The sequence below is a fragment of the Dromaius novaehollandiae genome, chromosome 3, assembly GCF_036370855.1.
Source record: "Dromaius novaehollandiae isolate bDroNov1 chromosome 3, bDroNov1.hap1, whole genome shotgun sequence".
Lineage (NCBI taxonomy): Eukaryota > Metazoa > Chordata > Aves > Casuariiformes > Dromaiidae > Dromaius > Dromaius novaehollandiae.
The window spans coordinates 26,610,566-26,682,654 of record NC_088100.1 but is presented as its reverse complement, the minus strand read 5'-3'; the positions used below and the strand labels follow the sequence as shown (position 1 = coordinate 26,682,654).

The 72,089-nt window shown below is 41.3% G+C and overlaps 1 protein-coding gene across 6 annotated transcripts; it reads left to right on the top strand.

Moving 5' to 3' along the window:
• Positions 1-20,272: 20,272 nt before the first annotated feature.
• ELOVL5 (ELOVL fatty acid elongase 5) lies at positions 20,273-61,272 on the top strand. 6 transcript variants are annotated; one of them, XM_064508572.1, is made up of 8 exons: positions 20,273-20,437; positions 42,887-42,952; positions 44,945-45,132; positions 53,502-53,579; positions 54,247-54,418; positions 55,933-56,057; positions 57,913-58,047; positions 59,367-61,272. In XM_064508572.1, exons 2-8 carry the CDS (start codon positions 42,895-42,897, stop codon positions 59,496-59,498), a joined length of 888 nt encoding a protein of 295 aa, XP_064364642.1. In that variant the 5' UTR covers positions 20,273-20,437; positions 42,887-42,894; the 3' UTR covers positions 59,499-61,272. The 6 variants fall into 6 exon arrangements, with proteins under 6 accessions (XP_064364642.1, XP_064364641.1, XP_025958848.1 ...); XM_064508571.1 differs by lacking the exon at positions 20,273-20,437 and adding an exon at positions 32,382-32,415; XM_026103063.2 differs by lacking the exon at positions 20,273-20,437 and adding an exon at positions 42,429-42,483.
• Positions 61,273-72,089: the final 10,817 nt, after the last annotated feature.

Below are 72,089 nucleotides of genomic sequence, written 5' to 3'. Positions count from 1 at the left end.
TTATTATTATTATTATTATTTTCTTATTTGCAAGGCAATTTGCAACAGGAAAATTGCTCGAGAATTCAGAGGGTTCAGCAGGAGGAGTTCATAGCAGCAAATGGGTCTCTACCGCGAGATTAAGGGCCAGATCCTCCCCTTCCTTTGGCTCCTGAAAGCCAAGTAACTGCCCAAACAGAGCCAAGAGAAGAATTTGATCTGTTTTCTTGCAATGGTATTCTGAGGGTAAATTACCATGATTAATGAGTTACTGTTTGTCATCTGAACCGCAGAAACCGACCATGGGACAATCAGCTTGAGGTTGCTCAGCTGCACAAGCAAAACCGAAGCCTGTAGCAACCTCAGAGCGGATTCTGCTTGTGGGGTTGGGGGAAGGAGGAAGAGCAAAGCGGGACCTGGGCAGGCACGCAGGTGGCGTGGGATTTGGAAAAAAACCCACAGGCAAGCAGGCAGCCCGCTGCTGCCCGTGCCTTGCTGCTGCGGGGACCTGCTGCACTTTGCTTGTGCCAGGAACAAGTTCCACCTTGTGTTCCCAGCCTGTTGCAGTTGTGAAATAAAACATGTTATTTAAATCTCTAGCTAACAAGTTTCGCACAATAATCCCACAGGCTGACAGCAAACAGGTAGTGGAGGCCAACTGTCATGTGGGAACCTGTCAAAGCACTTATGTCTGATTGCCTGCACGCGCACTTCCTTAAATACTAGGTGGGACTTATAATCGGGGGTTTCAAAGAAGGCAATGGGACTGGAAGCACTCAGGTCCTAATACGGCTGAGACCATATTTTGCACTCTAAGAGCAATTTCCAATCATGTGGTCTGAAAGCACTGTGCAAATATTAACCAATTTGCTCTACTAACACATGAATAAGTGACAGAGGGAGAAGTACCATGGCATTTTCTGCCCCCTTTGCTGCACCCATCCCTTCAGTCCCAAGCTGCAGTTGGTAGGTGGCACGCAACACTTCTGCCTAGGCCAGGAAATGAGGAAAGGTACCAAATTCAGTTTAAGCTGTCAGAGGTAATTTCAGCAGGCAGAACGCAATCACGCAGATTGGAATAGAGCCAAGATACTGATTAGCACCCTACAAAAAGTCCCAGGGGCTCACTAATGATCAGGGCTATTTGATTAGCTGCTATTGCTCTCTGAGTGCGGAGCACTGCGTTTTCCATCGCACTCAGGGGCTCCCCGGTGCTCTACCCTCATGCACACCCCCATGCACTCACAGCACATGGGGCTGAGGGGGCACATTTAACACACCTTCCTTTGCACAGGGAAGGCAAGCGCTGCTGAAGCATAAAGGATTGCGTTTTGTGTCATGGCCCGGCCTGAAGGCTGACCAGAAGTGATTATGGCCATTGGTATCTTTTGTTTCTTCTCTTTTTGCCTTTCTTTGGAAGGAGCATTCAGGCATGTGGTGAGGTTTGAGAGGCTGTTTTCTCTCAGCTGGCTGTGTTGTTAGCACTAGTGAATGTTTCCAAAAAAAGCTAAGCTTATAGCATCTATTACTGTTTCAAAGTAAGATATTTATGGTTCTATTTTTGCCATTGGCATTTCAAAGACAGAGTGTTCAAATAAATGTGATATGAATGGCTGTATTCTCCGGAGTTTTACAGTTCTGTTAGTCTGTTCAAAACTTCCTCTTCTCTTCCATGCTGCATTTCCTTGTTACCATCTCTTTAAACCTTACTGAATTTCTTTATGCTGCTCAGCTGTTGTCCTTTAGATGTCTTTCCTCTGTTCTCTTTACTATTTCCCCTTTGCAGTGTTCTGCATCGTTTCCACCAGTTTTCAATTTTACTTTCTAAGCTACTTTTTTGATCTTTTCTCTCAGCTAACTAAAATGAACTGCCAACAACATAAATATTTGTAATTTTATATATAATGTAAAAAGAAGGGAGGCACAGGAAGGAAGTATCTATTTTTAGAAGAAAAAGAGGATGTTCTGAAAGTACCTGCAGAGAGAGACTGGTAATGCTGGTGATGACATTGAAAGAATTGTGTGAATTCAAACGGATGAACACTTTTATGATTTGGATTTATCTGAGGGATGAATCCTGGCCTGACGGATGTCCTGACCACCGGGATCAGTCTGCTCTTAATTTAAGATGACAACATGATGATGCAAATGCATTGCGCAGAAAGAGATTGTTCCTCTGGTGAACTAGTCCCAAATACCTCAGTGCTGGACTATAGGGTTACAGTCAATAACCTTGGTTAGAAGAGCATAAAGAAAGAGATCTCAGGCGGTGGGGTGATAGGTAGACTTAGAAAATCCAGAGCAGACACTTGTTAAAGCTGCCTTGCAAATGGGAGAGGCCAGCAGATCAGGTACCACAGGAGGATGGAGGCAATTTAGATTCCCAAACTTCTGGCTAGTTCTCATCCATTCAGCCTCAATTCACTGCTTTTCCCAACAAGTAAGAACAAGTCTCCATAGTTACGCCAGCTGTAACGTTTTGCCAGGGTAGGCCCTTGGCTGTGGCACTGGGATGGCCAAGTCTAGCCCTGGCTGCTAGAGCTGAACAACAGAGTTTGGGGCAAAAAGATCCGGACTTCTAAGCACAAGTAAAGAAGTGTAATTTTTGCGCTGACCAAAGTGTCTAATAACAATGCTTTACTGTATCAATACTGTGACTAGCAGAGGGGTGGGCTCTGAGTAATACCAATTAATTTCTTTTTCTAAAGCCCATGATTTGCAGCAGCAGCGTCATAAGATATCCCCTTTCTAGTCCTTATTTTCCTTTGCTGAAACATGTTCAGGATTTTGGCCCTCCTGTTTCTTCTCTGTTCTTTACTTCATTCTAAGAAACATGCACTTCCTTCCTGTGTCCTCTCTCTCTCTTTTATCTTAAAGAGCTATTTTTTGTGCTACGGTATCGCTCGCCCTGAGGCAGAGCAGTGTACCCTGCTAAGGCTGAAGCAACGTGAGGAAGGCATGGTGCAAATAATTAGTCCCTACAAATCTGTCATAATCTCTGGTCGTGCACCTCCGATGTTATCACCAGCTTCAGGCACTCCTGGACCCTTCGCTGCCTGGGAGCGCTGCAAAGCTGCACCTCCGGGAAAAGGGAGGAGGGGAATTGCTGCCTGCGGAACCGGTTGTCTGTGGATTTCCCCAAAAACTCGTGGCCTAACTGGTAAAGTATGCCGCAAAGTACCGCAGGGTGCGGCCCGTGACTATGTATCCTGAGGAAATGGGCCAAGAGACAGTGCTGACTAATGCCATGGAAAACAAAACAGGGGCTTCCTGGCGAAGGGCTTGGCCGTGTGACGCGCACCTGAGGCGCGTGGCCCCTCCAAGCGGAAACTGTGCGGGAAACGCCTTTCAGGCCGCCCGCCGCCCGCGCAGCTCTGGCCGCCATCACCTGCCTCTCCACCATTTTCGTCGTGCTCCTGGAAGCAGGTGTCACGTCAAACCCTTTCGCTTGAAGCTCTGTGCAAACGATAAGCACTTTGCACTTTCGCAGGTGTTGGCTGTACAGCTTGCACTTCAGCTGCTTCTACAGGTTTGGAAAGCAAACCAAAAAACAGAGGATTTCCTGGGGCTGGTGGGGGAATGCTGCCGTCTGGCAACATGGAGACAACAGCCCCAGAGTGTACGGAAGGACCAGAAACAGGGAATAAGCTACTGAGATTTTCCCCCAAAACCTTCAAGCCAAATCCCATGGGTTCAATGCAGCTTGTACCTGAGACAGCTGGATGTCTGCTGTGCTGCTGTGTAGCTGGGCCATAAATTACTATCGCCTAAGGGCAATTCAGCGGCCTCCCTTCATTTCACAGGACATAGCGCATGCCAGCAAGCTTGTTGCCTAAAGCTCCAAATTTACACACACAAACCATCATGCAGCTTTTGCAAGGGAAGAGCCACCAGCCTCGTCATCAGGAGGTAGAAGCTTTACACGTGTTTATTGAAGTATTAGTGGCCTATCTAAATCCTGTGGCTGAAACTGTCAATTTAGTAAGAAAACAGATCAATGCAAATAAATCTTATTTCACATGATGAAATTTATAGTCCTCTTTTGATTAATCTCAAAATAAGATGATACTGAGTATAGCGTCATGAAACTGCACTGAGTAGTTAGTGATACTGAAGCCTTAGATACAAGGAAGGACCCAAGGATGGTAGGAATTTGGCATCTGCACTTTCAGCATCTGGAGCTGGAAAACACCCGAGCCTAGTGCCTGATCCAAATCCAGGCGACCAAGTTCAATAATCTGTTGATTTAGACAACAGAGGCAGAAATGGAAAGCAAAGCAAACACTCAGGACGACCTAGATCTGAACAGCGGTGAGTCTATGATATACTCTTTCGCACTGAAATGCTTCCACCGGCTTCAGTGGAATTCCTCTGAATTTACGATTGTCTGAACAAAATCAGAGAAGGGTTTAGGGCTGGCACCTGGGGCTTTACAGGAGGGATCGCAAAGAGCTGCATGACTCAGTTTGGCAAGTGACTGTTTGTCATCTGAATTTAAAGAGCTGCCTGAAGCAATGTTCTCAGTCTGGTCAAGAAGGAGTTTTAAAATTAGATGCTTTACTGTGCACATTGGCACATTTCGTGATTCAGCTGTTAAGCACTAACTTATAAAGCTAGAGTGACTCTACTTGCCAGCGATCATCTGTGGTATCTGTAATTTCACTTCTCTACTTACGTTTTTACAGAATGCAGAAGTATTGTCCAATAGTTAAAAGTGAACTGAATACAGAATTCATTTTTTTACTTCACAAGAGAGTATTTCAGGTAAAAGAGCATTTAGAGGGGTGTTAATAGAGGGGTTTTAATAGCTTTTACCCAAAGTGACGTAATTCGTGATGATCCAAGAACTGCTTGCTACAAGAAATCCAATTTTTAGTTGTTGCCTAAATCAATGTGAGGCCCATTCCCACTGCTGTTGAACCAATGGCAATTTAAGCTTAAAAAGAAGCGGGGGCCTGGTTCTGTGAAAATGTATACCAGACAATTCCTTCTCAGGCCTGATCTTGTTTAAAAGAGGAAACCAGCAAACTTACTGAGACTGTTAGGTTTCACTCTGTTCTAAATATAAGTTTCTAAAGATAATTTCAAAAATATTTGATTCTTTTGACGCAAATGTTTCCTTTATATCATATTACCCATATAGCTGGATCTGTGGAGTTTTAGCAGCTGTATGTGAATTTTCCAAGCATCTCCAAAGAAGAGCCCATCTTCATGGGGAAAAAGGCCCTAATGGGAAGTGAAATAGGGGAGTGGAGAGAACAGAATAGGCCAAGATGTTGCAGGGAGTCACACCATGGCTATAAACCTACCATCACTTACTACAGCCCTTCCACAGTCTTTTAGTTGTCAGGATGTCTGTTTAAGTTGTTAGTTTTTGAGAGAAGGGATCTTACTTATCTATAGCCTGCATGATGTATTCTGGGATTTAAAAGGGATGAAAATTACACACACACAGTACAATAAGCAAAAATTGACTTTAAATAGCTAAACTTCATTTACCTAGAAGCCTTTACACACTGTTTAAGCCCAAATAGGATTTGGACAACAGATGAATGTCTTTACTGTGGGTTAGCTGGCAGGCTGTTGGCACAGCTCTGCATGGGCATTACTAGGTATGGGAGGTTGTGCTGCAATATTTAACTAGGGAAGCATATTTTACAAAGTTACATTATACATGTAATTCATTTCGGGAGCATATACTTCACCCACTAATTCATGATGAAATCCACACTACATCTTATAGAGTATTATGGTGCAGTAAGAAACAGTGATTAATGTACACATTAAACACAGGAACGAGCCTGCAGTGCTAATATACACACAGCAGAGTTCAAAGGCTTTCAGCATCTGTGTGGCCCATCCTGTGATCTCTAGGGACAGATATCCTTTAAAGCTCCCGTTCTGGGAATGTTAAGCCTCCTTGTCAGAGCGATCAGTGCAGATGCAATCAAACGGCTGCAGCTTTTGACTCAGGCTGGGAGAGATCAGGGCTGAGGAAAGGACAGAGGGAAGGCATACACTCTATCTTGAAATAAATGCACTATCTATGTCTAACAAAGCTGTCGGTCCGAAGCAGTAGGGGTGGCTAACGATCCTGCTCACAGGTCACGGCCCACAGGAGCTCCCCAGAGATGGAGCAGGACCTCACTGCGCCAGGCTCAGTACAAACACGACGGAGGAAGAAATGTGTAACATCAGCCCTTCCTTACTAATCAAGCGCACTTAGTGCCAACACACAATCCTGACCCTGCTTAAATGTCAGAAACTGGCCATACTATAATTCACTAAAACCCCCTTTCCTAATTTCCTTTAAAGAAGACAACCCTTCATTATCAAACGTGCAAGTTACGCTCAGTTAGTCTGTAATTCTGATCGCCTTAATGGATTTCATGCTGTTGCCATTATTAGACAAGTCTATTATGTGGGTGGAAGCATAAAACCTGCCAAGAGTTAAAAAACAAGAAAGAAACTATTTGAAGAGTGGGGATTTCTGATGAGAGCCTTTGATGAGGAATTCACAGCTACTACCCTCATGAGAACTGGGCCAGAAGTTTAAACTGTGAGCTTTTCTTTAAGGTTAGTGTTCTTGATACAGAGTTGGAGAAAAAATGTGATGTTTATAAAAAGAGACACGACCAATGATCCATACAAGCGATGTAATAGGGCAACTACCTTGTCAAAATGATATGAGGAGGAGGAGGGAGCGGTTATAGAAAAAAGCAAATAGGTCTTGGTGATGCTTTTTTTCTTATAAAAGTAGGTTGAAGAAACCAAGATACATCGAAGCTGACAGTTTATTGCATTTGGCAGCGGTTCAAAGCTAGAACCTCTAGTTCGTGCTGTGCCGAACTCGCACCTGCTATGTGTAAAAGGTAAAGGATCGGAGCCCAGGTGCCTCGCGCAGAACGAAGGGATGAGCCCATTATTCTTTCCCAGCTTCAGACAATGCTCTACACAGCCTCCAACACAGAAAATAAACATATTCAGTAACCATGTGTGGGAAACTGCAATAATGAGCTGGCTACAGGAAGCACACAAAATAGAGAATTCCATTCAAGCTAAATGGGTAAAATCCTGTCACTTAAAGCTGGCAGGTCTTAAAGAATTATTAAAGAAAAGGAATTAAAGGAATTATTTAAGAAATACACTCCACAGAAGCTCTAATGCTTTTCCTGCTATATAATAAAAAGACAACAAATACTGTTTACGAAGATCATCCATGCATGTCAAGTCTATACAAAAAGCTCCATTCAAGTGAAAGGTGAGGAGGGCGTGAGGATACTGCCTGTGCTGAAGCCAAAGCTTCAAAGGTTTTTGCTGAGCAACAACTGTATCTGGAATTTAGAACATTTCAGCAATAAGTAGGAGCTCAGGCAATTTTTACCTCGTCTAATTATAGCCTGGTGGTAGTGATACTATAATTATGAATACAGAGGCACTCTCATACACATGTTTAGAAGAGTTCCTGGTGCCAGGGAGAGCTGTTAGCAAATACAAGTGCTGCCCATATAGACAGGGTTGATTTAGTTCTCATCGAAATATATGTAAGGGCTCAGACACCTACATGAGTCACTGCAGCCAAACAAGCTGAAGTGCATGAGCAGTAACTGCAAACTCTTAGTCCACAGCAAAAGTGAAGTGTCCTAACTTACATCTCAGTAAAGGAGACTTACACTAATATACTTATTTCTCAATTCCAACAGGAAGTAAGAGCATAAACAATTTATTTCCATAGCTGAAGTGATCCCTGGTAACTCATTAAACTGCAATAACTTTCCGAGTTCCAGCTGCCTCCTTCTGCCACGGAGAAGCCCTCCTGGAGATGAAAAGATCTAGGGCACATCTGAGAGCAGCGGTTCCCACACCGAGGCTGGAGGCCACAGTGAACAAGCCACAGCGACTGCTCAGAAATTTTTGCCTTTACCATGTTTTAATGACATGTGTGATGACAAGGGTGCCTTAAGGCAGGACCTTTACAAGGACAATGAGGGCTGGCAGCTTAAAAAGTCTGGGATCACTGACCAAGAATGAAGCAAACCTAAAGATACTTAATATCTTCCTTCTTTTAATAAAGATCCTTAAACATTAGAGAAATAAATTCCTGTGAGTCTTCATTTTTGCCACATTACAGGAGTTAATTTCATTAAATACAAGTTGTTTGCCTTGTATTACTGCAAAATTTTAAAAAATGGCAATTTCAATATATTTTGGGTTCTTCAATCAACTTTTCGAAGCACAGAAAATCACTTTTGGTTTCTGTTTCAAACAGAAGAGTAATCTGAGGTGGGATATATGCTGCTATGGCTTTCAATTTTAAGAAAAATGTAACGCATACTACTACTCAAATAATAAAATAAACACAGCTACTAGCCCAATCATATTAAATCTCTTCCTCTTGAATTAGAAAAAGACAGTTACAAGAAATTCATAGAAAACAGTATTTCTTTAAAAAGAAATAGATAAAATCTCGATATCTAAAATTAGCAATTAATAACAATACAGCTATTAGGCATTGATATAGGCAAATCAGAAAAAGAGGCCAAGTTCAGTGTAAATGTTAAAATCAGAACCTGTTATCACAGAAATCAGTGAAAAGATTAACCTTAAGTGCAAGAGACAAAACTGTAACAGGACACAAAAAGTGGAACTTGAGTCACTTAAAATGGAGTTATACGAGAGAAATAAGACAGATGGAAAACAAGGACTGGGTTTTATAATTCTGATGTTCTCATAAAAATAGCTACTCAAACGTGCAGATCTACTGACCTTCCACTCTGGGAAGTAGTTGGCACAGGCTACATCACATAACTGGCACACCGTAATTAGGTAGGACAGATATTGATGTGATAAGCTAGTCAGCAGTTTCTCACAATAGTGTAATCAGGTCACTCACTAGCTCCTGCAAACTTTTAAAAAACTGTAAACACAAGAAACCTTATTGATAGTGAGACTGTTTACGTAGTAAAATTTATATTTGTGTGAAAGGAATGGAAACCAAGATTGTAGTGCCCTGTTTTAAGGGGGCTATAGCAGAAAAATGGACAGATTCTAACAGGCCAGTGCTTGGAAATTTTATAAATGTAAAAAAATACATGAGCAGGAAGTTGAAATTAAGTTTATAGGTCAAATTCTATACCAGCAGCACAGGAGAAATGTTAGTTGTCATCAAAATAAAAGTGTAAGGCTTCATGAAAAAACAAGAGAACTAAGAGACTGGATTGTAAACTCAAATGCATTTGTTTACAAAAAGACTAGAGAGTCTTCAGAGAAACATCAATTGGGCAGTATGAAATAAAGTGCTTTGAAAGCAAAAATGAGTATATTAAAATACTGCTTTCATGGTGAAGTAGTAAGTATTAAGTTGTCACTGTTATTTGTTGTTATTATTTGTATTTCTTTGGCTAAAAGACAGCCAAAAGTGGCAATGGATCCAGGAAGAAATTAGTGAGACTGACCGGGGTATTTTTTTAGTATAATTTATTTTTACAAGTGTACAATAGACCTGTTTCTTTGAACAGTAGCAAGATGGTTCCCCCAGTGAACATAACCTTTATTCTAAGAGATAGCTTTCCTTCTCTCCAAGGATCTCACCATGAACTCCTTCTGTGACTTTAACACAAGGTCTTGGTTGGTCTCAGTCTCAGCTTGCAAACTTGGGACATGGCAAATCACACTGGTGGAGACATTCACTGTGGTTGCTAACCTTGCCCAGCAGCAACAGTTTAGTATCTTCAGCTATATTCAGGAAAAATTCAGTGTGCCTAAGGGTGAGGGAAGAGATTTGGTGAACCCTCAAAGCTGTTTGCAGACCTACAGTCCTGTGATGAATCCATGAGGCCACTCTATATCCAGTCTTCCATTAGAGTTCCTTGCAGCATTATCAAAATAGCTCCAGTGGGCACAACATTTTGTATGTTTCTCTTAACATTGGTGTTATTTTTATTAAGTTCGTTTTCAATAAGTTTCACTAAAGATTAGGGGTCCACTCTACACACACAGTAGAAAATGGCCCCTGCCCAGAGGACTTTACAGTCTAAATGGTCAAAACAGGCAAAGAGTGAGGGAGAAGAGATACATATCCACAGTTATTTATTTAGATGTCTACCTATATCCATTGTTTTTCACACTTGAAAAAGACATGGTACTGATTCCTAGGTGAATAAAAAGCTAACCACCCTTCCTTCTCAAGGAAAACCAAACTACTTTTCACATAATGATTGTATACTGAATATACTGGAATCATAATACGAATGTAAGTTACGCTTTGCAAAATATAGCAGTTGCAATATACAATGACAATATCAGAGTGATCCCCATTACTAGTCTCCATAATATGCTCACCGTCACGACACTGGGTGTCCCCAGTCACAGGGAAGAAATACATGGGTTGAAACCCGCTCAAGCCCATTGCTCTCTGAAATTCTTGTTAGTTGTTCTGTTTTTATACTCAGTGTTGGGATGAGCCATGAATACGCTCCCCCCAGGCTGGTCCCTGGCTAACTCAGGGAGGCATTCACACCCTTTTGATGAACTCAGGGATAAACCTTTACACCACCAAATGTTCCACTCAACTGTGGTGCAGTCAGCTGATCCACTCAACTGACGTAGCTGTTTGTCTGAAACAAAGGCCACCCTTGGGTCTCCTTAGTGTTGAGATGAAGTCAGCTTTCTGTGCAACAGCTGGGCTCAGTCACACCCTGCAGTCATCCCTGAGCTCCATGGGCACATGGCCCTTGTCCACCTCCTCAGAGCCTTCTTCCATTGTAGGGGCTTACTGGTCAGTCACATGAACCCACACAGGGTCTCATGACAGTCCTACCGACGTCAGCGGTGGGGCTGGAAAAATCATCATCAGCCAATACTTTGGGTGGTTCAGTTTTCAGTTGCACATCTTCAGAGTCCCCTGAAGCCCAAGGTGATCAGTAAGCCAGTGAAGAACCCTAATTATTTGGAATGTAGAAGCTTGGCACTTTTTGTAATAACCTGTAAAATATATTCCCACCTTTCTTCCACCAGGAGGTCCTGACAAAGCATGCAGAGACTGCAGGGTAGAGGTAGGTTCTGTCTTCTCATGTGAAGAGTTGAAACAATGCTTAGAAGTGGGAATGGATATCTGGACAACTTATGCCAGTAAAAACGTTACTGTCACCTCAGTAAGTAGGCTGAGCAAGCAAGGGAGACAGCACATTGGATTTGGAGTGAACTGATCTCCTGAGAAGATGACATGCAGGGGAGGGCCCAGTTTTGTGGATTGAGGCTTTATTATATTGCAATCAGGAAGGCAGGCTTCGGGATGGTCTGCACAGCGATCTCAGAATAAAACAGTATAAAAATTGCATGCAATAGTTTTAATCCAGGACAAATGTTCAAGTATAATGGTTTTCTCATAGGCAGAAAAGATCTTCTGTAGACACGTAAGACTGAGGAAAGAACTGAGCTATAGCTATACCTGAGTGCTCTGCAGGCAAATAGCTCCCTCAAAAATATGACTGCGATAATGACTTAAAAACTATATTGATTATTCAGATAAGAGTTGGTACCACAAAGTTTAGCAACAAAGCAATTTGAATGGATTTAATACTTGAAAAATTCCAGTGAGGAAGGGCAAACATTCAGCTTTATGTACATGTTTTTAGATAAATCAGAGTATTTACAAAAATACTTTCCCCTGCCTCTTCTGCGTTAAGATGGCATGATTTACTGTTTGCTCTAAGCAGTGAGATAATGTTTCTCTCAACAATAGGATTATCTCAAACAGTTTATACTGGCTGCGATTAAAGAGAAATGGGCAGGGAACATGACTTATGAAGAGGGATCTCTCCCTTTCCCAGAGGTATAGCCACTAGCGTTTTTCAGTTGAGGTTAGATGGCACCCCAGCTGACTGCCAATAGTTGCTGTAAAATAAATGTCCAAATTGCCAAATATCTTGATTAAATATCCAGGAACTAAACAGTGGATGTTTGGAAAGCTTTAGCACATTGTCTTATCCAAATCAGAGAAAACAGCATTCCTCAGGGCTTGGAGTCAAACAGGTGAGTTGTACAGTAAGTGTACTAAAATCTGTACCAAACTTTATTTCAATATTTCAATCACCCTGATTCTCCTTGTTCATTTTATGTAAGAGCTCTCCCTCACTCTTGCTTTCCTTTACTTCTTATAAAGGGCTACGTTAACCTACAGCCATCTATAAGGAAAACTAACAAAAATAAATTACATACATATTTCTTTTTCCAAAATGAATGCTGCTATTAACTGCTCCTCCAAATCAGAACATCTAATACTCTTAATGGAAATACAGCTTGTACTCTTACCAACTCCATTATACTGTGTAACAAAACAGATCTGAATCCCACTCTCACTAGTTTTGAGTTGACACTGCAATAAAAAAAGATAAAGCAGAAAATTGGTGACAGGCTGCAGTGTACAATGACAGGTCTAAGATGTCATTTGGAAGAATGAACATTATTTTGAAGGATTAGATATTGTAATCCACACATTAAAGCACAAAGAGGCACCACAAAAAGTGCAATCAGTGAGCAGACATCCAATTACTAATGCAAAATAATGCAGTTTATACTTTGATCTCAATTCTAATTCACTCTGTTGTGATTATCGTTAGCTCTTATCACTCTACTGCAGCAAAAGCTGCTTCCTAGTTCAAGTGACAATACACATTCTCCCTTGAAGAGCCTCAAATCTTAATTTCACATGTACACCAGTCATGAAGGGAGTACACAGGAGGCAGGGAAGGACACAGCAGGGCCAGGCTCCCAGGACTTTCTGCAGTTGTAGCACGGGCAATGAGAGAGAGGAGTCCCAGGGAGAGATCCAGCCTGGGCCCTCTGCCTTTGGGCTGAGATGCACTTCGAATCCTGCTCCCTCCCTCGTACAGTGCAATAATTAAACAAAAAACTCATTATGGGTTAAGATGCATCGTGTCTTACAAGAAGCCGGATCTGCCCCAGAGAGAGAGGTACAGTTTGAGCACAGGCTTGTACATTGGACACTTCTGATTGCTACTTCTCATTTAGATACTGACAAAGAAGAGAGACCAAACACAGAATCACAGGATAGCTGGGATTGGAAGGGACCTCTGGAGACCATCTGGTCCAACCTCCTGCTCCAGCAGGATCACCTAGAGCAGGTTGCCCAGCACCATGTCCAGTCAGGTTTTGAATTTTTCCAAGAATGGAGACTCCACAACATCTCTGGGCAACCTGCTCCAGTGCCCAGTCACCCTCACAGTGAAGAAGTGTCTTCTTGCGTTCAAGTGGAATTTCCTATATTTCAGTCTGTGCCCATTGCCTCTCATTCTGTCACTGGGCACCACTGAGAAGAGCCTGGCCCTGTCCTCTTGACACCCCCCCACCAGGTATTTACACATGTTGATCAGATCCCCCGGAGCTTTCTCTCCTCCAAGCTGAACAGTCCCAGATCTCAGCCTCTCCTTGTATGACAGATGCTCCAGTCCCTTCATCACCTCTTTGGCCCTTTGCTGGACTCTTTCCAGTAAATCTATGTCTTGTACTGGGGAGCCAGTTGCACAGGGATACATGGAAACTACCTATTCCTCTCACAGAGGTGTCACGTGGGGTGGCTTAGCAGGTGTACCTTTTGGTTAAGTGACTACTTTCTGCTTGTCTGTTATCTTCATGCCCATTTTGAAACTGCCTGCTCCTTTGTTACTTGTCCATCAGAAATGCCTTTTAATTCGCCCCTGCGCCTCTGTTCACAGCCCCAGCAGCTGCTAGTGACAGCGCTCTAGCAGTGCCAGAGGAGCGAACTGGCTAGTGTATGGCGGCACAGTTTACAGAGCTTGTTATTTTCTTAGCTTAGGCAATCGAAGCATAGCAGCAACTGACAACACCAAATAAAAATGCACATATTCCAAGTAACTAGGATAAGCGGCATTGACAAGGGTGGATTTTAATCAAATTTTCTCTCTAGATGGCAAGCAGCATCGTGAGAAAAGCATACTAGCAACAATGGCAGCAATAACTTTCTAATTATTTGACTTGGATTGTATTTGGCTAGAAATAAAATATTTTGCTATCACAGAACACCATCTGTTCTGCCTCTGGGGTAAACCTGGCTCTTAAAATACATGCAAGGTTGGTGTGTTGATGCAGATCCAAAGCCTTAGAAAGTAATCATTTGCCTACAGCACTGTATGCTTCAGGGAAATGTAAGAAGAGGAAAAGGAAATGCGGGAAGTAACTGTGTTGTTAATGTGAAATGCATGAAATTTGGGTTGAAATGTAGTCAGGAACAAAAAATTGCTTTCACTCTAGCTGGTGAGAATTTTACATCCCAATAGCAGATAGCAAAAGCATTCTCAAAAGTTAACGACTTAGTTTGTAACATGACTACCCCTCAAAATAGAATTAGTCTGTTCACACCGGTTTTGTGTTGTAATCTTAAAATAGCCACTTCACTCAGTGACCTGTTTATGATACCGCCAAGTAAGAAATTGTCAAGAAAACCTTGGTCAGAAGCTTTTTCCACAGGGATAGAGTAAAAAGGGGGCAAACAAAGCTGTACAAACAGCATGAAGCATTTACAGTTCACACATGAGAAGAAAATGCCATATTCAGAAGAGAAAGATACTGAAATCTCAAGCCACATACGTTAGTCCAGTGTTTCATTTAAAGAGAACAGTAATCACATCCCATTTATCTTGCTGATAAAGACCATGGGGAACTGCCACAGCCTGGTGGGAGAGAAGCCAAGGCAAACCAAGACAGAACGGAAGATTTGTGTTAAGATGATGTGACTGGCAAGCGACGGTAATTTATTGTAATTGATTTATTCAATTAATTCTAGATAATTTAGATTAATTTGTTTCTAATCAAAACAAAGACCTATTTTTTAGAGTGGTCATGATGAACTGCTACTAAACAGGCAAATCTAAGATTCCTAATTGATTTAAAATAAAGAAGACAGAAAAGATGTGGTAGCTCATCTCTCCATAAGGAAGACATTTCAGGCTTGTTTCTCCGGAACACACACTTCCATTACTTTACTCAGGCTAATTTTAAATAACATGAACCTTCAACTTCTTTAATCTGTCCAATGCTAGAGCCTTCCCTGACTCTTAACTCTACTTTCAGTTGTTCCATTTGTTCCCTTGCTATCTGTATTCGCAAACACTAACAGCTATTTAGCCTGTTCCCTTTGCTTATCACACAGTATATGCTTAAGGGGCAAGTTGATTTAGTAAGGACAATCATATCGGCTGAGGTGTCCTGTCATCTCTGCTGCTGTTACCTAGGTTAGGTCACTTCTGGGTTGGCTTTGCATCGTGCTCAGCTTTCTGCCTCTCCTCTCTCTTGGAAAGCAGGATTAAAATAGCCACGACCGACATGTTGCAAAAACTCATCCATCCACTAGTCTGAGATCTCTGGATGCAAAATGTTACCTAAATACAAAGTATAACTTCATTTAAAGTTGTCTTAGCAATCTCTCTGTCTAAATCCCTAGTAATGTTTAACTGGCCCTCTTCTGAATTCCAGCCTCACTGATCCTGCCCTGACAATGAGGCCTCTGAAGCCTGTCCTGAGAAAACACTCCTGCAGCAATTTCATCAGCACTCAGCAGAGAGGCTAAGAACAATGTCTCCTCTCCTGACAAACTTGTGCATGCTCGAACACAAGAGTTAAAACACCAGTACTCAGTACATCTACAGCCCAGAACGACGTTGACCTGCCTGTACCTGTCATTAAATGCCAAATGCTTAGTGCCAAAACTATTCAGCAAGTTTTTAATTCTTTAAATATTTATGAACAAACAACCTATTTGTTTACTAAGTTCTCCTGACCAGGTAATTCTGAAATGAGGTTTCACATGCTGCGACCTTGCTCTTGTTCTCTAACTGATAAGAGCATGAGCACTTTAGAGATGTCAGGTGAGGAAGGAAGTGGTTCATACGGACTGTCATGCTAGAACCATGCTGGCAAAGCCAAAGTGCCCAGCTTCACCCTTTCCTCCAGCGGTAACTGTCCCTCCCTTCCTCAAGTGCCAGCTACTTGGCTGAAAGAAAATACCCAGCCTCTGCAAGCATACAGAGCCTCATTAAAAACCCACTGAAATCCATGGAAGAAGTCCAAGCGACGACAGCAAGCTCTGAGTCAGAGTGAACTGAAGCTGGTGCGTGCCAGCTCCTCGCCAGCTCATGGCATGTTACCCTTGTGACTGAGCACTTCACAGGCAGATGCAGGTCACGTCTCGGATATTAGGGAAGCAGCCAACAGCACATCCTTCTCCCACACAGGGTAAAACTCACTTCCCAGCTACTACTGGCCTTTCCGTCTACATTCCCTACCCTCTGCTTCTTCTCTTTTTGCAACTAAATTTGCGGAGGCTCTGATTGTCTATTTTTAAACTACCAGATTGAGTCTTAATTATTTAAGCATCTTCCAGATTTAGAAAGCTGTTTTGGCTGTGAAAATAACACTCCATGCAATCAAAACTCATCAATAAAGCATAGAAACAAATCTGTTAGCCTGTTGGGAAGAACTTTATTTAAATCACATTTTAAAGTCAAGTTCAGATTTACAGATGTGAAAAGACCTAGTGCTAGTCACGTTTCAATAAACACATGACATTTTAGCTCAAGTGAGAAAAAAAATCAGATTTGATCCTTATTCCATTGATGTTGCTAGTAGCAAGATTGTTTTATCTTCCCTAAAAGCAGAAGAAATACCTCTGAAACAACCAAAAGAGCTGAAATTTGAGCTTGGACAAAGGGCCTACATTTTCAGAAGGGAGTTGTGCTGGCTTTTATTTTTATCTGAAGTGCAAACCTGCAGGGAAGGAGACTTGTGAATGCTCATGCCTTACTGAGAGCAGTGACAAAGTCTCAGATCATACATCCAAAGATCACTGAAAGGTTTTGCTCCTTCAAAGAGAAAGAGAAATGGGAATCTTCATCTTTAAAACGAAAAACGGTACATTCCTATTAATGTGTTATTATGATAAGGCTCTTAGCATAAGAATTTGAGATGAGGTAACATACATACAAAATAAAGCGAAAGGTGCACATTCTTGCACACGCCAACCCCCTTCTCTATACTCCTGCAATCCAATCCTTACAATAAAACACTGTTTCCAAATTTCTTGTTACTTCGACCACATATCACTACGGTAATATTCCAGTTCAACCCACACAACAGCAATCAGCACATAAACTAAGAATCCTCTAAAAACACAAATTATACCAACTTGACTGGTGTGATTGAAAAAAATCTTGCTCTGAGGAGTAGTTTCTGACTATAGCATTAACTGAAATTACTAGCATGCCTCAAATGTGCAACTGGGTTAACAAATTGTTAAAATCAGTAATTACTTTTTTAAAAAGACTCACTTTAGATACTTTCAAAAATGCAAGTGTTCACATTTTTGCAAAGCTTCCTATCTAGCAATAAGAACAGCCATTTGTCATCTGTCCTGCAATCCATAAAAATACTTTTTATTTCATTAAGAATTTGTCCATGGTCACTTTTGAGATTACGGTTTGTGTTTGGAATGATACAGTATGAAAAAGCTGAGAGATTCTGTTTGCTGGCTACATGGTTGCAGAACAAAACTGTATCTGAACAAACAAGATTAAACAAAACAACATGTTGAAGCCTAGATGGTTACTTCGGATAAATATTTTTTTTCTTGTTCCTGTAAAAGTTTAAAGAAGATTGTTTCTGATCACAACCAGGCAAACAAACTGCTATAATGTTGCGTGTTTCCAACACAGCATCACCTTTAGGAACTTTGCACACTGAACTTGCATCAGATTAGGCCAGGTTGCAACACAGTTCTTCAGCTAAATGACCATGAACATAGGAGCAGTGTATGACAGTGTAAAAGCAACTGGACATTGGGTTAACATGGTTAATCTCAATAGTTTTAACTGTACAGTCTTATAAGGCTATAGAGGAAACTCCAGTAAATCCTCTTTCCTCCAACTTCCTAAAACGGCAGACTCCACAGTTCATTGCTTCCCATTGAGCACAGATATTTGATCTTGAATGAAATCATGCAAACTACTGCTCTACTCCTCTCCTTTGTAAAGCAAAGCTGCTCTTTATTTATATAACACTTTCATTCAGTTAGCAAAGGGATGGAACAAACTTTTTTTTAAAAAAAGGCCATCTTCCATCATGACAGCGTATGTGAGAGGGAGACATTATGAGGAGAGAGACGGAAACAAATTACTTCATTTTGGCCGTATTAACTCTCAGGTTCCCTTGCTATTGCCCCTTATCTTGCTGTTAAAATCTAACAGGGGTAATGAACTATCTGGAGCAGGTACAGGGGATTTTTATTTTCTCTGCTAAATGTCGTGCCTGTTGGAGAGAAGCCAAAGAGGATACTTTAAGATTCCTTTCCCTGACATTTGACACTATGGGGACAAGCTGAGTATATACACCTAGATCACACAAGAAAAAAGGGGGGGGGTTATTTTATGATCAAGCTAAAATCCAGTTCATTTATTATACATAGAGCTTACATTCAAAAACATTATTATGTTGCAAAGACCGTTACTCAAAACATAGGAAACAGAATAACCAAGTTTACCTGTGACCATTAATTTAGGCCTGTGGTTCATCTCATTACGACAGTCTTTAATTACATGATCGCGTATTTTTTCCACAGGGGCCTCCTGCTTCATTGCCTTGGATGGAAAATACTCACTTAATGAACAGCTATTCAATATTTTGTTTAATCTTCATTATTCAATGTTGGGGCTTTATTCGTTGGATGCTGCTCAAAGCCTCGTCTGCAGGCAGACTGATTAATTTCTTCACGGGGTCTCCTACGGCGCTCATCACCACAGCACACTTATCCTAACACTTCACAAACATGTTATCAAAAATCCCCTGTGAAGCGAGTGTAATTGTTCCACTTCATAAACATGAAACTGAGACAGAATAAGGTCACCCAGATCCACCGATTTCAGGCACCCAAGCGGAGATGTGTAGGAGCTGCTTTGTATTAAAGCACACATAGCATTTCATGGCAACTGGGCCACATGCAAAGCATGAAATCCTCACCATTTCTGCAAACCAAAAGCCGCAGTATCATGCTGGATATCTATGAAGAAGGCGGACGGTAACACCCAGCAAAGCTAGGCCCGAGCATCCAGTGCAGCCCTGCGTCCCCAGGGCTGCCTGGCTGGCCAGGCGCCTCCGAATGTGACAGCATGGGTCTGGCTCTCCGGTGTCACACGTGCCTCTGCAAACAGCCACGGGCACAGGCAAGAAACTGGGATTATCACACCCCGTTTTTACCTCTTTCTAAAAGCGTGCTGACGTAATTACGCACTGCGAGCTTAAACGAAGGACATGAATGTAGGCTGAGCAGGGTGCTTTGACAGTGGGCTCCACGCACACCTTTGTTTCACCAGCACCAGCCCCCACCATCCCTGGCCCAACGTGGCATTGTGTCCCCCCTCAGGGCTAGTCTCCACTATCCCCAGCCCAAAATGGCGTCATGTCCCCCTCAGGGTGGGTCACCACCACCCCCGGCCCAAAATGGTGTCACGTCCCCCTCAGGGTGGGTCCCCACCACCTCCTGGCCTGACATGGCATCACGTCCCCCCTCAGGACTGGTCCTCACCACCCCCGGTCTGACATCACGTCTCCCCTCAGCCTCTGCGCCCATCACCCTCGGAGCCCACTGCTGTCCCTCCGTCCCACCCGGTGGCCCCGCTCGTGTGAGGCCAGGGCTGGCTGGAGGGGACAGGCAGCTCGTTTCAACCCACTTGGCCATCGGGCTTGAACATGGCACCATGGGTTCCCCCCGCAGCCTTGTCCCTGAGGTCTGAACAACGCCAAGCGCGATTCTCTCCCAGTGAGAAAACGCACACTAACACAAAAACCGGCCTGCAGCGCGCAGGCGCTCCCTACAAAACCTGTCCGTGCGGACTGCTGAAACTTTGGCAGCAAGGCAAAGAGAAAAAAAGGGGGAAAAAAAGAATAAAAAAGCTTTTATAAGGCCAAGCACTAGATAAACTTATGAAGGAGCCGCGCTTCGGCGGCAGTGAAAGACACTTCCCGGGCACAGCCGGGGGCAGCGGGGCAGCCCCGCGCGCATAACGGTCCCTCCGGGGCGGAACGCCGCGCACCGACCCCGGCGCCTCAGCGCCCCCCCGCGCCCGCGCCCACCGCAGCCCCGCTCCCGAACCTTCCACGGGCGCGGGATTGGCCCTGGCGGCCATGACGTCATAGCGCCCCCCTGCCCAGCCCGCTTCTCATTTGCCCCCAGCACCATTGTTACGTCACAATCAGCCCACGGCCGGCTCGGGCCGCGCGCCCCTCCCCGCCCAGCCGGCGGCCCGCCCCTGCCGCTGCCGCTCCGCCGCAGCGTGACAGAGCCGGCCGGCTGCCCGCGCCGCCGCCCTGCCCAGCGCTGCCGCGCCGGCGCCGGCACCAGCACGAGCACCAGCACGAGCACCAGCGCCAGGTACGGGCCGCGGGGCGGCGCGGCGCGGGCAGCTTCGGCCCCCGCACCCAGGCGGCGGCGGGGCGGGGAGCGGCCGGCTGCCGCAGCGCGCGGAGCGGCGCGGGGCCGCGCGCGCGCAACAAGTGTGGCGGCGCGGGGCGCGCGGCGGCGGCGCGGAGCGAGGGCGGGAGGGAGCGCGCGGGAGGGAGGAGGGCAGCGGCGCCGCGCAGCCCAGCGCGCGGATTGTCGCTGAAGTCGCCCGCGCCCGGCGCGGTTGCTCAAGAGCATGATGCAATCCCGCATCGCCATGGCTACTGCATCGCCAACTTGGGCGGCCGCCGCTTCTCCCTTCGCCGGACGCGGAGTCGGGAGAAACAAACATGCGCGCGGGAAGGGGGGAGCCCGCCGCGCCGCCGCCGCCCCGGGGGCTCCCCGCCGAGCCGAACAGCTGCCCCGAGGGCGGCCGGGTCCTGCTGGCGTCCCCACGTGTCCCGCGCGGGGCGGGAGCTCGGGGCGCGCAGCCCGAGCTGCTCCCTCGGCAGAGGTGTCCGGATACAGGCAGTGTCGAAGACAGTGATTAGCTTCGCTGCTTTTTATCTTAACGTGCCAGCTTGTTGGGAGGGCTTCCTGGCCCCGCGGGAGCCGCTTTCCGGGTTCGGGGTTTTTTCTTCCATGAACAAGAAATCTTGTTCTTTAAGCACCCCTGATCAAGATACGGTTTTAAAAATAGGACAGCCAAGACAGCGATCTCCATTTTTGAGCAGGGGACAAGGCAGATACCACACTAAATCCTGCGCAGTGCTGTGGAGATGTGCAGTGCTTTTAGAAGACGAGGTACCTACCCTGAGGCGTTTTACAGTCTAAATGTTTAAAGAGTATAAGCGTTGACAAATAGGTAGAAAAGCAGCATCTGATAGGTAGAAACGTGCCGCTGTGCCATGTATGTATGTCAGATGTCTTTCTGGAGGGTGTAGGGACTCTGTTAAAAACTTTATGAGTTTCTCTCTTCCATTTCCTGGAAATCTTTGGGCATTGGCAGCGTTACGAGTCGGCAGCTGTTGGGGTTACGTGGAGTACGGCCTCGAGGGGCTTAAATGTTTTCTAGCTCCCGGCCTCTGCAGGCTGCTTTCCCGCCCCGCTGCCTCCCCCACCGCCCCGGGTGCTGATCCGACTCCAGGGATCTTTCCAGCATCGGGAACCCAGAGAGCACAGGCCTGTTTTGGAGACTCGCTCTTTCTCCGCGGGGCAGGAGTCGTAACACCGTTGCTTACTCAGCAGGGAGGGCTCCTGCCAGATGACACGGGACCTCTCTCCTTTTCTCCCTCTCCCTCCTGGGGACAGAGCATGTTGCCTGCTCGGGGAGCAGGAGGCCGTGCCCCAGCCGTGTTCGGATGGCTGATGGGTGTTCGCCGCGCTTTAGGCCATCTCTGGCTCCGTGGGAAGGTTTCAGTGGTGTGGCAGGGTCTTGGGGACCGCTGTGAAGGGTGCGAGGAAGGAGCTCAGCCGGGGACTGGTGGTGGGGAAGGGGGGAAGGCATGGGCACTGCTGTCGTTAGGATGCTTCAGAACAGGAAGTCTGAAACCGCTGGGTGCAAGTGGAAACACCCTGCAGCTGAAAACAGACGGGGGTAGATGTGCAGGCTGCCCTGGTGACGGCATGGCCTCTTGCCACGGTTTTGGGCTAGGTTGCTCCCAGTGTCAGATTATCACTGTAAGAACAGCTCTTAGTCAGGGCTTTGGCAGCTGTCCGGGAGCAGCCGTAGTTGTGCAAGCCTGCTTTAAGCAGGCTGTTCAAGCTGTCACTGGTAGCCCTAGCTGGAAGGAGGGTTTTGCCTCTGTGAAGTTTTTGTAGATGCAGGCTGTTGGAGTTGCTGCATCCGTGTTCACCTGCTAGGGTGGAGAGGGGAAACCTACCTATTTTTAATATGCACCATGACTAACGCTTCAGTTCTTTACAGTATAACTTAGATGTTTCACTGTAGCCCTCCTCATTCCTTTGGCTCAATTCCAACCCAAGATTTCTGTCTGTCATTAGAAAACTGCATAGCTATGGGTTAATACTGGCACATCCTCACTGGCAATAACAAGTGGACACTGCATCAGGGAGAGCAAGCCTGTGGTGTGCACGGTCATCTAATGCTCCTTAGCAATGAGAGATGGAGTATCCTTTATAAATACTCATACATTTGGGGTGGGTTGGATGGAGTCTGTTTTCAGAACAGCAAGTAACCAAGGCAAGTGTTGAAACCAGAAGAGGTTTGGTAGGAGAGAACTGATCCTCTAGGGGTATCTGCAGCTGTGCGTGCGCAATCAGGATTTCCCTTGAAACCTGTGCCACCCGTAGGTGGCTGGGGTCAGCTTGCTGGAAAATCCAGCTTTATGCGAACCGAGGAACATGTGAGAGACCACTGTGCTGAGTTTGCTGAGGTTAAGAGTGGTTCTGCCCTTGCAAGCGCTGTTGCCAAGTAATAAGACTCGTGGGTCAAGGACAATAAAAGCATGCCAGGATTTTGTGTATTGGACTGAATTGCTTAAGGTACATATTACATAACTCATGTGTGCTGGAAGCACTCAGGGATGTCTTTGTAAGTGTCTTTTATCCCTAATATTTGTAGTGAACTAACTTAACGGAAATCTCCTGTGTTTTAGCATTCAAATGCAATCAGAGAGAACAGTCGTGAAATTATATGGAGTATAGCTTTTTCTTGCAAGCTTGGGAAGAGTTTGGCAAGCAGACTACTTTATTATGATGTGTATGCTTTTTTAAAAAGCAACTGCACTTTGTGTAGTTTAGTGTATTTTAGGTACCAGCAGTTAATTACATGAAATATCTTTGGCCAAAACTTCTGTGCATTTGGAACATAAATGTAGCATTGCTAATGGTATTTGGTTTATGTGCTGTCTGACTGAACTATAGGTATACTTATTGCAGTATTTTTAGTTAGTTGGTGTCTTTACGTCTCTCAACAATAGTCTTTCTTGTTGAATGCCTGGCTTTTACTGCTGTGAGATTTGAAATAAAATATTCTCTGGTCTAATCTCTTCTTTCCCTTTTGATCTTCATTTTATATTGTTTACAAGTGGAATTAAATTAGAGATATGTTTAACTGAACCAAAAAATGTAAGTCTGTCAATTGGAAATATTATGATACATTTGACAGGCATCCTGGACAGCATCTTATATTGGTCATTCTTTTTCAACTCTCTAGGTGTAGATTTTTGGAAATGTAGAACTGCCCCTTTTAGGCTTCCAAACTGAGCTGGTGTTCGAGTTCAGGTAGTCGCGGATGGGAAGTCCAGTGTTGCCGAGCATGACTCAGAACTGTCTGTTTGGGAAAACAGCCTTTGTAAATGACATGCAGTTGATATTGGTTAAACACTTTCAAGAGTGAGCAGACCTCATTTCTTTATCTTCCCCATTTTTGGGCCACAAACATTGCAACATCAAACACTTCTGTTTCTGCAGAGCTTAAAAAAAAAAGGTAGAACGAAGTGGTGTTGCTCAAATATAGAAGCTACTTGCATGGTTAAAATATGTGTTGTCTTTACCATCTCTGCTTGTCTTCTAATGGTCTGTTATTTCAGCATTCCTTCCTCTGCGCTCGATGAAGCTAGTGTCCAACTAACACCATCTCTGAACCACCAAAAACAATTGTTTGAGAGAGAAACAGTTATTATATATAGTCCCATGCTAAAATAATATTGTGTCTCTACATCCTGTTGTCTCCTCTGTCCGACTAGGAACTAATGCTAACAACCCTTCAGACTTCATAAATAAGTGTCCATCCGTGGGTCTAGCTGCCTCTGCCCCAGCAGCGTGCTAACGTTTCCTTCCGGACGGGCCGTGCAGAAGCTGTTCGGCGGTGTGGGGCAGTGGTGGGGGGGTAGTTTTGGTAGCACTTCAGGTGTCACCTTGCCGTTGGTGTGGGAGATGACTGAGGCAGCACTTGGCTCGCTGCTGTGCACCTCGGCTTGCTGCCTCACCAGAGCGCTGTGCAGCAGTTTCTGCTGCTGAGACAAGAAACCCAACCCCTCGTGTTTTACAAAGATTTGTCCACTGGAGTGGGTGCTGTTGGAGAGGCCCCTTCATATCTGAAGAGCCTTTGGGAGTAAATGGGATCTTGGTGTTTTTTATTCCAAGCGATGAAGGTTTGTTCTCCGACTTCTCCTAACAGAGGCAATGAATGCTGTTTCACCACCAAGGTACAGAGGCACAAATGCTTTTCACGTTATTTCTTGCCTTTTTTTCCTACCAGTGGCATGGTGTCTTGAGATGGTTCACAAGCTAATTCTGCTGTCTGTCTGGAGGTATTAAAGTTCCACTTAGATTTGCCAGCTCTTTGTAGAGATCATGAAGGCATCTATTTATCTATATGGTAAATAAGAGCACAAGATCAGACTTGTCCAAAGTATGTGATCTGTAAATGCCTTCCTGGTACATTCTGTGTTTTGAAGAATTATTTTAATTTCCTTGATGAAATGGTTGACTCACATTGAACACAAAGCCTCAAGCATTTAGAAAGCATAGTGGCAGCCTGATAAATTCCCTTTCTAGGTGTACAGATTTTACAGATGCGTGCTGCTCAATACAGTTGTCACTTCTCCAAGAACAAGTGAATCATTCCGTTTCTGCTGAGCTCAGTACTGTAAATCAAGAGTTGGTCTCAGCATCCCACTGCATCTGGATATTATGCATGCCCTTATGAAAGCGTTATTGACTCTAGAGGTTATGCTTCACTAGTAATAGCTTTGTTAATGACCAATGGCATATTGAGCGGGTAGAAGTATAAAAACCTTCCATGAACTTCTATTTACACTAAAGCTCTCTGGATTTAATTGACCTTTGTGTTGAAACTTTATACCAAACATTTGTGATTACCCACATTTTTCTGAGTAATGACTAAGTATGCTGAGTTGCACTATTTTCAGTAGACAAAAACCTGCTCATGGAGAACTGTAGCAAAAGTGCATTAATCTTTTCTTTCCTGCAGCTTTAACTTCTGTTCTGTGATTCCTGCGTTATCGTATCCTTTGAGATACTTGGTCAGTAATTTAAACAAGATGACTATTCCTATTCTGTTATCACTTCAGAGCACTTATATCTCTCTTTTTCTCGTGACCTTGAAAAAACTGTTCAGCTGTATTTTCTGTGATTGGAGAATATTTGCTCTCCTCCTATGCACAGGTTCAAGTGACCTGTTGTAAAATGAAAGGACATAGACTGGAGTTCAAATAATACTGTAGTTTTTTGGGAATTTGTGTTCTGATGAATGCTTCTGTTAGTGTCACAATTCTTATGGATGTTATCAGTGTTAGAAGTGAAAAAAGAAAGCTAACAAGTATTAAGCTGCAGAATAACATGTTTTAGCTTCTTAAACCAAATAAATCTTACAGTATCATATGTTTTTTAGGCCATTTATTGAGAGAGTTAGTTCACAAAGGTGCAAATTTGCCTTGGTGCTTGTTTTGCTGCTTTTGTTTTACGTTTTGTTACTGTTACAAACTTCCTGGGAAGCCTTTAAGATATCTTTCTGCTATGCCCCTGTTGGCTAAGGAGCCTCTCGCTAGTGCTAGTTGTGAGAAAATGCCTTCTTTACCTGGATGCCCTACATTATCGGTTTTGAAATAAGTATATTCAGCTTAGCAGAGAAAACCCTTTACCCCTATGTAGCTTCCAACACCTTGACAATTGTGCTGGCCTGTTGGAAATTTGAGGGAATTCCATAGCAGAGCATTTGATATAATTTTTGAAGTTAATTATTGAAATAATAACTGTCACCAGATAATAAGTGAAAGACACCTTATGTATATTTAGATAGAGGTAAATCAGATTTTGAAGCTCTTAGACATTAGTAATACAGTAACAGAAGAATCTGCTTGTGTATTTGCCACTACTTTCTCTGCCAGCTATCAATCGGCTTATCCAAACATAGGGGTCTAGTTCTTGTGTTGGTCCTGTGTCCTCAGGTTTGGTTTAACTTCAGAGGATCAAGATTTGGGAAACTCTAAATCTTTTTTTACATTTATCTTTGCAGGCTTCCCCTCAGACATGCTATTTCTATGCATATAACTTAATCAGGAGGCTTATCTTAACCTTTTCCTGAAGAATTAACTCCTGTTCCCTCCTGGCTTTTAGAAAAGCTGGTATTTTGTGGGCTTGGCCAGGGAAATCATCCCCAAGCCAAACAGTAGGGAAAACCTTTGACTGTCTTGCAGCTTAAATAACAATAATCAAATTCTTTACCAGTTAGGAGGAGGATGTTCTTCAATGTTTAGTGCTGGCCAGCCCTTTAAAAAAAAACTTACATGAAACCTTTTTTACGTGCTAAGTTTAAATTGCATGTCGGTTTTGGTGCATGACACTTGTAATTATCTAAAAACATGTTCATTCAGATAATGTACATGGTTAATTGCATGATTTTGACCAAGACCTCACATGGAGGACCTTAGGCTATGACAACGGGTAGAAGCCCATGACTGGACCTTTGCTTTAAAGGACACAGTAACAGTTATGCTTGCATTTTAATGCATGTATTATACTGTGTAAATGCAGAGTAGCAAATATTTATAGTGAATGCCTAATTCCTGATGTTTGTTCATTTCTCTTTTGCAGCACAGGCAGGTAGAGTTCGCTCTTAATTGACCATAAATACTATGAACTGGTACAAATGCTCAGTTGTTTGCCTTAAGCTACGGTCACGTATTTATCCCTAAGGTCATGCATTTGTCCCTCAGTTCACCGCTGTGCAATGGCCTTTTGGTATGTTGTTAAGCTTTACATTAGTCTTGTGAGGAGCATGATTTACTGCATTCGTGAAGTCTTATTAATAGGCAAAATAGTTTTACTTGCAGAACACAGTTCAGAATTTTTCTGATGGAAAACAAGTTGTTAGTACAGCAGACTGGGTTAGTCACAGATATTTCTCCATCTCTTTTAGTAGGCAGAAGTTGAAAAGCTTAAACAAATATAAACAAACAACTCACGCAGAAGGTTTGAGCAGGTTTTTCTGTATCTTATTTAATTCTGACTTCCATGACCCCCTAGAACATATAACTTAAGTGACATTCACTTTTGTGATGCTCTGATTTGCACCAGTTGCCACGAATGGGGCCTGCTGGGCCCATGTGGCTGTGCCATGCCACTGTGTTTGCCCGTCCCCTGTGGCCGTGCCACCTGCCAGGCTCTGTACTGTGGGGTAGGAAATTTGGGGCAGCCACCTCCTTCATCTTCAACATGAGGTTAAAACATAACGTAAGGAACCCAGCACAGGCTGGGGGCCGACCTGCTGGAAAGCAACCCGGAAGAGAAGGATTTGGGTGTCCTGGTGGATACCAAGTTGACCATGAGCCAGCAATGTGCCCTTGTGGCCAAGAAGGCCAATGGTATCCTGGGCTGCGTTAGGAAGAGGGTTGCCAGCAGGTGGAAGGAGGTGATCCTCCTCCTCTTCTCAGCCCTGGTGAGGCCACATCTGGAGTGTTGTGTCCAGTTCTGGGCTCCTCAATAAAACAGGGACATGGAGCTACTGGACCGAGTCCAGCGAAGGGCTACTAAGATGATTAAGGGACTGGAGCATCTCTCGTATGAGCAAAGGCTGAGAGAGCTGGGCTTGTTCAGCCTGGAGAAGAGAAGGCTGAGGGGGATCTCATTAGTGTGTATAAGGATCTGAAGGGAGGGTGTCAAGAGGATGGGGCCAGACTCTTCTCAGTGGTGCCCAGCGACAGGACGAGAGGCAATGGGCACAAACTGAAACACAGGCAGTTCCATCTGAACAGGAGGAAAAACTTCTTTACTGTGAGGGTGACAGAGCACTGGCACAGGTTGCCCAGGGAGGTTGTTGAGTCTCTTTCTCTGGAGATGTTCAAAAGCCGTCTGGACATGATTCTGTGCAACATGCTTTAGGTGACGCTGCTTGAGCAGGGGCGTGGAATTAGATGATCTATAGAGGTACCTTGCAACCCCAACTGATTCTGCGAGTAGGGGAGACATATGCGTAGGGTAGCACTACCATCACAGAGTGATGAAGAGAGAAGATGCTAAGCAAATCAGTAAGTAGTACTACATTTGAGAAACCTTGTCTGTTCTCTTGAAAACAGAATACAGGTAGTTACAGAATGGCCAGCATATTTCTACAGAGGTCCTTGCCCTGGTAATGCATTAGCTGCTTCCCCTATGTGCTTATAGGTAAAAGAAACTGCATTTGCAAAAACCACTTTTAGAGCTAATAGCATCATCAACTGGATATATCACATGTCATGGGAGTTTAAAAGATTTTAGTGCTCTCCTCTTGTTTTGCAGCCTTTAGCAGGTTCTTGTGTAATTCTGAAAGCTCTGGTGGTCTTCATGTTCAAGGCTATACTTGATTCTTTGCTTTTACTTGACAGGTTGCTGAAACCTCCAACTTCATTACCCTTTCTTCTGCCCTTTCAAAAACTGTAATCATCTGCCTTTGAAGTAAACAAAAGCAAGCTGTGAGTCTGACAATGCCTTGCAGAGCAAAAAAAAACATGCTTTGATACTTTTTTATCTTGTATATTGATTTTTTTGTTCTATCACCACTGCTAAGTGGTTGCATTAAGATAGAGGAAGAGACCGCTAATGTTGTTTTCAAAGGTTTTTCTTCTTCTTTTTTTTTTTTTTTTAATAAATCCACTACCTAATTGGCTTGTTCCCTCTACATTCAGTGGAGAGGTAATATATATAAAATATTCAAATATAAACTCAAGTTGAGCAATAACAAAACTATTATAAATTTTCTGTTGTGTAGACTAAAAACTTTTCTGGTTTTATAAAATGCATGTCAGGCTTTACTGTACAAATACAGGTGTCAGTTGCATAAAACAGTTCACTTTTCTAAACATTTTGTGTCTTAAAATATATTCAAGAGGTGGTTACAATATAGATTTGAGTCCCCAAGGATGCTCCTTCTAAGAACACGGGGATTTCAACATTTTTTAACCATTATTTAGTAAATATGAAGAATGATGATCTCTGGATAACAGATATTGTTTAGTACATTATTGTCTTTGAAGAAGAGATGATAGAAAAATGGAGAAGGGATGTAATACCACTCTGCTCTTATAGCGTTCACCATATCTGAACCTAGAATAAGGACACATCAGCATGGTGGACTTCTATTCCGTATATTCCATGATATGATAAAAGCATTGTAGGGAAAAAAGTCTTACAACTGGAATTCTCTTTTCAATATTTTTTTAAAAAAAAGTTAATGAAAAAGGTATTTTGGACAAAAATGTGTTTTGCTTTTAGCACTCATTAAAAATAGAGATGTGGTGGTGGTGGTGGTGGTGGTGGGATACCAGAGGGGGGTAACTCTTACAGAGCTGCAAGCATTAATAAGAAATTTTGCTGTCTGAAACATCATTCAGTAATCAGCATAGTCTGTAGCATGTACAAAAAAGGTGCAGTTCAGAATTTAAAGATTTGGTTTTGCCTACTGAACAATTTTTAATATATACCATTCATATAATAGATGCGCACAGAGTTTTACTACAGAGGCTAAGGAGCTTTTCTTTTCCCCCGAGTTTGAAGAGTTGTTTTACAAGTGTGGCTAGTAAAACGCAATTTAATTCTTTCTTATCTTTCACTCTTTGGCAAAATATTACCACTCATAAAATATTCTCTAAGTTAGTTTTTCACTTTGCTGCAAGTAGCATAGTAGAGAAGACTATTTTATTTTAGATGTATAAACCACTTTCTAATTATCTAGCAATGTGTTTTTCTTATATAAGAAGTTTAATTGTGAGTTAAAATGCTTGATATTATCAGAAAATCAGATTTCTTATTGAAATTTTGTCTTAGACATGCTGCTACACTTAAGATTTTTCTCAAATCCCTATGGTCTTGCAGTGTAGTATACTTTAAGACTGAGAACTGACATGTTTATCATCTCTGTCTTCCAAGGTCCTCAGCTGCAGACTAATCAGTATGTAGCAGAAGTTTCCAGTCATGTTTGTCTGAACTCCTGTTTAGCTTTTCATTTTGTCTTTTTCTGTGTATTTATTTTCATTAACTCTGTATTTCCTTGGAAAATTTTTTGTTGTGGTCAAGTTAAATAAAACATTCAAGTTGCCTTTTTTGAAGAAATCCGTCAGTGTATTTTTGTCTCTTGGTCATTCGGTTTCTTTTCCTTTGCCTTAAGTCCTGTGCTTCACAATTGATGTGGATTGAGACCATCCTTAGTCCTGCGTTTTTCAAGGCAGAAACAAAGTAAAGAATCCTAAAATATAATCAGTTTCCTTAGTGTTCTGCACATTTCAGCTAATCTTTTTTGTCTTTTTACAGTGCAGTAATCTCTGTCAGATCCTGCTGTTGTGATTATATATAAGAACTCTGTGTAAGCTCTGCATGACATTAATATATTCTGTATGACCTTTTGTGGCTTGTATTTAACACTCCTTTTCTTTGCAATTCTCATATTCTTCACTAGAACCATTCTTGTATGTAAAATGGCATGTGCACAATGCATTTTATTTTGGCCTTATTTTAACTGCATTTTAGAAGTCTGCTTTAAAAATAGACACATCTTTCTTCTGTCTGTGTGTTTGCCTTCCTTTTCGCTACGGTCGTAGCATCCTGCTGAGTGCAGTGCCGTGATCAGCTAAGGCTGATCAAAGCGCACAACATCTGCGTTGCCCTGAGCTGCATGTCCTTGCAACTCCCTCACACTGGGGCTGCTCCTGCAGTAAATCAGGTTGTGGGACGGACCTGTCTGAAAACTAATTTTCTCGCTTTGTTTGTGGGGGCTACATAAATTTTCCCCTGCTTCCCCTCAGGTGGGGGTAGAGGGTAGGTAGAGGGAGTGGTAGTGTGCCTTGTAGCAGCACCAAGGGCTAAGATTTATTTCCCCTAATTACGAACCGCCCCCTGCCTGATGGTGGATCAGCTGTGGGAATGAATAAGTTGCACTGAAGACGTTGTGCGTGAAACATTCTGCAAGGGGTTAGCGTCTGGAGCACAGTGCAAATGTCATCTCCCTTATTTGCATCAACTTTTCTGAGCAGCTGAGCTGCTAGGAGCTGCTCAAGGAGGTGTATGTGGTGCACCCTACTCAAGAGGATGTCTGCGCTACAGAGGAAGGATTAGTTGTAAAGTGGGAGGTGGAAACTATCTCCTGCTTTTGGTTTGTCCCTTTTTTTGGAACAAATATATTATACCAAATGGCAGTACTGATCCCACCTTCACTCTAATAGTCTTTAAAGAGGATGAAGCAAATACAGTGAAACATTCTGCACCTCAGCTCTAAAGCTGGGTTTTTAGCATAAGTGGTTTCTCCATTAGAGTAGATTTTAATGGCAATGGGGTTTCTATTGCACTAGGAATTTATTCCTTCCTATTAAAAGAAAAGGAATTGTTCTGTTGTAGGAAAAGTTTAGAGGAAACAAAATTATTTTGCTGGAATTTCCTGCCTGACTTCTGCAGGTGCCCAAATTTCTGATATTATAACCTTGCAGAAAATGGCTTGACAGTTGCAGGATGTTGAGACAGCAGTTTTTCTACAGTGGTCCATTTAAAGACCATATGCAGCATCAGTAATATGGTTACAACAAGCCTTACCACCACAATATTTTCTTTTAATTGATTGGTTTGGTCTTTCTCTCCTTAAAACAGACAATAAAATACGAGAAATGGCAATACTTGGATCCTGGAGCAGGGGCTCTGGTGAGGTATTATTTAGGAAGTGCTGTGAACATCAGAGGACGGAAATCTGCAGGTAGAATATCTTCTTTTCCAGTTACTCTACAAGTCGGTCGGCAGTTTCAGTTGCCCTTGTTATATATTTGATTTGGCCTAGTATCCCACATCAAATGAAACTTTATCTAGATTTTCCTTCCTGTCACTCAGAACCAGTATCTTGTGTTGTAGTTAAATCCGAAGAGCCACAGTAACCCTGTTTACAAAATAAAAGCAGATGAAAACCGTACTAAAAGAGTAGCTGATTTCAGACAGCAGTTGGTGCAGCATGGCTCTTCAAATACCAGGTTAGTGGAACATCTTGCATAACGATTGCTCTTGATAAGGTTAATGTGCTCTTCAAAACCCACCAGGTTATTCATCTCTGAGCTTCTGAAACAGAAATGTCAAACTGGCTGCATGTTGTTTTAAGTATTAAATTTGTAGATTAAGTGTTGCCAAGTGCCCATGGTGTATAAGGCGGCAAAAGGGAGGGAATGATCATCATGGTGCATCTGTAAGGACTCTCCTGTTTATTCTTCTTCTGCCCTTTTACTAGAATATTTAATTATCACTTTTGATGCTGCTTGTCAGCCCTGGGAAAAAGACCAAAATCTTGCTTTCCATAGATGAGTTTGAACTCCTCTGTCCTTTGGAAAGGAGATTACATCTGGATGCTTCAAAGACAGTTGCTTTTACTCTTCTTTAGAAGATACAGTATTTAACAGAAATTCTGTCTATAAGGTTTTGTTCTGAGTGGTATGATGCCTTGACATAACAGTTGTGCCTTATATAATTTTCTTCTTCTGTTCTCCTAATTATTTTCCCTACCATTTTAAGAACTTCTTTTGGTACCTTCTACTTGAAGCTAGCTGTTATTCATACTTGCATGACTTTTTTCTGTAGTATGATTTTATGTAGTGAACAGTACCTTCTGGCATGATGTTTAGCACCTTAAAATGAAGGCTACTGAGGAGTGGTGCAGCTCCAACCGTATAGGATTAACTCATTTTATCTTACAAAGCAGAAAAATATGAGTCTTACAGATTGTTTTCTCATAGTACAGCTGGCTATATGAAGAAATGGCAGCAAGGGCAAGCTGTAGTGTGAGTTTATAGTGTCAATATATATCTCTTTTTTCCTTTTGGTAAAAATTTAGTAGTTTACTTTTATTGAGCAATGTAACTAATTCGGGGCATTGCATATATTTTTCTGGGTGTTACTGCCCACCAGGAAATTTCACTTGTCCCATAGCACTCCAGGTACTACTCTGTGCACACAGGCAAGTATTTAACATACTATAACTTCCCTAACATTGACTTGTTTCTGTAGGTGTTTTTTCAGTGTGATCTGGTTTTCCAAACAAAAGTGATCCTCCAAGAGGTATTATTTACCCATCTCTGAACACAAGGGCTGTATCTACATAACAGGGCATCTTAATTTCTCTTTTGTGTGGTATTACATCTCTGTACTAGTCAGCATTGTATGGTGTAGTGTTCGTTACCTTTGTGATTGTTGCCCTCAAATTTTATGATCTTCCTCTAGTTTCTCAGCTTTTTATTTGATTACTGTATCTAGTCATCACATGAACCCCAGATAACCTCCTTATAGCTAATCCTGTTTACTGGATAACTAACTGTATGCTGTGTTTTCTTGCCAGGTACACTTGTGTAGAATTGCAGGTGCTTTCAGATGGAAAGCTTTCTAACTTCAAGCTAGTGAATACAAAGAAAAATGCCAAGATTTATAGACATACCCTATACTTTCAGTCTTATACTCGAGATGTCCCCTGGCTGCAGACCTTGGCAGAGCGTTGCGTGTAAGCAACAGCATTTTTGCAGAGCTGAAAGAGTAGATTGGTATTAGATGTTCTCTCTCAGCACCTAGAATAGATAGCGCTACTGCGGGGTGTTGGATGAAATCAAGGTTCATATGGCAGAACTGCTCCATTTTAAACTTTTTTATTCCTACTCCTTGCTTTTATCTTTATTTTAATATGTAATTATGAGATGTAGGTATTAAAGTTGAAGCTTACATGCTTGAAGCTGCACAATACACTTGAACTGTGCTGCTGGTAATGGGTACTGGCAAAGGTCATATGAGACTGGGCCTCTCTGTCCTTTGGACCTGTTGCCTCTGACCCTGTCAGCCCTGTACTTAGCAAATGCCTTACCTGCATATTGCTCATTTAAGTGGATGCTAGTGCAGCCAAGCGGTGGAGGATGTGTGGGGTCATACCCTTTGGACCAAGAATGCTCAGTAAAATAGGCTTCAGGGACTGTACTTTTATTTTCTCTTATGGAAGTAAATATTGACTGAGCGAGTTGCACAAGCAGAGTAAGAGAAGAGGAGTCCATTATTGTGAGGGGAGAAGAGGAGGGTTTTGGAGTCCTTGTTGTAGGTGACTGTGGAGCGATAGAGAGGAGACCTGAAATGAAAGCTGAAATCCTTATGGCCCTTTGGGTTTACCTTTTGGCCTGTTCTTTGTCTCAACTCTCTTTTTTTTGCTTCCCAGGCTTCCTGTGGCTGGTTTGTTGTTGTGAGCTACAACTAGCAGTATTTGCTCCATTGCAACACCAGTAAAGCTTTAGAAAAAAGAGAGAACTTCGCATTAAAACAGAAAGTTTACCAAACACTTGGATATTGTTTGGGAAAGAGGGAGTTGGGGCAAAGCTATATAGGAAATGCTGTGCCTCAGCTTTACTTTCAGAAAAATAAGCCTGTAACTTTTGTGCCATATATATGTGCATATATATATATACACACACATATAAAAATAAAAATTCTCCTTGTTTCCTTCTAACCTAGTTCACTACAGATTTATCCTCTCTTCTCTTTCCCATTTTTAAAAAATCTGTCCTTTAAGTCCCAGCAGGCAGTTGTCTCTGTGCAGTGTCCTTATACATTTTCAAGTTGAGTGTTATTACAAACAAAGCGATCGAATAAACCTACTTGCTGTGCCTTTTCTGTCCTCTCCTTGTTTTATTTCTGAAAGTACTTCTGCAGTATGTACTTTGTTACTCTAAGTTCACAACATTATGAGCTGGAAACTGCAATGAAGATTCCAGTATCACAGCTGTGTGGTTATAAGATAATAAGTGCAGCAGCTGGACAAAGGATATCTCCTCAAGTGTTTGATTGCAGGAAAACACACGCTCTTGCAAAAAGCATTTTAGCATGCACTGACAGATACTAGAACTTCTGCTGCTAGTGTATGGGGATTTTGCATCATGAGAGGGAAATATTTCTAATTGGATATTGGTTCCATCTTTCTAGGATCAAGGAGTGGTGGTGTATTCTTTTTCCACCTATTCTCAGCATTTCCATGGGTATGTTTTATTGGTTGCTTCCAGTCTGTTCTTCCTGCTTGGCCATCATCCTCAGTTTTCTCCTTTAGGTTAAAGTTATTCCATGGTAAAGCACAAAATGCGTGTTAACGTCCTAATCCTAGGACATTCAAATCCTAGTTTGCACTAGCTTATATCTGCTGAAAATATGAATAAAACTGCAAGGACCTATGATTTGTTTTATGGTGCTTAGATTCTGGTTTAATGGGGTATTGGGCATAATTATTCTATATACTGTATTCTTTTTCAAATTTGTTTCTTGTATTTGTTTCTGTTCCGTAAGATACTTCAATTACTACAATTTTCTTTATGTATGAAGGTAACTATTAATGAAGGATTTGGAGGGGAAAAAAGGAAAGGAAAAAGCAATGGCATGAAATTATCCCCCTAGTTAACTAGCCAAAGTACTCCTTTACCCCATTCCCTTTCAAATTCATTGAAATACCATTAAGGTTTAACTGTTCAAGGCTAACTCCCCCCCCCTTCCTCCTGCATTTTTCACACTTCCCTGACTTTCATACAGGTGGCTACATATGCTTTTTTCCCCAAAAAGTGTATTTCTAAGCCTCTGTATGCTTGTGCTTCTGGTGAGCAGGAAAGCTCAGCACTCTGGGTTGTAGCGTGGTGAGTCACCAGCGGACTCGATCATTTGCCACTGGTGCAAGGTGGCCACAATTCTGCATTGCTTTGCTAGAGATACAGTTGCAAAATAAAGTTTAAAAATAGATTATTGTATTTTAATAAAAAGAAACTGCAAAATCTGCAGTACTCATGCTTCACCTGGTTTCCCATAAAATAAATGTACTTGCACTTTCAGATCAATATGGGCTGTGAATTATTCTTGACTCCTTTCTATTGCTAACACCAAGCTCACCTGAGAGCTGAGGGAATTCAAAAAGGGAGAAAAAGGGAATCTGGTGCTGGTGGCAAGCTGCAGGAGAAAGGGAGTATATGAAAGGGGCACTTAAGGATTTGGGAGTACGAAGGAGAAGCTGGGCAGCTTTGGTAGATGGGCAGTAAACCATTGACAGCTTTGCTTATTGGTGCTGTTTCCGGCTATCAAGCAGCTGAGTGTTTGCAATTTCAGCAGATTTACAAAATCAAGCAGCAGCTTGATTGTTGTATTTTGGAGGAAGGATTGGTTGTATTTTTGGAGGATGGACAAGGGGAGTTACCTCTGCAGTGGTAAGGACTTGCAAGCATCACTTTAACTAGAAAACATAATTAAAGGTTTTCAGAATCAAGTGTCTAAAATTGGGCTTCGAAGTCCTAAATTAAGAACGGAGAAAGTGGCTGATTTCCAAGAATGGTGAACAGCAAAGCCTGGCTATGCGTTGCTCTCAGAAGTCAGTACAATTACTTTTATGCCTATTTGGGGATTTTTTTTGGAAGGCAAGTTCAGGCAGCTAGTTCTGAAGAACGGGCTCTGTGGGCTGGGAGAGAGGTCTCAGGCGGCAGAACGAAAGCCAGGGGATCCTGCCTGCAGTGAGCAGGTTCCTAACGTCCTGAGCATTCGGCCCCGCACGTGGTGGTGTTTTGTTGCGTTTTAGGGATTGGCAGGTGGAAGCAAGCCTTAGGATTTCATGATTAATCTTTGGGCCTGGAAACTGAAGTTACTCGAAGAAGAAACTCAAGGAGAAACATTAAAATGTGACCAAGAATTCTTACATCACTTTTTTGACATAAACAAATCGAAAATAACACTGTTTTGTGTTGAAAGCGTAGGAGCGAATTTCCTTTGTAAGGAAGAAGCTGGTAAAAAACTTCAATATTTAGGAGTAATGGTGTGCCTTGCAAGAGCACGTTATCACTACTTGTGGGCTGTATGAAAAACTTCTATAAATCAATAAAATTCCACAAGAAAAACATGTAATCTCTGTGTAGGCTTTAGTCTTTATTTTCTGTTGCCAGGCAGTTGGAGTGTGAGGAGCCATTTGTGCCTGGACTGAATTGCAGGGTAATGGTCAAGTTTTCTACCTGCCATGTATTGAATATATGAGTGGCAACTGAAGCATAGTGTGTATCTGAGTTTGTAGCACTAGCAGTAGACTGAGAATGCAAAATGTTCTATGGACTTGCAAAAAGCCCTACTTAGAAAAGTGCAGAAGATTTTTGAAATCCTAATTTGAAAGGCTAATTTTCTGTGATAGGGCTCTGTCTTGTTGGACCACATCATTCAAAATCAAACTTTAGCCTTAGGTCAGTTTGTGTTGCAGACCTGGAAGTCCTGTAATTAAAAGCACCTTGGAGTAGTTTTATGAAAATCAATGATGCCTAGAAACATTAAGAGTTTTTAAAAGTCCAAAGGTAGCTAAAGGTATGATCTCACCATGTTTGTTAGTTCTTTGGAATAATACTGCATACAACATGAGGACAAAGGCCTGGTTAACATCCTCTCATTATGTTTCCTATTAACATCTCCTGTTAACCAAAGAACTGCTTTGTCTTCTACCTCCTGTTCCTGACTTTTTCCTTCCTGTTGAGCTCTGTCATCTAGACAACTTGGATGTGTCTATGCTGCGTACCACATAGGCAGTGTCAATTTACCTTCTTCTGTACAGCGGAGCATCAAACCTTGGGAGGTCACTGTCAAAACAAACAAAAAATCTCTGAAAAGACTATCTCTTCAGTATCTTCCCTCCAAACTTTTCTTCCCAGAGAGCCTCCAGTGTGGTGTGCTCTCCCGGACCTGTCGATGCTTAGCCCCGCACGCCTGGGCTGGCTCCGTCCCTCTGCGCAGGTGACTTTGTGGCAGCAGCAGCAGCTGCGGCCTCAGCCTGTTGTGTCTTGGCTTGTCCAAGTCTTTAAGCTTAAGCTCATTTTGAGCGGTTAACATTTGTCTGGCTCCTGATGGCTTTCGGAAGTGTCCTTCTGCTATTCTCCAATAGGTATGTACAGCCTAACCGTATAGTATCTCTGCATACAGTACGCAAATCATTGACAAGAGACTTTGGATATCAGCCTGGGAAACTGAGGCAGTTGATGCATATCAGGCCAGTATAACGATGCATTTCTTCCTGGTAAGAACAAACTAGCAAAGTATATAGATTTTTCTGGAGGTGGAAAAGTGTTGCTGTTTTGATGTGGAAGGGCTTTTTTTCTCCATCCTAAAGCTGTGTAGCAGTTTCCTCCAGGCTGATGAGAACTTCGGCCTTCCATCTTTCACAGCTTTTCTAGTTAGCAGCTCTTTTGGGGGGTTTCTCCTGGATTTTGGTGTCCTTACACAAGATGGCATCTCACAGCCTTCTCATGTGCTGGTGGATTCTGTCTGATGCTATTCTCTTTAGTTCAAGTTTTCACAGCCATCTGAAATAAAATTTTTGATAGATTGGGTGGTCACCTATCAATGATATAAAGACTATAAAGACTTCCTTTCTTTAGATGTAAGCAGCGTTGCCAAAAACTGAATTCTGACCAAAGGCATATGAGTATTTTGCATATAGTGCTAATGTATTTGTTAATATTTTTGAAGATTTTCATGACATCATCTTCAAATTATATATTCAGTAGTATTCCGTAAGTTTGACTAAAGAACAAAATTCGTGTTTTCTGGCTGAACTGCAGCACAGCATGTGGTTATGTAAGCCTGAGTTCTCAAGCGCGTTTAGATCCTTGAGCAGAAGTAATTTGGGCACATCTATGAATTTCATCTTGTTAGTAGCCTTAGTGACCTTAACACTTATTTAATGGCTATTTAATGGTTATTTAATGCTGGGGGGGGGGGGTTGGTTTGGTTTTAAGGGATGTAAACATTTGAATACCAATTGTCTTCTTTCAATGGATTTTCAAACTATTCACTTACCATTCTGAAAAAGAGAGTGGAAAAGAAAGTCGGAGATGGTTTCACGCTACTGGATGTAACTGACAGATTCAGATATTTAGAATGGATCCTTTCTTACCTTCTTTTAATAAGAAGAATGTGATCCATTTGACCTCAGTGGCTTATTTGGGTGCATTAACATGGTCTTAGGGCACATCAGGAGAGCATGAAAATCATAATGTATTTTTTGAAGTTTATCAGAGGTCTGATTTTACGTCTTTCAAGGTGAGTACCTGGGAATTCTGGGAAATCGCCCATATGCCCATATGAAAGAATCTCTAACATCTGTTTAAAACAAAACAAAACAAAGTTTTGATGTATTTTGTTTAAAACACAAAATGTTTGTTTTCTGACGTTAAATATTTGGATCTTAGGGAGTAAAAGCACTTTGTAGTTACAGGCCTGAGCGTTTCCACATGCTAATCCAGCTTGCCCCGGTGCTCAGGGCCTTACTACATTCTTAAAATTGGGTAGGAGAGGGGACAGTTTATTTTCTGTCCATGGCAGAAAGGCAGAGATAGTAACCCTAGATGCTGTATTGTGTACTTTGCTGCAAAATGACTTCTGCTAGAAAAGGAGAGTAGCTAGTTATCTGTTTGTATAAGTTAAAAGCTCCAGAATTTCTTTACTTTCAGTATTGGGAAACATGCTGATTACAGTGTTTCGAATAGCAACTGGTTTAAATTTTCTGGAAGTTGATGTTCCTCTGAATTGGGAAACTCTTCTAATTAGAAAAGAACCCTTGTAGTTGCTGCAGTTGAAGCAGTATTTAATGTTGTGTAGTTATTGGCAGGAGACTTGATGCATTTTCACATGACCCCCTCTGGAACAAAAGCAGATTGTTTCCCTCTGTTTTTCTGTTATACAAATGAATTCCTTTTGAAACAACTTCTTTTTCTGCAAGTTCTGGAAATTGGCACCGGGAGTAGTTCTTCCTTCACTCCACCTTTTATAATCTACTATATGATAATATTGGAACAAAAGCTGCTTTGGAGTAGCAACCCTCGTAGGTGAGACCTTTGCAGAAAGCTTCCTTTTTTGGGATGAGCTTCACTTCTAGTTTTATGAAAGGACTGAGCACCAAATTTCGTTTCTTGCCTTCTCTTTTAGCCATCTTTGCTATAGGTAGGCATGGTTTGGTTTTGCTTCCTTAGCTGTTCTCGTATCTGACTTTATGTAGTGTCCAGTGAAGAAGACATATAGCAAGTCTGTTATATGAAGTGAATTCAGTTCATGTCACTATTCATTATTTTTTTGAAACCCATTTTTCAATCTGAAGTCTTTTTCTTCAAAGCGCGAGGTTGAAGTAAAATGGTGATTATGCAACACTGCTTCATTCACTAAACCATAACTGAATCAATTGTTACTGGGTCAAAGTAACAACTGATGAATTGAGTAAGTGGAGATTTCAAGCACCAAAATAAATTAGCTGCTGGGGAGTACTTTTCCTGGGGTTATTTGATAACTGACAGATAGAAAATTTTCCACAGCGACCTCCTTTCCCCTCCCCTCCTTTTCCTTGGAAATTAGGTACTTATTTATAAAAAGTCTTCCCAATGTTCATGCTTCTTATCTGGGTCTTGATACCATAGCATAGTCTTCTCAGCTAATTTTTGTTATGCCTAGGATACCAGCCTGTCAATGCTGTGGGCATTCACCCGGTCATTCATAGTTTGTGTGTGGCACTCTGTGATGTACTGTAATCGAAAAAACCTGTGTTCTTGTGAAATGTGTCCTTATTCTGACTAGACTCCTTCAGAATTTAGTGAGAAAATAAAACTGTAGTATGAATTAGGCTATAAATATTCCGAGACTTTAAATACTCCAAGTTCTTTTAATTAAGCTCTTTTGTTTGGTAGTTTCCCGTGACCAAATTCCAGGCAAGTTTCTGTGTCTCTGTGTAGTCCAAAACAGTAAAGAGACTTTGTATGCACAGATGAGAAGGTCTTCTTCTGTGTATCCTTAAGTGCCACAGGAAAAGATGGGTTTGGTGGTGCAGCCAGAAACACCCTGTAAACACTTGAACCTCATGATTTAAGTTTGCCACGAGGGGGAAGAGATGTGGAGTTACGCAGAACAACAAGGGAAGTAAATGCAGGTGTACAAACATATTTGCTTTTCTTCATCTCGTGGGCAGTAGAAGCTGCAGTGAAGTTTGGGTTCTGCCTGCCCTCCAGCACCTGCTGATGCTGAGGTGGGTCCCGGTCTTGCTGTGGGGTGGGGGCAGGACAGCCAGTGTGGCATGGTTTTGGCACCTGCTTTTCTTTTCCGTTTCCCTTTTTCACTGGTGGTGGGGTACAAAACCTTGCTAGTTTCTAAAGAAATGAGATGTCAGTCCCAGGTGACTAGAAGCAGAAGAACTAATATTCATTTAACTTAGATAAATCAGGAGGCAGTGTTTTAACAGGTGAAAGTGAGACGTTTCTTTAGCTAAAACCAAAAAAATCTCCTGAACTTCTTTGTTGTTAGCAACTACATATAAACTTGCATAATCACTTCAGTTTTCACTGTGGGTGTGTTGACAGATTACATAGTTTCTTATATTATTCCGTGTAACTAAAAATTGCTGCTAATATTGCTACTTCAGGAGGGAGAAACATTGAGAAGTGAAAATTAGTATATTAAAATGGGAGAAATTATTGTAGTGAAAGTCAGTACAGTTGTAAAAATCTGAAGAAATTGGAAGGAATTCTAGATAGAAAAGAAGAATTGGAAGACTTTTTTTTTAATCAGAAAGAAAAATACTACTTCTTCTCATAAGAACTATTTTGTGTACAGTTGACCCTGCCCAGTAATGGAGAGTATTGCTATTTCTTACATGCTTTAACCTTATAGGGGCACAGCAGATTTACATGCTGCAGTGTACCAGGTGTTATCAAGAAATACAGGCTTGTGTGAGGAGATGATAGGTGACATTTGAATCTCTTCACTTTACTGATATTTAATGAGTTTTATTTGGCAATGCTTTGCCATTAAGGAAGTTTTGCAACTGGAGATCTTCATGCCATGAATTGCAGTTTTTCCATCCTTGCCTCTGCAACTTTCTGTATCATTCTGTAATGACTGATCTGTTAGTTTTATGGGCTGTTAATCACATCTGTAATCCGTAACTTATTCACAAAAGTGATAGCATAGCCAGTTTTCACTTTTCCTTCCCTTCCTCCTCCACAGTCAAATATAGCAGCTAGTGTTGCCGGCTATGTGGGATTGTATGTTAAGATAAGCTTTATAGTGCTTCTTTAAGAATTTCAATGTTGTTGTTTTTCTTGAGATCCAGTCTCCCTCCTTGCAGAAGGATCTTGTGCAAATACAGGATGACATCTTACTTTTAAAATACAGAACAAAAAAGAACTTGAGGTTAATTCGACTTCAAACTTCTAGGCATCTATATCCGTGATTAAATACTCTAGTGGGAAATACTGCTCTTATATCAGTGGCTTTCTGAGGCAAGAATGAGTTTTCTGTATCTGACACATGCTAGTAAGGTCCAGTATATGTCTGCAACTTTTGTCCTGTCACGTTTTCTTAGTTAACCCTAACAGATGATATTCACATGATCAGAATATTTCAATGAGCTGAAGAACTAACTTCTTCTTTTTTTCATTTCAATAGGTTATAGAATGGAACTTCTGGATAAAACAATCAATAGCTACCTTGATGTTTGGCTTGGACCCAGAGGTAAGCTTTTTCAAAAAAACCCCCAAACTTCTAGAATTGATATTAAAGTGCAAATACTAGAGCATAAAGAAGAGAGTTTCCCTCTAACATCCTGACTTTGACAGGTGACTACTTTCTTTAGTGTCTGCAGACCATCAAGTTGTGTGGCTATATTTTTTTTTACACACACGCGCACACACACACACACTATATAAAAATAAAAATGTGTACTCAATGCTTTTTTTTCATCTTCTGACCTGGAGAGCTGCTGATTTTTTCAGCTATGACAATTGTAGATGCTTTTCTTTTTACTATCAGTTAAGTGTCAGTGTTGTTGGTTTTACCAAACTACTTACTTCGTTCTGATGTTTACAGATTTGTCTTACAAGTTGATAAAAATTAATATTTAAAAAAAAGGTCTTGTTTGAATTTGTACTTGCTGAAAGAAAAATACTATTGCACTCATAAGCAGAGCTGCTCAGGAATTTTTCGCTGAAGAATATGGAATTTTTGGAAAGTACCGATCCTTTGAAACCATTCTTTGGTTTTGATACATGCTTCACTGGATAAAGGGTCACAGGTGCAGAACAGAAATTCAGGTCAGCGTGAGGAAGGGAGAGGTAGTGGAACCAGAAGAGGTGATGGCCTCATGGTGGAGACTCTCATCTAGGATATGGATGGTGCTGTGCCACATGCCAGCTCTTCCCGTTCCTGACCAGGAATGATTCATTATCAGTATCCTGAGGGCAGTGTGCATAGCTAAGCATTGGGGTATTATGGAGTGGCATGTGGTTTTTTTCCTGATTGTTTAAGTACTGTGTTTCATACTGCTCTTTACCTTCTTGCTGCATTCAAGTGAAACTCCTTTGGTTGACTTCTTCCTTGCAGGTGAAGTCCTGGTCTGCACTGGAACAAACCTGTCATCTTTCAAAGTGTGTTTTCTGTTTGCTTTTTGTTGTTCAATGCCTTCGTTGTTGTCATCTTCATACTAAACATGTTCGAGTTAGTCAGGATTTACTTATATAACTCTCTGTGTGTGCTGGCATGATGGTATACTCTGTGTATTTCATATCTTGAAAATACTGGACCATAAAGGTAGCACATCTAAACAATTTCCAGGCTTTCTTAACTGTTTCCCAACTTACATTTTAAGGCCTTGTTTCTTGCATTCAGGATCCGCATTAGACTCCCTTAAAACTAAGTCAAGGCTGTACATTCCAGCAATGCTTAAACTGAATTATTCATTTGTGGTTTGGCAAATGTGATTTCTATCCTTCTGGCAGGCCTTTAGTGAAAGGAGTGAACTACCATGTTGTCGCTGGGTATTGACAATAAATTCATCATTCAGCAGTGGCTATGTAGAAAAATAGAGCATATTTTTCTCCAGTGTTCATCTGAAATGCTCTCATTCTGCATAATTTACATGTTTTTTTCTGAGGAGTTTACATGATGACGGCTGGATTGGTTAGTCACACTGGACTGACTGTTTTGTGTTTCGTGGCTAAGACAAGGAGTTCAAAATCAAATTATGCTGAGTAGCATGTATGTAAGTCTGATTGGGTTAGTACTGATATGTGGTAGACTGGAAAATAATTGTCAGTATCATCTGCCAATAACTGCAAAGGTATCAAGTTCCCTCTTAGATTTGGCTGTGTGAGGAAGTAAGGGGGGGAAAAAAAAGTGTACAGCTGTACTCTTGGGAAAAATTGATTTGAGAGAATCAAGGAGGGGAAAAAACTTTGAAGCTTTTCTTTAAAATTTAAACTCATTGGTATTCACGATGGAGGAAGACTATGAATGGTAGTGAGTGTTTCAAAATAATAGCAGTAATAATTTAGGAATATCTTTGCATTAGGAAGAGGATTATTTGTATCTTCTTTAACAACTGTATTACTAAAATCTTATTTGTGAAAGTTGTTCATAATTAGCAATTCAGCATTTAATAAAAACATCCACTGTTGTCCTTCCCCTTACAAAATCTAAGTGTTTGTACTTTCGTGTGTTTTGTTTCAGACCCCAGAGTAAAAGGATGGCTTCTTCTGGAGAACTATACACCTACCTTTATCTTCTCAGTCTTGTACTTACTAATTGTGTGGCTAGGACCAAAGTACATGCGGAATAAACAACCGTTCTCATGCAGGGGTATTCTAGTGGTCTACAACCTTGGACTTACACTGCTTTCTCTATATATGTTTTATGAGGTAGGAGAAAGGGTTTGGTTTGGGGTTAATTTGCAGTATCTGTTTTAATTATATTGGCTTATGCTAGAAATGGTCTATGTGTATCGTCCTCCTAAACTTGGGAAATCAGCTACAAAATGTTGCAACCATTCTTCAATTTCACTTCACAGAGGAGAAAACCATAATTATTAAACTTGATGAAAGGTTTATTTCATACCATCCTTACATGTCTTAAACATCTATACAGACCTTGATTGATAGCAAAGTTTCAAATGTAATTATCTTGCTCTATGCAAGTGAAAGCAGTTATCTTGATCTTTCAGCCTGAACCATAATTCCTCCTTGCCCAGAACACAAGCTTAACTGGATCACTTTGGTGGGTTGTATATAGTACTTTGTAGCAAAACTACATCTTGTTTTGGAGTGCAAAATGTATTTTATTTAAATGTGTTTAATCATGCACGCACTCTTAGTATTTGTTTCCCCAACCTTGAAATCGCTTCTCTTGTGTCCTCGTAGTTTTGCTGAAACAATTATATCAACGCAGTTGTGATTCATGTGTTTTTGAAAGTTAAAATCTGAACATTGAAACGCATTTGTAATTTACTCAGTTTTGAATTGGACTTTCTGTTGATTTATTTTCTTTCTTAACAAAGCAAAGATTTAAGCACTATGAACTTTTCCACTTCCTGTTAAGTGACCTAGCTGTTCTTAATCAGAATTGTATGTTTCTGATCGGAGTGAAAAAGAACAACTATGGCAGTGTAAATAAGAATGTGGTCAGAAAATGATCAAGCATGTGGCTTTAATGAACAGAGTATTCTGGCTTGTTTTTAACCAAAAGCATTTCACCTTTTTGTAAGGAGAGGTTTCATTTTCAACATGAGATTACAAATAAGAACTAAAACTACTAATCTCTTTTCTGGCATTTGTTTGCAATTGCATGCAAGCTGTAGTTCTCCTTTATAGGAAGTTAGTTCTATAGTGTTTTATAAGATGAATGTTTAGATAGGATGTGATTAACTTATTTCTTCTGTACAGGTAAGTGTCTAGTCAAAAATTACTTTATTGAATTGGATTATAAAGAACTTTGGTACTTCATCCTTTAGGGTAAACAGTTTTGTTTCAGTGAGTACTTGGAACAGTTTATATTCTTGATTTGCTCACATTTCTTGTCTTCTGTCAGGATAGCCTAAATGTGCATATGTGAGGAAATGTAACCAGAATTTGTGTATCGGTATGTTAAATTTGTCACAGAGTAGTGTAGCTCTAAACTTCATGGGCAGCATCTGCATTCTGGAAGTTTACAAGTGTAAAGTTTTTTTCAACTGTGCTAAATATGGATAAAACTCTCGGTGTAGCCAGTCTATTTTTCTTTAATACATCGAATAATATTCAGAGTTTCCAAATGAAAATTATCGTAACATTCTGCCCTGTTACAAAACCTGCTGATAAATTTAAACAATAGAAAAGATTTGAGTTGTTGATCTCAGAAAGGTCTTTGTATATACAGACTTTTCTTGCTAGTGTTGAATAGGTTCCTAAGAAAGGACTATTTATTGCATGTTGAAAAACTCCTCCTACTTGGAACCAGCTGTATAGCCTTTATATTGTGAAAGAGTAAGACAAGTAAAATACAGTGACTGCTAAGGCTGCTGCTTTCTATATAGTGAAACACTACACCAAAATGCATGTTGTATTTAATGTAACATTCTCTATGTGGAAGTGCTCTCTGGCATTATTGTAAATATACCTTCTCTTTATAAATGGGAATACACAAATGTACAGCATTATGAAGACTATTAAACTCATGATAGTTGCAACAAAATGTTCCTGACAGCCTGCTGTAAGCTAGCTTTCTCTTCTGTAGCCTAATTCGTGTTAGGAGACCCCTGGATATGCTCTGTTACAAACACGCTATACTGCATCCCTACTTACACAGCAGTAACGTGCTAGACTTGAGGGCAAGCCATATTCTGTAACAAGGTACCGATCCCGTGAAAACAGTCACGCAGAGATCCTTACCGACATAACGCTAAGCTGGTGGGTGTTTGCAGGGTGGGAGCCGGAGGGTCGAGCGTGAGGGTGAAACTCAGCTTCCTGTGCCTCCAGGAGCGTTTGCTAGCTGCGGTGCCTCTGTGTTACCTGTGGCTGCCCAAAGCAGGTGGCACTCTCACTCGCATCGCATCAGTCACTGAAATTTAGTTCTGAAGGATTAATTAGCTACATCAGTAGTACTTTACACTGTGAGTCCTCTCTTTCAAGCGAAAATGCTGTAGAATAGCATTCAGGAAGAGAGATAGGAGAGGGGGAATGCATTTTAATGCTTATGTAATGCCCTGTTTGTTCCCTTCCCTGTTGTCACTTTGTATTTCAGATACATTAGGCTTTTAGGGGCCTAGGGCTTTTTCATGTAGGGCTTTTTCAGCCCTAGTTTGTGGAAAGTCATAAAGCATCACCACATATCAACTTGTTCAGTATCCTGTCTGAAAATAAGCTGTTTTAATAGCTTGCATATGATATACCTGAAATCCTGCTTTGGTGTTTTTGCTGAGTTACAGCTGTGGCAGTGGTTCAGACCATGACTGATAGCGTCACACCGTTAGATTAAATACTGTATGACCAAAAAACCAAGATATTAAAGAGAGGCAGCCTCCCAACTAGGATGAGAAAGCTGACCCGTCTGGTCTTCTGGCCTTTACATCTGAATATTCATGTGAAATAACCTGGAAAAATGTATTTGTTTTCATTGTAAGGTATACACAGTTTCAGCATTGCCTAGGCACACCATTTGGTCTCCTGGTGTAATGAAATTTTGTACTAAATGTTTACTGGGAGAGAGCAGGGCACACACAAAGGGGTTTTTTTGGCACTTGCATTATAGATAAAAGGACTCAGTAGCAATATAACCTTATTTTAAAATGAGTAAAAAATCTTGTACCTCTCATTTGGGGTTTCTAGATGGTGTGTTTTTTACATGCTTATTGTAAATTATTCAGGACGAGTCAAGAGTGGTGTGCCTTATGGTGCTGGCAATACAAACTTAGGAGTAGTGGGCTGTGCCTGTCCCAGATGATGTGAAAGGCAATGGAGACTCAAGAATACAGGAGACATTAGTTTAGACTGAACAGTGTTGCAATGGCAAGCATCGTTATGCCAGTACTTTAGAAAGAGGGGGTGTTTATTTGGGCGAAATTCATTCTATGTAAATTTACAATTCAGTCAGTCTGAATTTACAATTCAGAGAGGCCTTGTGGACTCTGTTAGTCCTAGTTATCTAAAGAACTGATATAATATCAGTCTTAGAACATGAAATGATCATTAAGAGATATGTTGTTTAAAAAAAAAAAACTGGAGAACAGGTCAGCTCTCAGGTGCATGTTCCCTGGGAGGTGGTGGGGAAAGAAGGAGCCTGGAGCGTGTGCATGGAGGAGCACAGAAGCTGCAGTCAAACCTGCCCCCAGGTAAGGGTGCTTGAGCGCTGTGCTTATTTATCTACTAATTTGTGGTGCACACATAACTAGCATAATGCTGAGGTAGGGTTTGATTTGGATGTTGAGGGAAATGACATTCCTTTCTTGGGCAGGAGCGGCAGGGGTTCGTTTCGCTTGTGATGGTGAAGGTGAATAGCAGGGTGCGTGCTGTTGTGCGGCTGGCAGGAAGATTAGAGCCATGTCTGTCAGTCATGCGTTGGCTGACATAGTTGTGTTTGAAGAAGCCGTTGGAGTAGTTAGGGAAGTAGAGGCAACGCTGTCTTTACCCATGTCGCTTTTTTGCTCTGGAATAATGACTAAAGTTATTTTGCAACATTGTGAGTACAGACTGTGCCTCTCTAGGGGAGTTTTGGCTATGTACTTTGGCAAAATAGTCAGCGTCCTAGGCTAGATTGCTGGGATATCTAATTATAAGGTGCACTGACCCTATTTTATCTTGGGGTTCATTACCAAACCTAGTCAAGTGATCTGGACCACCCAGACTGTGGTAAAGGCTCACTTTTTTAAAGGTGACTTTTTTATTTCTCTGCTCTATGTGAAGGACACAAAAATTAATTCCATCAACCCCTACTGCATTAGCTTGAGGCAAGTCCCAGATTTTACTAAAAAGAGTGTTGTTGCATATGCAGTGGGAAAGTAGCCTCCAAACAGGCCTCTTCTGTCTTAGGGAGGACAGGACCGTCTGTGAGGACATGCCTTGGCCCATCAGATCTGTGCAGGCAACGAAAGCGTGGCGTCGTGTCTGTCAATCTGCTCTTTCCTCTCCTGTTTCTTTCTCTGCAGGTTCTGAAGTCCTTATCTGTCTTGTGAGGTGATTATATTAATAAAAAGATAAAATTATCTATCTTTGGAAGTGTTTACTTTCTTTGATCAGACCTGTCAACTTCTGCTTCTTTTCACCCTAACTGAGTTCTCTTTTGAAGCTCGTAAACTTATCACGTCTTTACAGCATGCTGCAGCGCTTGGTCCCTTATCAGTCCATTTCCAGGGAATGTCAGATTTGGGTTATATTGTGAAAACACAAAATCCTTCCCTATAATGCCTCTCCTACAGCTAGTGCAGACTGGTGTTAGTATACTGGCTTAATTTTGGTAGCAGGTCTGATAGAAAGCACGTGCCACATCATTTTAAACAATTCAGTAATAGAATTATAAAATGAAAGTATTATAAAAACAAAAGTTTCAGTGCAGGGGAAAGAAGTAAGAGCACAAAAGCAACTTCCAGCTGCAGGGTTTCCCCCAGAGCCAGATGATCTTTTAACATTGACTTTGAGTGCCATTTTGATTGGATTATGGAATAGCTGTGATTTATTTATTTATTTATTTATTTGAGTGTCGTTTGAAAAAATCACATACTGTGCTGAAAATGATTGCAGTCAGCCTTTTCTAGACAGGTTAATTTCAAGAAGATACATCTCTGGTTGTGCATCAGCAATGCCATCAGCGAGCCTGGGCTCCTGCCAGTGGGCAGGTGAAGGACTTCTCTGGGCACAGCTGGACGGCAAAGGTGTCCCCAAGCGTGGAGGGTCTAAAGGTCCAGCCAGGCTGTTGTGGGGGAGCAAGGACACCTGGGCAAGTTGAGACCTGCTTAACCACAGCCATAAGGAGGGTTGGAAACTCACCATCCCACAGGCAGGCCACAGTGAGCATGAGAGATGACCTTCAGTGTACCAGTGACAATTTAAGTGTGCATGTATGTTTATTGTCTTCTACGTGTCATGTAAACGGCTCGTTGGGGCTGTACCCTCAGCTCTGTAAATAACGAGTCCGTTTGGGAACCATTATTGGTCAAGTCTCAGCATGGCCAATTGTTTTTGTTTTCTGAAGCCTTCCAGTTCATGCTGAAAGTACCGTGGATGTAATAAATAAAGGTGTAGGGCAAAGAGGCAGTTGGATAACTTAGGAAAAGTATTACCCACTTGTGCTGTATGTTGCGCAAAGCAAGGTTTGTGGGCTGGGGTAGGGGCTTTTGACCATGTAGGCCCGTCAAGAAATGTCTGGGGTTTGTTTGGTTTTGTTTTGTTCTTGATTATTTTTGTAACTATATCTATCTATCTATATATAGATATGTGTATTTTTTGTATCTGTTATATGATAAAATATGTTACCATTCCCTACAAATGTTGATTTGCTTATATTGTTTAAACCGCTATGGCAGTAAGAGTATTGCCACTCCTAGCCTATTATAATATGCATTTCTGGAAACATATGAGCGCTCAGCTTTAGCAGAAGCTATCTATGTCCATACTGATGCCTTTGCCCGTCAAAGAGGTGGGATCAATCTAAACACCTTTGATTTTGTTATGCTTTAGGTAGTGAATCTAGATCCCTTACAGTGAAGGCTGTTTAGGTTTCGCTGTAGCCTTTTCTCTGGAGAAATTTATGGAATGCAAGGTTATTGACTGAAGCTGAGCCTCACTATCTGGAATAATTACAATGTAAACATTGTGATTATTCTTTCATTTTTAACATTTCCTTGAACTATGAGAACTTTATAAAAACATCTGTAAGCTCTTAACGACATTGTTCCAGCACAATGCGCTGGTCTGTCTGATGGACCAGCGGGCGCCCCAGAAGCTGCACAGGCTTTCGTTCAGTGGCATAAGAATGGCTTTGTGCAACACTTGCTCAGATGTGTGGCTGGTACCTTGGCATGGTATTGCTTCTAAACTGGCGTGTTTTCAATAGCATCGCTTTCATTATGGAAGCAGTGAGAAGTCCTCTTCTGGCTGCAGTCTGCTGCTTGAGTAGAACAATTGCTTGGGTCCATTACCCATGTGCAAGGCTGCCCTACTTGCTGTGGCCTGGTAATACTGATTTCTCTGTACTACATGACATAATTCCAGTTCTGGAATAACTAAATATATTTTTTCTAAATATTGGCAGTAATTCTATGTCAGGTGATCAAAAATAATGACCTAGGCTAACTGGATGTTTTAAAAGCTAATTTAGGGGGAAAATGAGCCATCAAAGAAATAACATTAAGAAAAGGTAGATCATTTAAGTGATAACCTTTATTGTACCATTTAGATTTAGTTTCCCATTCACACTTCTGAGGAACATTTAATAGCACCAGTTATTCTAGTCTTTAATGAACTGATCATTTTAGAAGGGTTATGGTACAAAAAGTTTTTCACCATGGCTTTACAAAGTTCTTGTTCATTCTGTATGAATGTAGCTAAGACCAAAAATGGACAAGCCTTTTGTCTTGGATACCTGTCTCTGCTTTAAAAAAAATTTTTTTTTGATACCTAAGAATAATATAATCTTTTTTTACTTTTCTTCTAATGCTATTTCAAAGGGGAAAAATCTTTACAAACAGCAACAAATAATTTCTTCTATCATAATGTTATTTAATAGCAATATCAATGGCAGAGGAAGAAGGCTTCTGGAAAGCTAGAAGCCAGAATCGCCAGGGCATCAGCCTTGGTTTTTATTTAAAAAAAAAGAAAAAAGCAGAAAGGAAAAGTTAAAATTCCATTCAAGCAAGTTTCCAGTATGGAAATAGCATTTTAAGAAGTCCCTGGAGAGTGTGGCCTGCTGTCACCTGCCCTGTGCTCTGGCTGGAATGGCTTGCGAGGGCCCCAGCGCAGCTACAGCATGTCCTCTGCATGAGCCAAAGCACTTGCTCCCATTTGCTTGAGGGAGCGCAGCGAGTGTGGTGGCAAGGAGGCGGGAAGTCTGAGGCGGAGAGCAGCCGCTGGTGCGGGGAGTCTGCCGTGCTCTGTGGGCAGTGCGTCCCGCCTGATGCCTCCAGGCGGCCTGTAAGCGTTCGGGCACCAAGAAGCCCTTGCTTTGGGAGTGTCCCTCTCCTACTTTTTTTTTTTTACTTTCTTTTTAAAACTTTTTAAAACTTTTTAAAACTTTTTAAAACTTTTTAAAACTTTTTAAAACTTTTTAAAACTTTTTAAAACTTTTTAAAACTTTTTAAAACTTTTTAAAACTTTTTAAAACTTTTTAAAACTTTTTAAAACTTTTTAAAACTTTTTAAAACTTTTTAAAACTTTTTAAAACTTTTTTATTTTTTGCTTTTTAAAGCTTTTTTTGCTTTTTTGCTTTTTAAAGCTTTTTTTGCTTTTTTGCTTTTTAAAGCTTTTTTTGCTTTTTTGCTTTTTAAAGCTTTTTTTGCTTTTTTAAGCTTTTTTTGCTTTTTTAAGCTTTTTAAGCTTTTTTTGCTTTTTTAAGCTTTTTTTGCTTTTTTACTTTTACTTTTTTTTTTTCTTTTAAACAAACTGGAATAAGCGCCCCAGCACGTTGCAGCATCTCCTGGCATTTGGTATGCCAGGAAGTCAGGCAGGCAAAGGCATGTACTGCGGAGGAAATCGCTTCCCCTATGAAGGGTGCGATGCACTCAGCATTAGTGAATGGAGAATCAAAATACAGTAAAACATCAGTTGTTAGCAGTTGTGGATAGCAAAGTTGAAGATTTGTTCTGTCATTAACATGAAAGAATCATTGTCAGATCTGTATGTATAAAACTTCCTTTAAAACATAATTCCTTCCCCCCGCAAAAAATAATTAGAGGAAAAAAATTCTTACTTTGGTTGCTCACTTTCTTCAGAAATGAGACTATCAGCTAAAAGGGAAAGATATTTCTTAAGAATTTGTCTAGAATATGCCTGTGTAAAACACGTGCACGCACAATGTTGTCAGTTGGGATAAGATGTTACCTCCTGTTTTTCTGGTACCTGTAGTTGGAAGAAGTTCTGTTAATTCACCCTCCATTTGCTGTTACGATTCAGTTACTACTTGCAGCTTAAATTCAGCCTAGTGTCACGTTCACATGTCTGCGAATCCCTCAATACCAGGTGCCTCAGCAAAGCCTCTGTTGTGGTCTGACTGTACTGTGATGTGCAGTGTTTTCATCAAATGACATGTTACTCTTTGATCTTGTCAGCTGGTGACAGGAGTATGGGAAGGAGGATACAATTTCTTCTGTCAAGATACACACAGTGGAGGTGAAGCTGATATGAAGGTAATGTAATCACGACTTACAGTTAACATTTCAAATTATCTCCTTGTATCTAAGTGGAGAGCAGAGCAGTATTGATTATATGGCTTGTGTTCAAACTATGCTTTTGTTTCCTTTTACAATACAATGGAAAATGTATAGCGAAACATAATAGTTAATCCACAATATATTTATGCTTGATATTCACAGTTTCCATGGATAAATTATCTGTAAATTTTCGAGTGTTTTTAGCTGAAAAAAACAGTGAGTTCAGTCTTGGTAGTCAGTCTGTAACCGACCACTGTTTGCTGAGACTCCCCTTCTCTTTCTGAGAGGTATGTGGTGATGATTTCTGGTTGCTGTTCAGATGTCTCTTCACAGACAGCACTACAGTAACAACTGTGGTTAAATACTCTCTCCTGTTTCTCCCAGGACAGCCCAGATGCACAGTAATAACCTCGTAAGCCATTCTTTGTCATCCTTCTGTTTTCATTTGTAGCTATAACTTTGTACCCAAGTCTCTTATGGAGAAACCTGAGGCAAATAATGGTCTGAAGTGTTAGAGAAGATCTCAGCAGAGAGTCTTCAATTTCAGAGAGACAGGGAGTTTGGATTTTAATTACTTAGACAGCAAAAGAGTTAAGAGTTCCCACAATATACAACTCTTTAAAACTTGTTTCTTCTTCTCTAGATCATACGTGTGCTCTGGTGGTACTATTTCTCCAAATTGATTGAATTCATGGATACCTTCTTTTTTATTGTGAGGAAAAATAATCATCAGATCACTGTTCTGCATGTCTATCACCATGCGACAATGCTGAACATCTGGTGGTTTGTTATGAACTGGGTGCCTTGCGGTCACTGTAAGTACTGGGGTGCAGTGGGGAATGCTTGCAACAAAGGCCTTGTTTGGTTTTTGTTTAGTCAAATCCAACATCTCTGGTACCTTCAGCTACAGGATTTGTTCTGTCTGATACTAAGCTGCTTTGTAGAGTTGCAGCCAATGCTTGCAGATATTAAGCTACCTTGTGGAGTGTCTTTGAAAAGATATGCTAGATATAGTTTGAAGATTTTGCTGGAGTGGCAGCTGATATTTATCAGCTGCAGTAGTCCACCTGTCAACTTTGTTTTCTCATTTTTTGTGGTGGTTGCAAACTCTAAAATAAAACAATATTCTTCTCCAGGTCAGGGCCAGAAGCTTCTTTCAGCTACAAGATGGCTAATAGTCACTCTTGTCTTTTAATCTGTCAAGCTCACTTGAGATGTTAGCTTTCTTAAATTAATCTTATTATCGCAGTAACAAATTATTTCAATTAAAATCTTGTCCCCAAGCACTCTTGAATGCTTCTTAAATGGAAGATTTTGCTGTCTTTCTTGTCTAAATACTGCTAACCTCTGCTGATCTCTCTTTGATTCTTTAACTTCACTTACTTTTAGTTGGCATCTACTTTCCTAACTGCATTAGCGTAGCTTAGCTGTGGTTCAGATGTGCAGCTTACAGATACTGGCTTTGCTGAAAACTCTTCTAAGAGAAGCTTGTTGCAAATTCAGTGGATGGGAAGTAAGAGCAGTGCAGACCGAAAAGCTGGATTGCTCAGGACTCTGCTCCCTGAGCCAAACAAAATAGAAACTTGCATTTGTTTTGCGTTGTCAGCACAACAGTGAGTAATGTTTAACTTACAGAAGGGGTGCATCTGGAAGCACATTCTCCTCCAGAGAAGCCAATCCCTGTTTATAGAACAGTCAAAAGTGCAAGTGTTGGGACTATCTTATGTTTGAGTGGTCTTGAAAATACTTTTGTTCTTATTCCTGGTGATATATTTTTCCTCTTCCTTTCCAAGCTTTGTTTTCTGCTAGATCATTTCAGTACTATGCAGTTTGCAGTAAACTAAAATTTAAATTTCTTTAATGACTAAAGACACTGTAAACAAGGACAAATGAAATGGTTAACTTTCAGAAGATACCTGTTGCTTTTGGTTAAAAATGACAAAGTAGGCCCCTGGTTGGTAGGAAGCGAAATAAGCCTAAAATTCAATCAGTGAAGCTCTTGGTTGGTGGGCGTGTTTACGTGCCTCCTTGGATTTAGCTTCCTCACTTCCCCTGGGAAGCTGTGAGGTAGAAATGAAACAGAATAAACAGAAAAAACAAGAACAAAAGGATAATATAAAGTACACAGTTACAAAGCTTCTCAGCCACTTAGTTGGGTTAACAGAAAAATTTGGGGGGGAGTAGACTTTTTTTTAGTTTTTGTTGTAAGAGAAATCATATTTATCATATTTTAAATAGTTGCATTCAGAAATTGTTTGTTTTGATAAGTTCCATACAACAGCATGTGCCTAGTAATAAAACGTACTTTCTTTCTGCTTTGCCATTTTAGCTTACTTTGGTGCCACACTGAATAGCTTTATCCATGTCCTCATGTACTCCTACTACGGACTGTCGGCTGTTCCAGCCATGCGTCCGTATCTGTGGTGGAAGAAGTACATCACTCAGGGGCAGCTGGTGAGTGATTAGCTCTTCAGCGCTTGTATTAGCATTGGGATCTCCTTGTCTCCGAGTTAGAAGATTTTGGCAGGGGGGAAGGGGAAGAGAAAAGGGAGGGGGGAACGAGGACAAGTACCCTCCTACATCTGTAAGTGCCTAAATCACCTTAGAAATCTAGCCTTTGCACCTGCATTGAGTACTGTTTTTGGGATGGTGGTGACTTAGGGACTGAAAGTGGACGTAAATTAGTGCTGAACAGCGTAGTGCGATCTTTCTCTAACTTCTCATGTTCTGTGGCTAGACTTACTCAGGAGTTGCAGCGCTGGGTTTTCTGGGACTCGCTAGCCAGAGGGAGGGAAAAGCTTTTCTTCCAAGTCAGTTTTAGACAGTGAACTCTTAGCATTTGTTGCTCAGGCTGATGTTGAGATGACAGAAAGTGAATGTGTCCCAGTCCACAGCTAACAAGGCCCTTCATTCTAGTCCTAGAGAACAATGACTTTTCTGTCTCACTTTTGCATGCAGTTGTAAATGGTTTATTAAAAACTGTTCAATATTTCTGTTCTCCTTCTGCACTTTAAATAGGCAGATTTTTTTTCACTTGTAATTCTGTGTTGGACTCCTCACATCCATTTGTATTGTTTCCTGTGTGTACAGTGATGAAGCCTGAAAGCTGTGCACTGGAGGTGAAATGAGTAATGAAATTAAGCAATATGACACATGCTGTAGTAATACTGCATGAGAACCATGTTTCAATGTGTATAGTGTCTCAGAACACCACAAAAGGGCACACAGGTAATTTTTCTTCCCCATTTTATAGATGGGGAAACTGAAGCCTTAGAGATATGACTTTTTTTTTTTTTCTTCCCTGAACCAGACCCATCAGGGCTATGAACAGATTCAGTTTAGTAAAATTTTCTTGAAATGGCCAGCAATTCGGAGTTTGATTCTCAATATCTTTTTTTTTTTTTTTCCTCTTAGCACTGTTTCTTCCTGAAGGATGGCTAAATATTGTAGCAGTGGGGAGTTTATTGTTTGTTCATTTTTCCTTCCAGGTTTAGGCATCACTCTTCCTCCTTGCTGTTTGATTGCTGCACAGTGCAAGTGTCTCAATGCTTAGGTTGCTCCTCTGGCTATTGTCATAGCCACTTTCACTTCTCTGCCTGGCCTTTGTGCGTAGCTCTTAGGGCAGCATAATAGCAGGACAGAACTGTTTTTCACTTTTTAAATAAACATTCCCTAATCTGGTAATTCCTGTCAGGATGAAGCTTGCCCAAGGCCCTGTGCAGCACTTAAGCCCAAACTGTGTGTGCTCCACAGAGATAACTGAAGATAGCTAAGCAGGTCTTACAAACCACACTCCTTCTCAGCCCCCCACTTCATATATGCAGCCTTTACCCCCCTCAAAGTCTTCCACTGGAGCCATGTGCAGGGCAGTTCTGGTATCTGGGAGAGGATCACAGGATCTGCACGTAGACCCAGTGACCCCAAGTCTTTGGCAACTGGAGCAGTGAGATGCAAATCTACTCTCTGAGGTTGATATAGCCAAACCTTGACAGAGCTCTCACTATGGAGGAGGTGGTCTTTGTTCCTTAGGATACTTACGAATCAGTCCTACAAAGAGTACACAAATGCTCTAAGATGGAATAATAATAATCAAATAAAAACACTTAAACAACATAGTATCATGACCTCAATGTCTACTCAGTCACATCTACATTGTTAGTAAGACTTTCAGAGAAGATAAACTTGTCCGAACACACAGTAGTACATATTTTGACTTGTTTGGGAAATACCTAATTAGGTTTTGGACAGTAATAGTCTTTTGCCTCCTTGCATTGGTGTGCTCCATTTTCTCTTTTTTCTCTCTACCCAGACGCAATTTGTCCTGACAATCTTCCAGACCAGCTGTGGTGTTGTTTGGCCATGTGCATTTCCTCAGGGGTGGCTTTATTTCCAGATATCTTATATGATTTCTTTGATTATCCTCTTCACAAATTTCTACATCCAGGTAAAAGTAATATTAATTGATTCTTTGTAGCATTCTACTGATTACATCTCATCTGAAAGCTGCTTTATGGAAAGATGTGCTTGAAATATCCCTTTTGTTTCTTCCAGTAACATGCATATGTTTTTTAGTGCTGTATTTGTATATATTTATATTTGAGGAAATGCTTATTTATCCAGGGAAACCTCCCAAACTCTCAACATACAGAAATCTGGTTTTGGTTCACCTTTACAGGGATTTGTTTGTATTTCCATATGGAAAATTAGCATTTTGAATTGTGTTTCTAAGAAATTCATTTCATGTCTAAACAGGTCCAGACTGAATGTGTGTTGTTCTGAGTAGGTCATAATCAGGCTCTGTGCAAAGATGTATTTCAATCATCTTTTTAAAAAAATCAAACCAAAACAACATACAGCCACCCAAACAAACACACCAATTCTGTTTAAATATTTGAAAAGTCTTTTGAAAGGCCCAAGCATTCCAGGGCTGGTAAGAGTGAGTTTTGGGGGCAAATAGTAGGCTTTCCTTTCTAATCTTCTGGTACTTCTTAAAATCGGTCCCTTGGTTTATGTCACTTACTGCATATGAACATGCTAATTAAACATGGTCATATATTCCAAATACTATTTTAACATTCTTCATGAATTTTACTCGTATTTTAATTTTCAACCATTTAACTTCTCTCTGCATGCAAATACTTTGGGAAACATGTTCTTGTCTGGCTACTGAGCACCTTAATTCATGTGTGCTTCTCACTGTCCATTTTGTTTTGTTTTGTTTTGTTGGGGGGTGGGGAGGCGGGTTGGTGTTCTGGGCCTCCCTGATCCTGTTAGTTTTTGCTTCTTTCTTGCTTTATGTATCAGTGGGTGCAAATTTATTTCACATTTATGCCTCTGAAACGTCTCTCATTGTTCTTGTTTACCCACTTCTAGTTTTGGCATTGTCGTACTGTGACCTGTAGTACGTAAAAACCTCCTTCCACACTTGTCATTTCGAGTACATTCTCACGGTGTATTCTGCTCATAAAATTTCTTGCTTCTTGCTAACTTACTGTTAACATAATACTGCCAATGCTGCCGTCATACTACTGATCTTTTTTCTTTCCCTGTGAACTAATTCCCTTATTACGAAGAATGAAACACATAGCCTCATATACAAAAATGATTAAGCTTGTTAGACTTTGCCATCAGCACAAGGTCTTTAAAAATGATGGATGCAAGTTTGCTTCTGTGTTTCTTGAATTACTATGAGGAAGTGGTTATTTAGCAAAATAACACTGCACAGTATTTAAGCAAAACCATGTGTCTTTCTGTATATTCTAGACTTACAACAAGAAGGCATCCTCGAGGAGGAAAGAGTATCAGAATGGCTCTACAGCCACTGTGAACGGGTACACAAACAGCTTTTCTTCCCTTGAGAACAATGTGAAACAAAGAAAACAAAGGAAGGATTGAAGACCAAACTGAAAAACCATTTTGATACCCCCAACAACAAAATCATCTGATTGTAAGCACAATAAGAGTTGTGCACTAATACTCTAATGGCTACTGTAACTATTCCTGCCTAGAATAGTGTGATTTATGTAGGACTTAACCAGTGCAAACACCCTAGAAGCCGTATACAGAATATAAAAGTAGGTTAAAGTTTAATAATAATTCTGGGCTGTCAGTGACCCTGCTATAGACTGTGGAAGGGAGTATTGTAGTATATGACACTGCTGTTGCCTTACTAGTCAATATGATAGGTGCTGAATTATGATTCACAATTTGAAAACACTGTAATGTAAACTCCATTTTTTTACTGTAGATTATGCATGTGACTGTAGAGGTAATTTGTACGATGCTGGTTTCAGTAGATAAACACACATGCCTTAAAAAAATTAAAAAGCAGGGCCCAAAGCTTATTACTGGTTTAAAAATTAGGGTATGTTTCAACTTTCTGTTGATTGACTTTTTATTAAAAAGTCATTTAAAAGAATCCATTGATCATTTTACTGTTCTGTATGTGATACATGATGTTAGGTATCTCCTACGTGATACAGTGAAATTGGAAATGGCACATTTAGTTTTGTATATTTGGCTTTAACTGACTAAACAGTCACAAACCAGATGGAGAAGTTATTTTACCTTTTTAATAGATCTTATTTTTTTATTTGAACTATGTCACTAATGTAAAATTAATTGGCGCTTACACAGTCCAGTAAGACTTAAGTATTGTCTCTAAGGTTTAGAGTATATACAGGGTGGACCCATCTTTTCTTTTCTCTTTCATTTCTTGTTTCTGAGAATTGTTACATGCTAATTGAAGAGTGGTTTTTAATATGAGAACTGGCAGAGTTTCAAGTGTTGTGACCATAGCCATATCCACATTTTAGGAGCAACTGTCTAAGTCTGTGACATATCCAAAAATGAATTTAATAATGGAGACAGAAAGATACTTTTCTGATTGAATTGTTTGTATTTAAGTTGGTATCTGTACTGTTCTTTATGTAGCATATGTTCATTTTTAAAATGTGCCTCACAAAAACATTTTTTCCCAAAAAAGCAAAATTAAACAGTCTTAAGTCATACATAAAGTTTTTTAAATGTTACTGAAATGTGCTGGAGATGAGTGTGTGTTTCCGTAATGTGAGTTGTGTATATCACCTGTAATGTTTTGGCTTGTTATCTGAAGATTTGTTTAGAGTGCTTGTTAAAATTAATCCTTCCTGTAAAATTTTGCCTTGCACATATGAGGAGTCAGTTGCAAAGCCATTATCTATTGCTGGTATGTTATTATGGTATCTGCCGTGGTGGAGTTTGGCTTATGAATATCTTATTCATTAAGCTCTGAAAAATTAAATTGTGCAAGACATTCTGTTTATCATCATTCAAGCTTAACTATTTGTTTTTGATATTTATATAAAAGCCAGTTTTAACGTGTTTATTTTTTTTAATCTTTTTTAAATTTTTTTGCACATCTCTTAGGGAATTAATAAGTTCTACTAGCCTCATGGGTTTTCATTCCTTGTTTTGAAGGAGACAGTGTCTGTTATGTTTACATTATCAAAGCTTGTGTGTGTGTCTTCATTTCTAGGTACTGGTTTGCAGAGTCTTTACATAGCTCAGTACAGCAGCTACAGTTCAAAACAGGCTGTCTAAATGTGCTAGAAATAAACCCTTGGCTCATCTGAATATACCTACGTTGTTAATGTTTGACATGGTTTAATCATTAAAACACTTTTGGTGATCTCTGCCTGAATTCTATAGTGGGTTTGTACGTGTTCTGTGTAAGGACAAGTAGGAGTTGTCTTGATGGAGGGACAGCGGCAGATATTTAGAGAAATTTAGCAAACCAGAGGTTTCGTATCAAATTCCTTACAGAAAACTTTGATTGTTACTAAACAGTTCTGTTCTGTTGCCTGGCCATAGAAATAATTATCCATATGATGGACTAAATCTCTGTGGTTTACTGACTCCTTGATTGCAGAACAGCCTGAATGACTTCTAGACTGAGTGCTGGAAACAAAACTTGTGTGGGCTGAGGGGGATTTTCTGCCTCAGATTTCCCGTCTGTGAAATGGCAATAATGCCTCTTTTCAGAATGTGAGCATTAAATAACATTTGTACAACTTTTCTGTAACTCCAGCTGCCCTTTAGTGATCATTTCTGTGCCCTCTCTGATTTGAGTGTTTAATTAAGTGTTGTGACCAGCTCAGATAGTATGATGATGATGGACTTAGCAAAACCAGAACTACTTACACAGTTGTAGACTCTTAATACAAGAAACCTAGTCCAAGGAAATGGGCTTTGCATTTTGCTCAAAAAGCTCAGAGGTTTCATGTTACTCTGGTCTCTTCTGGGAGGGAGCTCCAGGTTCCTGAGATGGTTGCTAGGAAAGCTTTTTCTCCTGCACGTACAAATTCAACTGTGAAAGTGAGTGTTTTTCTGAGTGGGGCGGATCTGTTTTGAAAGATTACCAAGGGCAATACAGGTACAGTGCAGATGATCAGCCAAAGCCACAGAGGGTACCTAGGAGGTAGAAACTGTAGTACCAACCTGGAGCTCCCTGGGAGCCAGCGGAGACGAGGCTGCTGCACTCTGAGCCTAGCCTTCACGGTCAGTGGTACTGCGTGACGAAACGTGATCATTTACGATCATTTTGATTTATGATCATTTGCTTCTATATAGACCCTTGACTCCATCCAAAGCTGCCAGGAAATGTGGTCTCATGAAGATGTATAGTTGGGTTTGGGCTGTATTTTGGGGGGTTGGGTGGTGCTGTGGGCCTGCAGACAGCTGCTATAGCATCCATACTGGCAGTTCAGAAGACAGTGGCTGCCAGGTGCTCCTTCACTGTCTCAGCAGCAAATGAAAAGTGCCCAAGAGCAGTAGAGGTTAGATTAGATGTCCCTTTTCCAGTCTGTTTGCTGGTTTTGGTAATGTGATGGAGGGAGTTGGGAAACTGCCTCTGTATACCTGGCTCTGCTTCCAGCTCATTACATGATCAGGGGCAAGTCACAGCCTCCCTTTGCCTCAATTTCCCAGTTAACTGAAGTTTTACTAATAGATACCACTGTGATTGGTGTCTGGGATTGTAAGAGAGTCCTCTGAAAAGACTTTCTTACTTCACATTACAGAGACTGGAGAGGTGAAAGAGGACCAGCTGTTGCAAGCTGGGTGGGAAGGGTTTGTGTAAAGCAGGTTAAGGAGACCAAGATACTCCAGTATCCAGTTTTTGCAAAGAGTGAATGGTCAAGCTTCCAACCTTTATGTTAAGATCTCCTATAGCTGCTGAGTTCACCAAGCCACTTTGAGTGCTGAGACACTATAGCTTTACGTGATAAGGAGGTGAATGCTTTTGGTAAACTGGAAATGGGATAGGAACCCTGGCTCAAATGCCTAGGACATAGCTTTTCTTAAAGCAGTCCTGATGCAAGTACCCTGGGTGCTGAGTCACTGAGCTATAAGCAGCCTCTAGGGCTGCGTTCACTTAGGTGCTGCAATTGCTGGAGTTTGCAGAGGGTAGTGGAAAAGCAGAGCACAATTCTGGAAATCAAGGAAATCTCTTTATTTTACCTACTCAAAGCAAAACAGTTATTCAGTAAGTGCTGGAGCTTCTACCACCAAAACTGGGGCAAGGAAACCCCCAAAGCCTCAAACATGATGTAGAGGCCCATCCCTAGAACATTTCTACCTTTGATATTCAGTGGGTGCCTTGAGGTACAAGTTGATAGAAATGTGTGTGTGCTGTATGTGACTGGAATATACATTGTTAAAGGTACATATGTTAAAGGTACACATTCAAAAAGATACAAGTAAAAATAAGTGATATGTTAGATGTGGAAGAGAAGTGTAAATAAAATCTATAGTGCAGGCTCCACTGAGAATGTGTTATAAACAGTGCAGGGGATGATCAAAATATGGATGGAGATCTCTCTTATTAGAGAAATGCTGCTGAGAATTGTATTAGTATGGAAGATTAACTTTACATTATGATTGATATCCACTTACTAAGACTTACTGAACCAAGAAAGGTAATTAGTTGTAATCATCAGGATATTGGAAGAACTGGTTGGAAAAACAAAACTCAAAAACAATTTTGAACATTCAGTTCATTCAAACTAGATCTGTACATTTTTTGATCTCAGTAGAGCAAATTTGGGTAAGCAAAAGAAGCTAAGAGTCCCCAGGGGATCCAAGGATGTGACAGTAGAGGCAGCATCATATTTAAAGTCAAAAGTGCTAAAATCATCCCAAACAGAAGAAGTGAGTGGCAAAGGTCCAGTTTTAAAAAGTAAGTGTTTCATTTAAATCGGTCAAGCTGTGATGGGGAGCAGGAGAAAAAGGAATTATATGTCTTGTTTTTCAAGATCATATAAGGTAGATAGTGTGTTTTCTACAGGAAGAATTTAAAAAGTGATCGTGTTGGCTGATAGACCTAATAGTCTGAGTTCAGTATTGTGCAAGGCTTCAAAATAAATATGTATGGAAAGAATGAAGAAGTATATGGAAATAAACACAAAATGGAAGAAAATGTAACACATTTTCTGGAAGTGATCACACTTCATTTACCAATATTTTTGTTTAATAAAAACGTTGTCTAGACAAAGGAAATGCTTATTGCATCCATCTGGAATCAGCAAAATTTTTAATTACAGAAATGATTATCTAGAGGGGATGGTGACTAGCTGCAAGACTTAGGATAAGTAAGGGTCAAACTGGTGGGGAGATGGTGTGTCTCAACACTTTCAGCTTGAAGACAGCCCATTAGTAATGTTTTTAGTAATGACTTTGGTATGAAAAGTAGGAATATTTGCAGTGATATTTGCAGATGACAAAGTTGGGAAACAGTATCAATGCAGAAGATGACAAGATATCCTACAGTGACAACCAGATGGCCTTGATGGCTGGAGTAAGAGAGCTTAGTGTAAGTGTAAAGTCATGCCCTTAGGGAGCAGTAACAGTTTCTGCTATTTCCATGAGAGTTTTATTTGGAAATTACTGAAGAGGATAGAAAGAAGGATTGTTGATAATCATCTGTGCAACAGCTTTAAGCAACTACTATGAGAAGAGGGGAAAAAACCCTCATAATTGGCTAATCAGCCTGTTTTTAGTAGAAACAAGAATATAGTACAGCTGGAGGCAGAGGCTCTGGTAAGACTTCCCTTTGAAGAATACCTTCCTTCTTTCCCCTCCTTCCCCATGTGGTCACCCATTTTCAAGAAAACTGAGTTAAAAAAACTGCTATACAGAAGATATGATCAGGGGAATGGAGAAAGCTTGCGGAATGAGATTGAAGGAGTTGGGCTTGTTTCGCGTAGCAAAACAAAGGTTGAGAGTGCTTTCTATAAATACATCATGAGAGTAGACAGCATGAAGGAAGAAGAACTATTTTAACTGTGTTGACACAAAACAAATGGGTGTAAGCTAGCCAAGAATAGACTTAGGCTAGAAATTGGAAGATATCTTTGTCAGTGGAGCAGGACTCAGCAGTCTTGCAGTGAGAGCAGTGTGGTGGCCTAGGGGAGCTTGTGCACGGGGTGCTGGCCCAGTTTCAGGGAGACGTCTGTCAGGGTTTGAATGGCATTGGCAGATCTTGGTTTGCAGGAGCAAAGGATCAGGCTCTGTGGCATCCGTTTGCAGGAGCACGGTGACAGTGACTGATTTGTCCTGCAGCCATGGGCTCCTCGCAGAGCCCCGCAGGCAGCCTGGGAGCTGGTAATGGAGCACATGCTCCCTCTCGCTTCTGCCAGGATGATACAGGAGCTATTTGTGTGCTTTTATTCTTACCCACTCAAAGGTGTGGGAAGAAAGTGACTTTATGGCATGAGAGGAAGGTGTGCCCATGGCTATAGGGTGCCACCGCATGGGTAAAGATAGCCTGAAGGGAATGGGCCATCATGGCACAACTTAGGCTCCTGTATTCCAAAAAAACAGTCTCTTTGGAGTGAAGCAATTGCATTTTTCTTTTCTTTTCCTTGTTCCTTCAGAGTCTAATCCGTGGTACGGCAGAGCACCTTTCCCAGGGATCTGGCCTGTAATGCTTGAAGACTTTTTAAATGTAATGAGCTCACCTCCCACTCACTGAGGGAAGATCACAGGGAACCGCGGTGGGAGCATGTCCAGAGCAAGCCGGTGGCCACCAGCAGGGTAATGAGTGTCCCTGTGAGAGCAGTTGCCCCTTTAGAGGGTGGCTAGAATTCAGTTTTCTCAAACAGGGAAAGGGAGAGTAGTGGAACAGCAGGAAATGCAGAATGGGTCTTCCTGAGTTTGGTTTGGGAACAGGTTAAACCTCAAGGGAAATGAATCAGTTCATGTAAAATATAATCCCATATAAGGATTCTCTCCACCTGTGTGTTTGTTTCTCTTGAGCATACGTAATCAGGAACACGTGACCTTTTATGAAAGAATTTGACTATTTCCACTTTAGACTTATCTTGGTTGATGTCAGGAGGAGCAAATATTCATAGTATTCTCTCTAGTATTAGCCGTCACCAGAGGTAATATTATGCAGTGATAAATTACCTGCAATGGTAAAATTGTTTAAAGTGAGGCCAAGTGAAACTTCTTAAATGCATGCTGAAGCAAGGTATTACAGTATTTGTGTAGCTGATTAGAAACCTGTTGTGTCTCATCCCATTTAGCAAGCAGAAAGCTTGGCTTCCTTAACCATTCCATCTACCTCTGCCACTAGAAGCCAAATATATACTAAATGCTATTAATTGTATTTTATTAGCTATTTTAAGAAATCAGTATCTCAGATCAAAGAATTAGGAGAATTTTGAAAAGAAAAACAATCTATGAAGTTGCTTAAGTACCTTGCTCACATTAAAATCAATGGGATCTTGGTGCTTCATGGCCTTTGTAGGTCTAGGTTCCTGACATTTTCCTGTACCTTTAGAAAGGATTCCCTTTTTGAAAGATCTTCTGTTAATTTATCAATATACTTTGCTTCCCACAACACGAGCAGGAAGAAAGAGAGAGAGAACGGCTCTTGGTTGTGTACCAAGCTGCCATGGACTTCAGGCATCTTTGATGCAAATGAACTTTTGCTCAGCAGAATAGCGATGAGTTTTCAGAAAAGACCAGGAAATACCTGCCGTGCATACAGATGGCATAACTATTATCAGCTAACTATTATCAATTGTGTTTCTTCTTAAAAAAATTTTTTTTAAAGATTTTTGCAAATCATCATGAAAAAGACCCATCTATCTTTGGAAGTTTTAATAAAGCATCTAGGAAGTCTGTACATTTGAGTTTGGCTTCCATGCTAAGTACGGCTTGGCAGGAAATGTTATGAAGAATTGTTGCCTATTACCACCATTATAAAGCTGTGCACAAAGATTTTGAGGTGAGCAGGCAGTCCTGAACTCAGACCAGGCAATTTGGTGATGAATGCTCTGCAGGATATGTTAACGCTTTTTTCATTGCAGTATTTAACGAAAGCTCCTTTGCAAACACAGGAAAATCGGAATAATTAACAACTAACTCTCACTTTGGTCAGAAAGGAAGCGGGGATGTAAGGTTTTCAGAAATCTCCTACAGAAGTGTTCAGCCAACTACCTAGCTCCAGCTGGCCAGAGCACTTAGCAAAAATGGTCAACATGAGATTTAACTTTATGAAGTAGAATTTTAAAAAAAAAGAAAAAGAGAAAAACCACAAGAAAACAACCAACTGCTCCCAAATCCCAATCAAAAAAACCCTGAACATGACTTCCTTATGCAGGCATCACCATATTCCCTTCCATCTTCAAAAGCAGAGAGGTCAGACCTAAGCTGTAGAGGGGTTTTGTCTCCTGCACAGCTGATTTTAAGGAGGTTTAAGAATGACATAAGCAAACACTTGGATTTTAAACCAAGCCCTCCAAAGATCAGGTCTGATTAAACCCAGGACTTATTTTAGCCTGTTTTTCCTGCTTCCTACCTGAAAAGGAGAAGCATGGGAGGTTATCGTGATATCCGGTAAATAGAGTGAACATCACACAAATCCTGTGTTAAAAAGTGATGTGAACTTGGCCGCTCCGAGCAGATTTACTATAACATGATGCCCTCTCCTGGTGGCACATGTGGCGTGACAGATGGGGATAGGCTGGCTCCTGTCTACACGGTAGGATCAGAAGGCTTTAATAAAAAACTGTAGCTGACACAAGGAACAAATATGCTGGAATTAATACAAGCAAGAATGGCAAATAAATATTTATATTGTGATACAGATTTCACAGTCTTCAATCACTTCATGCTTTTTCCACGTAATTACACTGTAGCTTGTTTTTCAAAGATCATGTTTAGCCCCTTTTTAAGAGGAGTGCCAAATAGAAAGGTAAGTAAGTTTTAGACAAACAGAGCCCCCATCCTATTTCCGAAACACCTTCAAAATAGTTCCTAGAAGTACTGATGATCAGAGTATAATTTTGCATAAAACAGAGGCAAGAATAAAATAACATCTTGCCCTTTATGTCACTGCTGCAAAGACTTTGCAATCAAGAGCTATTGCTTTCTCTAATGTGAAAGTAGGAAAAAGAGATTAAAAGCAAGCATATCCTACATAAAGGCTTTTATGATGCATCTGACCTTGATTATACCAATAACCTTGGGAGCAGTGTTTTTAGGGGAAAAACAGAAGCTGTTTTGATAAAAGTGATTAGAATGCACATCTGTGTATTCCGATACCCAGGACTATTGCAGAACGTATTAGAGTTAGAGGTGAATGAATATGTTAAATCAGGGAAGGGAAAAAAAGAAAGAACTCATAAAACTCAGCCTAAATCTCAAATCAAGAGTATCTGAAGGTTAACCCATAATGGTTATGAACTTAATAGAACATCAACTGTCCATCACGTAGAAGAGGCTGGTAATTATTTAATAGTATTCAGTATTTATTGTGCTTTATACTAGATAAAATCAGGTAATCAAAATGCCTGGCCTTGAAAGAGCACCAGGAAAGGTGGTCAGAGAAGGAGAACAGCGATGCTGTAATACAAAGCGAGCGTCCTCAGTGCACGAGCAAGCACAATATTGTGCGTATCAGACTCGGACTCACCTGAGAGCAAAAGCAAAATGGTGAGCTTCCAAAACAAAATGCTGGGGGATGGAGGGACTGGGATCTGTTAGTTATAATTAATGGTAGCTAAGAACCTGCAGTGCTCCAGTGATCACAGCTGGAGCAGTGGGTAAAGACCACTGTTGGCCCCTTCCATTGGGCGAAGCAGGAGGCCGTTTAGGAGAAAATGTACCCACAGTTCAATGGAAAACATTCAGAGGAAGCAGAAAACACTTAAACTGTCAGAAGAAAAAGATAATGAGGTGCTAAAGAGAGACAGCAAACCCAGTGGGCAAGGCAAGAAAGAAGGTTGCCCTGGTGACTGTTCTGAGGAGAAGAGGGACAGGAAGAGAAACTGGAGAATATAAACCAAATTGTTCTCATTTTCAGCAAGTCAAAGGTAATTATGCATAAATGCTAACACGGCACTAGATCAGTATTCTGATCAGTTGTATTTAATGTCTGCCTCAGCAATTGGCTCTCAACAAATACCCCAAAACGCTTCGTCAGATCAGTTGCAGCTTGGGCCGGATGCAAGCGTAGGATTCCTTGGGGCAGCACTGAGAAGCACGTTCTCTGCCCTTCGTCCTTCTGCCTTATTTCACAGCAGCCACGTTCATCCTCTGTGCACGGGTTTGCTTCTCGGAGGGTTAGTCTGAGTCAAAGGATCAGTGGATCAGCTGGCAATCCTACTGCCTCTCTCCCTTTCGGCCATGTGAAAACTTGGTGGCGGGTTGCTCCGCACATACTGGTGACACTGTGCGCTAGTAGGACCGTCTGGAGTAGGTTAACTAGAAATACTTTTTGCCTTAAAAGCTGTTCTGCATCCTATAACTCTTGTCTCAGATTTTGACAGTTCTTGCTAAGTAGGATCATTAAAAATAAATATATACAGAGAAATAGATCAGCATGAAGAGTAGCAGGAATAATATCCCAGTACTGACCATGAAACGAGCACCTCAGCTCTGGGTGGTCATGTTAACCCATGAAATGTTTCCAGTAGAGCAGTCTGGGGGGCTGGAGGTGGTGCAGGAGTCTCTGTGCTGGCGTCAGGCCTTGGCTTACAGCACGGGAGTTCGGCAGGCAGCAGCTGAAATACAGAGGAGCACTGGGGACGCGGGGCGAGGAGGGGAAGTGGGTCTGATCTCCCTCCTCTCGCAGGCCCCGCAGCCAGGCTCTGCATGGGCTGCTTCCCAGGGCAGCGCTGCAGAAGGGGGCTGGCCACCCCACAGCAAAAGGCAGCGCGAGCATCGCAGGCACGCACCGTGGTGCGCGTGAGCCAGCCTGAGAGCATCGTGTGCCTGCAGGATGGTGGTGTAGCCAGCTGTAAGTATATTGCTCATCACTGACACGAAATGCAGCAAAGAAACACGTAGGTCTGTATTAATCCAGTATGTCCTGGCATATAGTCAGCACCCTTTATTCCACTATAGGTAGTTATGCAAGAAGATCATCCCTTTGACTGGAGCCTGTTCTTTCCTCATACTTCTGTCTTTTCTAATGCTGCTTACGGGTTTCACTTCAAAGTTTTCGGAGAAACTTTTGCATGCCTGTCAGTGGCTTCCCACTCTCAAATGAAGAGCAGAGTTGTAGCTACTGCTTTCCAGGGTTTGTGTTCAAGCTACTACTTTTTCACCAGGTTGAATTTATATTTATTCTTTTGGCCAGACTTAACTAACTTTGAATTCCTTTTCTGTCCAGTTTGCTATTCGGAAATGAAAAATAGGGGCTTCAGCTAAGCAATCCTTGGAAAGAGAAAGAAAAAAGTCACAGGTTTTTTAGATGATTTAAGTTTTCCTCAAAAATCCAACATCCCAAATCTGAGCTTCTGAGCAGCGTTGTAGGATTATTTCCGTAGCCCAGTTCAGGAAACCCAGGTTTTCATTCTCTCACCTCTGCTGGTGTCCCCGCACCCAAATACAAACACTCTCACTGCAGCAGCCAGGCCAGAGCCCACAAACCCTCTCCGTGAGGATACCCTGTCCCTTAGGCTCCTGAACACCAGGTGCACTGAAAGCCAAAGACAACATTACCACTTATTTTAGCTGAAAATTTTCAGTTCTGTCTCATGCTGAAAAATGCCAATTTTTCCCCATTGAAAAAAGTATATTTCCATTTCTGTCAAAATTATCTATGAAGAAAAACAAAGCAAAAAATCTCTTCTATTAGCAGTACTAAAACATAAATTAAGAGACCTGCAAATTTAATGACTGAAGTTCTGTCCTAACTGACCCTTGGTCATGTATTTTAATTACTTTATTTAAACATAACTTTATGAATTGCTGAAAAACCCAATGTGTCAAATATTTGTGGGCACAGACTGTTAGGTGTTGGGAAGGCTGCTCGATATTTGCCATCCTAGAGCAACCCTCTGCAAAGCAAGTCGTGTCCTGCAGACTGGTGAAAGATCAAATCACTTCAGTGCAGCAACTTTCTATCAAAATAACAATGACAGCTGTATTTGGTGATTGGGTCAGAAGTGCACTGGAGCTGCAGAACTGTAATAACTTTGCTGGCTGTTGAGATGCAGGTTACTCCTGAGGGAAAGGTTATACATTAATCATTTGTGGTATAATGTGAAGAAACCAGGGCACAAGGAGACTGAACGCATTCTAAAAATAATGTAATCCGGTTTGAAAATGAAGAGGTCTACAAGATGCAAAGTTAGAGGACACTCCAGCTTGACTCTTTCATCCTTTGAAACTAAAGATCCCAGATCAAATCCCATCTTGGACTTTTACAGCATAAGAACTGAACAAGTAAAGGCAGCATCCCACACTGAACTTCTGACAGAGCGAGGGTCGGATACCCAGCCCGCTAATGACGGCAGCGCGGGGGGGGGGAGGCTGTTTCTGCTCACTCCCCTGGACTGACTCCACCGGACTTTCCAGGCAACTTGAGGTATTTTAAAGAAGTGTTTTGTCTGCACTTAAAATGGTTGAAGTCTTTCAACTGTCCTCACTTTTCAAGTGTGGCTAATGGCAAAGCATCTGTGTTTGCAAGTCCTTGGTCCACCAGAGAGGACTACTGAGACTGTTATGGAGCTGCAGCCTAAAGGTGGAGGGGATCTAATCGCTGTCCTCAACTACCTGCCGGGTGATTACAGAGCCTGACTCCTCTGGGAAGCGTGCAGCAAAAAGCAGGGGGCACAATGAAAGGTCAAAGGCACGAGTGGCAGCCAGGGAAATTCAGATTAAATGTAAGGAAAATATTTCTCACTGTGTTTGACATGTTTTTGAGTGTAGTCCAAGCTATACGACAATTTCAAAACAACTTGAAGCCTAGTTTGATTTTTACTAGACTAGTTGTGTGTTCCCTGCACAGGATCTTCCCCACTGGATGCAGCATAGCTTCTACCTTTGCTGTGGAGCTGAGGAAAGATACTATCAAAAAAAAAAAAAAAAAAAAAAAAAAAAGGAAAAACCCTGATGGTTGTAGTTCATGCTACTTTGTGTCCACCTTTTTCAAGCCTCAGCAAATTTCTCCTGGCTTTTGTTTGTGTCTTCTGGGTGGTCCCTAGCTCC

Bases quoted from the DNA above. Each gene is read 5' to 3' on its own strand.
- ELOVL5 (XM_064508570.1), top strand. From the start codon at position 42,727: ATGAGTTTTCTGTATCTGACACATGCTA. The intron at 53,580-54,246 runs GTAATGTAATCA...CTTCTTCTCTAG, and splicing joins GAGGTGAAGCTGATATGAAG to ATCATACGTGTGCTCTGGTG. The intron at 58,048-59,366 runs GTAAAAGTAATA...TGTATATTCTAG, and splicing joins TCACAAATTTCTACATCCAG to ACTTACAACAAGAAGGCATC.